Here is a 72,089-nt window from a genome sequence, read left to right on the forward strand (position 1 = left end):
CACCTCAAAAGCTTAACTCCTCAACTTGTCAATTTGTTCCGTTCTCAAATAGCATGCAAAATACCTTTTTAAAAGAACATAATATGCAAACATTAAACTTTAAGAAAATAATTTAATTCAGAGGAACGCATGTATCATATAAGATGTTCACATTACCATCTTCGGGATATTCTGAAATTCGTGTACTGTAACATCGCTAGGCAGCCACTTCTTTCGTAACAATTAAATTCCTCAACCCAATCCTTGAAGCTCTTAAACGCTGGCCCAAGTTTAACACATTCATCTCCTTTATTTCCTTGGCCCAACTTTTTCCTCCAATTTTATTTAGGGCCCAAACCGAACAAAACCTCCCATTATATTAACATGGCCCATTTTTAAAAAAAACAAAGAAGCCCAATTATAATCCACCATCCTCCGCGCCTCACTCTCTCTCTCTCTCTTCGCTTTCCCCAACAAAACCGGCTCCAATTCCCCCAATTCCCGTCGCTCCTCCAACTTCGCCATCCACCGCCGTTGTGAAGTCACCTCGCCGGCGTCGCCGTCGCAGGGTCAGGCCGCAACCGTCGTCAGCCGCTGCCCAGGATCGTCGCTGCTGCTGTCGGCTTTTCCGCCGGTTCCGTCGCTCCGACGCCACTGCACAGAGCCGTCGGCTCCTCCGCCGCACTCAACACCTTCCTCCTCCTTTTAAAACTCTGAACATCGCCACCCATCTTCTCCCTCTCGGCGATTTGCGCCGTCTCCGTTCAGCCTGGTCGCTCCATCGCCGCTGCCCACATTCCGAATTGCAGCACCGTCGCCGATGTTTTCGTATTCTCGCAGCTCCGTGTGCAGCCTGTTCATCCCTCTCCGCATCGCGCAAGAACTCTCCTTTCTCTTTCTCGGAAGTTCCTCGTCCGACCGCTCATTACCGCCGCCTCCGGCAACCCCTACTACTTGGTGCCATCGCTGTCCGATCCCACATCAGATTCTCGAATCTCTCCATCATATTCAGCCTCCAACTTCTTTCACTCTTGATCGCTAACTCTCATCTGGTCGTCGTCTCCGTTTCTTCCTCTCTTTTCTCCCGATTATAGTTGTGAAAACAAGTCGTGTGATAATGAAACTTGGAAGTTGATATACTGTGTGTTTGTGTTAAAAGGATCGGTAATTGGGTTCTGTATATATTTTCTTGATAATTACATTGTACAAGGAGTACCAATATATAGGAGTAGGGATTGTTCTACAAGGTAAGCCTAATTAACATAATTACAAATATTGCATATCTTCCTAAAGATGGTAAAAAGATAATTTACACATCTTCCTCCTGATATGGTGCAATCTTCTCCAACACTCCCCCTCAAGTTAAGTAACGGGATTCCCGATACTCAACTTGCACAATACTTCTCGAAATTGCTTTGAATTCACCGACTTGGTTAAAATGTCAGCTAGTTGATCCTCGGACTTGACAAATGGCATCTCAACTATTCTTGTCTCGATATTCTCCTTGATGAAGTGCCGGTCTACTTCCACATGTTTTGTTCAATCATGCTGGACTGGGTTTTCAGATATGCTAATGGCCGTCTTGTTGTCACAAAATAACTTGCACGTTTGAGACGAGTAAAGACCCAACTCCCTCATAAGTCTCCTTAGCCATAGTAATTCTGTCAACCCACTCTTTATTCCGCGAAATTCTGCTTCCGCGCTAGATAGTGCTACCACCTTCTGCTTCTTGCTCCTCCATGTCACAAGATTTCCTATCATTTGGGTTTGATCTCCTCCACGAAGGTAAAGTACCCCGCGGTTGATCTCCTATCATTTGGGTTTCCAGCCCAATCCGCATCAGTAAACCCATTTATCTCCAAGTGTCCATGCTTCTCGAACAGAAGTCCATGTTCAACTGTCCCCTTTAAGTACCTAACAATCCTTACAGCCGCCTCCCAATGCTCTTCCTGTGGTGCATGCATAAACTGACTTACTACTCGCACTGCGTAGGCAATATCTGGCCTAGTGTGGGATAAGTAAATCAACTTCCCGACTAACCTTTGATATCTTCCCCTGTCAGTAAGCTTTGCATCTACCTTCATTTGTAGTCCGTGGTTCTGAACCATCGGAGTCTCTGCAGGTTTACAGTCAAGCATCCCGATTTCAGCTAAAAGGTCGAGTATATACTTCCTCTGATTGATGAATATCCCTTTCTTGGATCTCAACACTTCTATCCCCAAGAAGTATTTTAGTGGTCCTAGATCCTTCATCTCAAACTCACTAAACAAGTTTTTTCTGAGCTCCGTCATTTCTTCAGTATCATCTCCGGTGATAATCATGTCATCCACATAAATAATCAGACACGTGATCTTGCCTTCTCTTTTCTTAATAAATAGTGTGTGGTCTGAATTGCTCTGTTTGTACCCATACTTTTTCATCACCTCCGTGAACCGTCCAAACCACGCCCTTGGAGATTGTTTCTGCCCGTACAACGTCTTCTTCAGTTGACATACCTCTCCCGTTTGGAACTCATCAGCAAATCCAGGTGGAGGTTCCATGAAAACTGGCTTTGGTAACTCCCCATGTAGGAAGGCATTGGTTACATCAAATTGGTGAAGTGGCCAATCCTTGTTGGCTGCAATTGAGAACAAGACTCTGACGGTGTTGATTTTCGCCACAGGTGAAAACGTTTCGTCATAGTCGATTCCATAGGTCTGGGTGTATCCCTTTGCCACAGGTCGGGCCTTATATCTCTCCACCGTGCCGTCTGGCCTTCTCTTTATCGTGAACACCCATCTGCACCCAACAGTCTTCACCCCTTCAGGTAGCTTGCCTTTTACCCAAGTATTGTTTCTCATCAGTGCCCCCATCTCTGTGACCATAGCATCCCTCCAATGCTTCTGTTTCATTGCTTCCCCTGCCGATTGTGGAATTTCCTCTTCTGCATACAATGCGGCTTCAAATGCTCTAGCCATCTTGGCCAGATTCCCTTGCACGAAGTTCGCTACTCCGTATCTGCTCTTCTTCCCAATCTTTTCAGGAGAGTACCGTTTTGGTGGGACTCCTCTAGTAGTTCGATTTGGAAGAATGTACCTCCCAGTGTCACTATCAACCGTGTTATCCTCCTCGGGAACATCTGTACTCATGTGGTGGTTAGGGAAAACTGTATTTTCATCGGGATCAAGAATTACCTCGGATATCATTTGAGGAGGATCCGGGGGCGGATGAGATGACTCTGGTGGCGAGACCTGCTCGGCGGTAGTGACAACTGGTTCTGTTAGATCCTCAATCGAAGGATTTGGAAGTGGCACCACCCAACTTAGGTAGTCCGATGAACTACCTGGATCACTCTCCCCCTGACTATCAAGGTGGGTGTGGTAAAAGAATTCGGTTTCTAAGAAATTACAATTCATGGTGGTAATGATCCTTTTTGTATGGGGATCGAAACATCGGTATCCCTTCTGGTTCATGCCATACCCAACGAAGACACACTTGGTTGCACATGGTGATAGTTTGGTTCTCTCGTGTTTAGGGATATGAACATAGACAGTGCAGCCAAAAACTTTGGGGGAAAGGTTCAAGTGTTGGGGAATTTTGGTCATTTTGGATAGCATATCAAGTGGAGTTCTCTTGTTGAGGATTTTTGTAGGTAAACGGTTCATGAGGTACACAGCTGTGGCTACGGCTTCTGGCCAGAAATGATTGGGTACTTTGGATTCGATCATGAGAGCCCGGGTAATTTCTAGAATTATCCTATTTTTCCTTTCTGCTACCCCATTTTGTTCAGGTGTATAAGCACAAGATGTTTGGTGGATCATTCCTTTTTCTCTACAAAATTGGGTCATAGAACTATTAACGAACTCTCTCCCATTGTCTGACCTAATGGTTTTTATGGTGGTATGAAACTGTGTTTGGATCAATTTGAAGAACAAGATAAATTTTTCTACGACTTCAGACTTATGTTTCAAGAAATATATCCAAGTCATTCGAGTACAGTCATCAACAAAAATCACAAAGTAACAAAAAATACCACCAACAATTGGAGCAGGGCCCCACACATCAGCATGTATCAAGGAAAAAATGGAATTCATACGAGTGTTTGTAAGTTTAAATGACTGTCTGTGGCTTTTGGCCAAAACACATGTTTCACAAGAAAAGTCTGTAGGAATAGAAAGGTTCGGAAAAAGAAGTTTAAAATAACCAGGAGAAGGGTGACCTAGTCTTCGGTGCCACAGCCAAATTTCTTGTTTCGTGGATCCGTGAGCCAGCATCGCACTACCATGTTGAGCTATCTCATCCACGTAGTAGAGTCCTTGCTTCTCAGTGCCACGCCCAAGAATCCTCTTCGTCTGAATATCCTGTAATATGCAGAAGGTAGGATGCATTAGAAGTGTACAATTCAAGTCCCTAGTCACATGACTTATGGACATCAATCTCTGAGACAGCGTAGGAACATGTAAACAGTTTGACAATCTGAGAGTGGGAGATATATCAATGGTTCCCAACCCAACAACAGTGATCAGTTCCCCGTTTGCAGTCCTAATATATGTATCAGTAACAACATCATAGCTACTAAAATCATTTCGGTCTGGGGACATTGTATCTGTGGCCCCACAATCAAAAATCCAACCTTGATCATTTGTTCTAACATAATTACAAACGTGAAATGCAGCGGAAACATTTTTTAGAGGTGCAAAGGGGTTTTTCGACACAAAATTGCAATTATTTGGGGTTTTTTGAGGTTTCATCAAAGGTTGGGGTCGCTTTTGATAAGTTACATAATCTGGGGGCTGAGAAGTAATAGCATGGGGTTTCATTTGTAATAATTGTTTCTTATGGGGGTGCAAATAGGATTGTAAAGAAATACTAGGGTTTGGCTTAAAGCCAAACCCTCTACCTCCAAATGCGGCGCCGCTCCACTCTTCTTTCTCGGCGAAATTGCCGGCCCCCCCGTATGTAGCCGCCGCCGCCGGTTGAAGCCTGGGCTCCCGGCGGTTTCTCCTGCCCTATTGTAGTCTCTCGGTTTCCAGCCCCAATTTGTCTCTGTTGTCCCCGTTCGTCGACCCCGATAGCGAGCTTCGCCTGAGCTCTCTCCTTCTGTTTCTCCTCCCACCATTCTGGATATCCAATTAGGAGGAAGCAATCCTCCTTGGTGTGTCTCGGTTTTCCATAGTGGGAGCAAATCAGTCGGGATTTATCCAGCCTGTTATCCGGCCGGTGGGTGGCTGTGGTGGTGCGCGGAGATGTGGTGGTGGTGCTGAGCGGTGTGGTGGTGCGCGTTGTCTGTGGGCAGCCAAACCGTGCCCGATCCCCCCCCAGATGACGAATCGGCGTTTCTGCCGTCGGCTCCTCCGGTGAGTGAAGGGGATGTGTTGATGCTTCTTCGAGTAGCCTCCCTCTTCACATATCCGTAGGCAGTCTCAACCGATGGGGGTGGTTCCTCCTTGAGGATTTCTCGTCTGATTGAATCATACTCCTGATTCAACCCTGTTAGAAACTTGATTAGTCTCTTGTTGCTGGAGAATTCTCTGAATTGGTCGACACCTTTGTCGCAACAAGTAACCGGCTGTTTTTGGCAGCGGTCGATGTTGATCCATAATCCATTGATTCTTCGGTAATATGTCTCTAGGTCAAGATCTCCCTGTCTGATGTTAATTGCTTTTTCTTCCAGGTCGTAGATGAGATATGGATCCGCCTTACTTTCGTATGTTACTGCAAGGCTATCCCACAACGCCTTTGATGTTTGGTGATGTGCGAAATTGGCGATAATATCGTCTTCGATGTTATCGACGATCCACGAGAAAACGACCAGATCGTCTTCCTCCGGTCGTCGTACCCCTTGCTTCCGGGTGCGGGTGGTTCCTTCTTGATGTAAGAGTAGGCTCCTCGGCCTCCCAATTTGACCTTCATCAATCTTGACCAGATTGGGTAATTCTTTCCGTTCAGCTTGAACGTAACGGTGATACTCTTGCTGTTCCTCAGTCTCGTTGGTGCTTTCAGATCGTTTTGTTGTCGTCTTCGCTGTCTGACATTGTGTCTGATGTAGGATTTGGTTTCTGTGGTTGATTTGGCTATATGGGTGTTGATTTGGCTATATGGGTCGAGAATGGGTATATTATGGCTATGATGATTTTGTTCTGAGCCAAGGTCGTTCCTGCTCTGATACCCTGTTAAAAGGATCGGTAATTGGGTTCTGTATATATTTTCTTGATAATTACATTGTACAAGGAGTACCAATATATAGGAGTAGGGATTGTAGGAAATGTCATCTAAACGATGAGCCATGGTTCACAACCTGGCAAAATTACTGGTCACTGAGAGGATGCCCAGTTCGAAGGAAAATTTCCCCGGGCCCAAAGATGAAGTCAAAAGCGAAGCCAAGTATTATTTCTGGGACGACCCGTATTTGTGGAGAATGGGAGCTGACCAAGTGATCCGGAGGTGTATCCCGGAGTGGGAACAAAGGGATGTGCTAAATCATTGTCATGCCCAAGCTTGTGGAGGTCACTTTGGACCTAGGAAGACTGCAAGGAAGGTGTTAGATAGCGGGTTTTACTGGCCTACATTGCATAAAGATGCTTTCGAGTTTTGTCAGAACTGTGAGAGGTGTCAACAGACTGGGAGAATCTCCAGGAGGGACGAAATGCCACAAGTTCCAGTAATTGTGTGTGAGATCTTCGATGTCTGGGGAATGGACTTCATGGGTCCATTTCCGTCTTCATACGGGAACACATACATACTTGTGGCAGTTGATTACGTTTCAAAGTGGATAGAGGCCAAGGCAACCACATCTTGTGAGGCTAAGGAGGTATCGAGATTCCTTAGAGCTAACATCTTTAACAGGTACGGAGTGCCCAGAGCTATAATATCTGACAATGGGACGCATTTCCGTAACCGGACTATTGAAGCTCTAATGAGAAAGTACGGAGTTCACCACCGTCTTTCCACACCATACCACCCTCAATCAAATGGGCAAGCAGAGATCTCCAACAGGGAGATAAAGGTGATACTGGAGAAGACGGTTAATCCGTCTAGGAAGGACTGGAGTAAGAGGCTTGGAGATGCACTATGGGCTTACAGGACAACGTACAAGATGCCTATTGGGATGTTACCTTATAGGCTTTGTGGTTCGGAAAATGTGTCACTGCCCGTGGGATTAGAACCACCGAGCATATTGGGCGGTCAAGGAGATTAAATGAGACCCGAGTCCTGTGAGGAAGAGAGAAAATTACAGCTGCAGGAGTTGGAAGGAATTAAGGCTGGAATCATATGAATCAGCAATGTGGTACAAAGAGAAAACAAGACTCTGGCATGACAAGAACCTCCGGTTCAAGGAATTGAAAGTAGGTCAAAAAGTTCTCCTATTCCAATCCCGCCTAAAGTTGATGCCTGGTAAGCTGAAGTCCAAATGGATTGGACCATACACTATTGTGAGTCTTCGTGCAAATGGAGCAGTAGAGATCCAGGGAAGTGCTGCAAACTCGATTCCTTTTCTTGTCAACGGTCATCGTGTGAAGGTATTTAGGGATAACTCGGAGATGTGTGTAGTGGACGAAATGCCACTACGCGCACTCCCTGATATCGCCTAATCGGTCTGGGAAGTAAGTGTTCTTAGAGATTTCCTAGGGTCAAGTATCCAGAAAGTTTTACCATGACCTGACCTAGGGAATCTTGAGAACACTTGAACACAATTTGTAAATATTTAATTGTTTTCTTTAATTCAAGGAAAAAATCCAAACAAATTAAAAAAAAAACAATCTTCCAAAATATTTTCGGAATACCAGACTCCTTAGGAATGATTTTGATACTGTCATACCCGAGACCCGGGGAGGTCTGGTGTTTCCATTTTTTTTAATTTGATGTCTTTTGAGTGTGACTTTGCAGGAAGTATCTACTGGGGCAGGGAATTGAGGAGCAAAATATTGGAGGGAGTTGGCACCGGTTCGGATTTCAAAAAACACCTTTATAGGGAGACGTACGGTCGCTAGCGTCATGCCTGCAAAACCGTCCTCTTCCATGCCTATCGGCTAATAACCGTGTGCTGCCTTTTATTTTTTCATTACTCACTCTCTCTCTACATTCAAAATTCCCCAAATTTCTCTCTAGGTTTTCTTTCTTTAACCCTAATCAAGAAAATTCCGTCCGAGTTTCTGTGGAAATTTTGCAGAATTCTTCATGGACAACAAACAGAGCACCGGAAGCACTTCAAGATCCGCCGATTCTAACGCGGCGGCGTTCATGGCTGACTTACTACAAAAGCTTGGGGGCCCGGAAAAAGCGATGGAGGCGTTTGCCATGTTCGCATCTGCAATGGGGGGGACCGTACCGGCTGTTTCAACATCTACCGTACCACCACCACCAGAAACTTCAGGGGTTTCAACACCCCAACCAGAGTCCATTGCAGAACCCACCACTGCCGTCCCGGAGACAACCGCCGCAGAAAAGCACGAAGAAGAAGCAGATCTGGCGGCAGGGCTGGAATTATTGGTTGTACGTGAACCCAGGTTAGATTCAGTCGCTGAGGGGGAAACCCCTGTTTTAAATGATGAAGTAGTTGGAGTTGCTGAGGGGGTGAACCCTGTGTTTGCTGCTGTGGATTTTGTTGAGAGAGAAACCCTACCTGAATCCGTGGGTGTGGATCTTTCTGCTGTTGCTGATAGTAGTGCGAGGGGGAAACCCCTGTTTTGGAGGAGTTTGGAGACGGGGTGTGTATGAGACTGTCTTGGAGGGCGACGAAGCCCCGGAAAATGTTACTGAGAGGGAGAGCGATGAGGAGGAGCACCGCCACGCGGTCGAGAGGAAGAGGAAAGGAAAACAGATTGCTCCTTCCTCGACCAAGAAAGCAAAAGGGAAGTCCGTTGAACCCTCTCTCCCTCCACCTGCTAAGGTACCGTACGCTGCTGAGTCCGAAAGCCCCGATGGGTCCAGCGACTCCGACGTGGAACAAAAAGAGGAGCTCAACTTCGAGCCGACAGAAATCTGGATCACCAAGGAACTGCTGGACGAGATGAGAAAGTTCACAGACCCAAAACGCACAGCGATATATAAGGAGAAGAGTGCCGTGGGGAAGTATGCTAAATCCAGAAAGATGTACGATTCGGCCGAGCTCAAGGAGATCTCGAGCAACGATGAGTTCCGAGCGTATATCGACGCAATCGGTTTTGACTGGTTGCTTAAGCACAGCACCTCCAAAGTTCCAATAGACTTGGCACGGGAATTCTTTTCGACCTTCTGTTTTAAGTCCACCACTGACTTGGATGCCGAGTCTATCAACTTCCGCCTCTTCAATGAAGAGCATGTGATGAGCATCCGTGAGTGGACTCTACGGACGGATTTGCTGACGCGTACAGAGGACGACGAAGGTTTATGGAACGAGAGAATGGTTGGTCCGCTGAAGTTCACGCCAGGTTTCAAGACACAGAGTGCATGGGAGTTTGTGACTCATCCTAGGGTGGGTCAGTTTAAGACCAGCTTTTCGAAAGGCCACCATATCGAGAACAGGATCCTGAGGTTTGCCCAGACATTCATTAGCTACAATCTGATGGGCACCGCCAACAACGCCTTGACAACCCCCGACTTGTACTTTACTTGGTGTATGGCAACGGGAGTGCGTGTCCACTTGGGCTACTGGTTAGCCCAAGCTTGCCACCAAGTAACGGCCAACCCTTCCAGGCACCTATACACATGCCATCTTCTAGGGGCTTATTTGCAGCGCAATGTGATCATGAGGATCCACAAGTCTTGCCGGGAAGTGAAGATGTGTCCACCCCCGGAGGTCTTCAATATGGATTACTTCTTCAACAAGGGGCTGCTAATCACGCAGGGGAAGGAGGTCTGTTTTTACGAAGTTGGCAAGTCAGATGTGCAGGTGAAACTGGAAGCAGTGAGTATGGAAGCAGGTAGCGGGATTGACGTGGAAGAAATGAGAACAGAGGTCGGATGGATGAGATCCGAAATTAAAAAGGTGAGAAAAGAGATCGTGGCCCTACGGGGTAAAGGAAATGACAGTGTTGAGATTGAGAGAGTGCGGAAGGAGATTGCCGGGATAAGAACGGAGGTAGAAGAGATAAAAAGAGAGATCGGGAGGAGCAGAGAGGAGGTCGTGGCCTTAAAAGGGTGCATCACTGACCTGGTGGCAGCGTCGTCGAGGCACTCTGATAGGATGGGAGAGGCCACCTCATTAATGATGACAATCATGAAGTGGTTGCGCGAGAAATTCCCGGACGCACCAAAGTCACTTCCTGGACATAGTGGCGGATCCAAGGCGCCAGGTCCAGGAAATCTATCTATCCAGAAGCCGCCACAAGCCACCAAGCCTCTAACCACCCCGCCTTCTACTGGACCCGTGATCTTGAAGAAGACCGTACCCAGACAGACAGAAGAGATGACAGAGAGGCCGGAGTCGCCGGCAAGAAAGAAAGCTAAAGTGACCCAGCAGGCCGTGCCGCCCAAGTCTGGCTCCCGAGAGGGCCGGACCCCGAATTGATTTCCCCCAACCCAAATAACTTTTACTTTCTTTTTATTTATTTTTATTGCTTTCTGTTTATGATTATCTGTGCCAGCATGCTTCGTTCTGTATATATGTATTGCACCTTCCCACACTTAGCCCAATCTTTGGTCTAAGTGTGAGAAGGGGTTGTGCTGTTTTTGCATGTTCGGTTTTGGTTGTTGAGATTTCTCCCACTTAGCCCGGTGTACGGTCTAAGTGTGAGAAGTTTGTTTTGGTTTTAGCATGTTGTTTGTTTGTTTTATGGTCTGTTTTGTGTTGTTTATACTTCCCTATTTCCCCCCTTCACTAGGATAGCTTGGGGACAAGCTTGAGTGAAGTGGGAGGGGGAGGGAATAGGTGGAGTATTTGTTTTGTTTTTTTTTTCTTTTTCTGTGAATGAGAGTCTTAGAGTCTTCCGTTTTTTTTTATATTTTGTGTGTTGCGTGTTGCATGAGCTAGTGGATACAATAAGGTAAAAATTCCCTTAGTAAGAGCAATTGAAGAAAGGATGCACGTCAACTTTGATGTATTTTTCCTTAATAAACTAAAAGCGGTCTGAATGAAGTAAGGACGATGGAAAATGCCTTAGATAACCTAGCTGTGTAGCCCTACTATAAAAGTGAGTTACAAGCCTAAACGCTTTGAGCTAACATGTGAAAAATGGGCAACCACTTGATGCTTAGGGAGTATATAAGATGGACGAAGTCCAGAGGAGAAATAAAATAAAATTCGGAGGTATAAGCTGGACGAAGTCCAGGGGAAAAGGGAAAAAAAATAAAAAAAATTTAATTAACTAGGGGCAGGAAGTAAAAATTACCTGACCAAGGAATAAAAAAAAGGGGGATGATAGAAAGGAGAAACTCTCATAACCCAACGCATCAGTGGTGTAACTTTTGATTCTAACATCCCTGGTGAGGAATGAGTGATAGAGCGAACCTAACCGCTAGGAAATCCATAGGCTTCTTGACAAACTGACGGACCGTTTAGGTCGACGAAGGAAGAAGGAGGATTTGAAGACTGTAGACGATCAGAGAGAACTTAAGCTTGTGGGGACAGTCGCCTAAAAGTTGAAACTAGTGCATGCTTATTTGTTGTGTTTTGTGTTCTTTATGTGTTATTTTCTTTTCTGAGTCTGTAGTTGTCTAGGTTTAGGAGTCTGTTTTGTGTTAGTGTCTTGTTTGTAGAGTCGTTCTTGGGAACCGTGCATTGAAATTCGCCTTATTTCTTTTTCTTGTCTTTCATACTTGAGGACAAACATGGTTTAAGTGTGAGCAGTTTGATAAGGCTAATTTCATGCATAGGTCTAGGGTTTTAATTCGTGAAATTTCTGGGTCTAACACACGTTTTATGCCAGGTGTGTGAAGATTTTTGCCAGGTCCGGGAAAGGAGGAGGACAGTTGCGTGGAGCTAGGAAATAGGCAAATGAGTGGACATTATGCGGAAAATTGCTTGACGGAGGAAGCCTCGGAATTGAAGGGTAACACCGCCCTTCTGTGGGGTGAAGAAACAATTTAAGTTTCCGGCATTCCAATCTCTATATTCTGCTCGAATCTAGATATATGCTCTGTTTTCTCCATTTGCGTGTTTGAACTGGTTAGGAAATTGCATGTCGTTGTTAGTTGGAGCATGAGTTTGTTACTTGCAGCTTTAGCCGTACTTGCTATATTTGGAATCATGGTCCCCGCTGTTTTATTCTCCCTGTCTAGTCTTAATTAGTTAGTCGTTTACTCAATCTAGGAAGTAAAATGTGTCTCTCAGTATTGAAGTCTGATTCTATTACATTCTCTGTGTCCTAGGTCTAGAGGTAGTTAAAATTCTCAACCCTTTTTGCGTGGCAGCAGCCGCTTGTTTCCAGAGTCTCTTAGCACTACTTCACGAATCCATATTCGTGGGATCGACCCCACTTCCCTATACTAATTTATAGTTTACGGGTTGAGGGATTTATTTTTGAAGGGGAGCCGAGTGTGTTCAACGACAAAAACACTCTATGTTCTCTTGAGTTCCTGGACCTGGTGATCCAGTGGATTTAAGGAGCGTGGTGTCTTGACCAAGCACTTGCATTAATTTTCTCTGTGCACACTTGCTTACTCCGAGATCGATAATCACGACCCTTCCCTTCAATTGGGTTTAGTCACTTTTTCGCCAAATATTCCTCACCTACCAAAGAGCCTACATTACAACCAAAAATAAAGACCTTTCGGACTTTTGATGCTTAATAAGATCTAGTAGCGGAGGGATTAGACTTTGAGCAAGCCTATGGTATACTTTGCATGATGCATGATTTGAGTGCTTTTAAATACTTTACCTTATACACTTTGAGAGTGAGAGAACACTTCCCATCTTTGGAAGTTTGCCACATGTGAGTGCTTGAATTCAAGGTGTTCCACGAGCTAGTAATGAAAGTGCACTAATAAACCCTACTTGATTTGATTGCGTTAATACATGCTTAATCTATCTTTTCCAAAATTTGAGGCAATTATGACGTCTAGTCCTTGTGCATTCCGTGCGTCTATTCTCATGTCTTTATTGTTTTGTTCGAGGACAAACAAAAATGTAAGTTTGGGGGAGTTGATACGCTCGGATTTTGCACTATTTTAAGGTCATTATTTGGTCCGTTTTGAGTGTCAAAGTTGCATTACATGTCCATATTTTGTATATTTTATCTATTTTGGTATTTTGAAGTGTTTTGTGTGAAATGTGCAAAATAGAGCAGAAAAAGGGCATAAAAAGGTGAATTTCCGGAAGCTGGAACTGAAGGGACGCCCAGCGGGCCGCTGCACTCAACGCAGCGGTCGCTGCAAGCACTCCAGAGAGGTCTGACTCTTTCCCGTGGCCGCTGGACCTATTCACTCGCGACAGCGTCACTTCAAACTCGATTTTCCGGCGTTCCTGAAGTCTGATCAGAGCGTTCTATAAACCATTCTCTTCATCTTGAAAAGAGTTTCAAGATGGTACCAAGATCACTTCAATCGGAGTTCTGTGGAGAAAGTTATGGCCTTTCTACCAAAGTCGCGCAAAGCTGCCATATACTTAGGTGGAAATTTAAGGAATGAAAGAACATTTTGCCTTGTTAAGCCAAATCTTTTCCTTCTACTATGGGGCACGAAAATTACATATTTCCTATTGCTTGGAGGACACCTTTTACCATGTTTAAACCTTTTTCAAGCCTATATATACCCCATAACCTCATTCATAATATTCACCAACTCATAGCCTCCAAAATTGGGGAGCCCTCAAGGCTCCTCCTCCAACCCTAATCTTTCATCTTTCATCTTTCATCCAAGGTTCAAAAGTTAAGAGTGCTTAATTGTGCAAGGGCTTGGAGAAGGATTCAAGAAGATCATTAAGGCTACAAGGATTCAACCTCCGGGTTTTATTTGCTTTAGTTCTTATGTTTTCATTGTCTTCCCTTCAATCTATGTTTTTAGTTTATTCTATCATGTGTAACTAAACTCATAGGATTTTAGGGATGTGTTAGTAACTCTTTTTGGTTTATACAATTACTTTTGCTATTTAATATCCGTTTTGTTTTTATTTCGTTTCTTCCTTAAGTTGTTCCGTAATACTACATGTTTGAGTGACACATTCGGTGTTGATTCAATATAACTTGCTACATAATCGTGAGAGAAGGTTGGCGAGTTAGATCCACTTAATAGACACTACAATTAGCTTCCCTTAAAACGACACTGTTAATTGAGAGTGAAGACTTTTCAAGGGTCTTAGGAGCTTTTAGGAGTTACGGACTAGGATTGACAACCCTAGTGTTAGTAATCTACGCTTGTACCGCATAGGCAAAACTTGTGTGACTCGTTCTATCGAAGTATAAACTGTGCTAGGGTGTTGTAGTTGGAATTTGTATAACCATAAGTGTGAAAGCACATCCCCGGAATTCTCTTATCTCTTATCTTTTATCTTTGTGATTTATTTGCAATTAGGTGTTTACTTGTTTTTAATTGTTTTCATTCTCAAAATTTCCCAAAACTCTTGTTTCTCTAGATAGTATTTGACGCTTAGTATATAATAGTCAGTTGCAATTATATTCCCTGTGTTCGATATCCCAATACTGACCTTTAGCTATACTATTTCTACCTTGTATACTTGCGAGTAGTTTTAGTGCTGAAAAATAGTGCATCAAACGGACATTTCTCCCGTGAGTGCCCAAGTACGAAGATTGGGGTGACTCTTCGGCCAAACCCATAGGGACAACAGCCGCAACTGCGGGCACTTCATGCTGAACCGAGGGGAGATCAAGTTCTACCTCCGCAGCAGCCGCAGGCACAACCACGGAAACGCCGACAGTCCCTGCAGGCAAGGGCGTATGCACTGCGGCCAGGCAGCCAAAAATGGGGCAAGGGAACCACGGGCAAGATAATTTGGCAGGTATGAGTACACTTCATAATATACCTATCGCCATTTTATTTCATATGGGTGCATCACACTCTTTTATATTAGTGTCATGTGTAGAGACCCTAGAACTCCCTACTGATGCGATTGAACCTAGAATGAATGTATCATCACTAGTATGAGGCCTCATAGATATTTAACGAACTTGCTCGAACGCGGAGTTTGTGATGGGAGAACTTAAGCTAGTAGCTCATGATTTGTATGTTATTGCGATGATGAATATCGACATAATATTGGGAATGGATTGGCTCGAAAAGAACTATACGGCGATACTCTGCAAGGAACGACGAATTTTGCCACAACATCCGGGAGAAGGATTGACTACTTTCTATGGGATCTCCATGAATCAGCGCACATCGATTATCTCAGCGTTACAAGCAACAAATATGATGAGGAAAGGACGATCATCTTATCTTATTTACCTGTACGGTGAGGAGAAGAAGGAAAAGAGAATAGAGGATGTAGCAATCGTGCGAGAATTTCTGGACGTTTTTCCTGACGCTTTACCAGACCCCCCACCTGACAGACAATTGGAGTTTACAATTGATCTGGAGCCAGGATCGGCCCCAGTATCGAAGGCACCTTACAGAATGGCGCCTAAGGAGTTGGAGGAACTGAAAATTCAGTTGAAAGAATTAATGGACTTAGGTTTCATAAGACCTAGCGTATCGCCATGGGGAGCAACAGTACTGTTCGTAAAGAAGAAAGATAGCACTTTAAGAATATGCATCGACTACAGAGAGTTTAATAAACTGACTCTTAAGAATAAGTATCATTTGCCAAGGATAGATGACTTGTTTGATCAACTTTGAGGAGCTGGTGTCTTCTCGAAGATGGATTTGAGATCAGGATATCATCATCTGAAGGTGCGACGGGAAGATGTCCCCAAAACTGCGTTTCTTACAAGATATGGCCATTACGAGTTCGTAGTAATGCCTTTCAGGCTCACTAATGCGCCAGTCGTGTTCATGGATTTGATGAACCGAGTGTTTCACCCGTACTTGGATAAATTTGTACTAGTCTTCATAGATGATGTACTTATTTACTCTTAGAATGAGAAAGAGCACGAAGAACATCTAAGAATCACCTTAGAAACGTTAAGAGCCGAGAAACTCTATGCTAAGTTTAGCAAGAGCGAGTTCTGACTTAACGAGGTGAACTTCCTTGGAAATATTGTCACCGTAGAAGGAATTCGAGTGGATCCTGCGAAGGTTGAGACAGTTCGACGATGGAACTCTCCTTCAACACCTAATGAGATTCGGAGTTTCCTAGGTCTGGCACGATACTGCCGAAGGTTTATTGAGGGATTTTCTAAGATCGCAGGATCGATGATCCAATAATTGAAGAAAGGAACCAAATTCGTATGGACTCCCGAAAGCAAGATTTCAGCTTCTAAAGGAGAAATTGACCACTGCACCAGTTCTTACCGTGCCGGAGCCGGGAACGAACTATGTAGTGTATATTGATGCTTCGAAAGTGGGACTTGGATGTGTGCTAATGCTGAATGACATGGTGATTGCGTACGCATCACGATAACTAAGGCTGCACAAGTCGAATTATCCCACACATTACTTGGAATTGGCAGCAGTTGTGCATGCCTTGAAAATTTGGAGACATCACCTCTGTGGGGTTCGATGTGAAATTTTCATGGATCACAAGCGCCTAAAATACTTTTTCGAACAGAAGGATTTGAATATGAGACAACGAAGATGGCTCGAGTTGGTGAAAGATTACGATTGTGGAATTAATTATCATCCTGGCAAGGCCAACGTGGTGGCCGATGCGTTAAGTTAGAAGAATCAACCTCAACTAGCTACATTTCTCACTCAGGATGAGAGATGAGAGTCTGATATGGGAATTTAGTAAATTGAAGTTGGAAGTGGTGAATGCACCCGAGACGGTAGAGGGAAGAATCGCTACTTTGGTAATTGAACCTGATCTTTGAGCAAGGATCGTAGAAGCTCAAAGGGCCGATGCCGCGTTGGAGAATGTGCGAGTGAAAGTAAGGTCAGGAGAGCATGGGAAATTTTGCGAATACTAATTTTAAAATATTAATAATCACAGATAAATTTCAAGATCAATGAAATGCATTCCATATACTACTCATTTTATCTATCCATTCCATGTTTGTTTCATGTCTTTTATTCCATTAATCAAATTCTAAGTTACTATTTCTACTAGTTACTTTATACTCCGTAATTACTAATCTTACTTAGTAAGTCCTCAAATTTAGTTTAACCATAGTCATTCTAAATCATATTTCTTTTACCAAATCTTATAAATAAAACTCATTAACCTTATCAACTAAATTTCTTTAATCTCAATTATTTGCAATAGTTAGAATATGCTTCGATCATCAATTCTAGTCTCATTTCTATGGTTAATCCACTCACATAATCACACTTAGTTATTAGTCATTACCATATTCAATTCCTTCCTCAAAAAAAGATCTTTCACTTTAATATTCCAATCAATTTTCCAAAATATATCAAATGACCATTATAAATTCTAATAAATTCAATCTAGTCACTAAATAAGATATATTATTCATTTTCAACAACAAATTGACCAATTAAGATTCATGGATTAATGCCCTAAGATAGTCAGTTCATACAACTCAATTTAGTTCAATGGAAAAACTTATGTTTTCGACGTCTACGGATAAGAATTGATTGATAAACTCAAAACGTAACACAAACCTTATTTGACAACCAACGAGGTCAGAAAAGTTTTACCTCATAACCTATCATAAGTTTCAAATATAAGAAAAATAGGATAAATGAGAGCCCTACCATGATAATCCTACGTTGGTTCGACTGGTTCAAAGTGTCAACACAAATTAAGTGAAACTTTCATAGATGGCAACTTCTTCTTCTTCCTCCTTTGATGACTAATCGGTTGATTCTCCAAAGTGGGGTGAATAGTAGGCTAGTAGCTATATTTGATTTTATAGCAAGAGCCACATTATTTAATTAATTATGAATAGTGAATGACAAAAATCACTATTTCGATCATTCATATTCTTTCTAGATGATTCAATGTATAATTGTCTTGACTGCAGTAAAAAAAAAATTCCAAACCTAAAAAAATCGTGCCTCTCGAAGATTTTTGGATATAAAAAAATATATATAGCATCTTTTATGCAAAATGACCATTTCTCCCTTCTATTGTATACGCTATAAATTTCCAATTTAATTCTATTTTCTTGCTCAATCTTACTGACGTGATACTTGTGTTACCCCAATTCTATATAAAATAATATTCAGTGTTGTGCACAAATTATAAGAATTTCACCCTAAATTGACAAATGTGTGTAGAAAGGAATTTTCCAACTAAACCCTGATTTTGGGTGTTACAATTATGTGTTGAACTAGTATTTTCAGCACAACTTTCTTGAAGAGGACCGCTATTTGTTAAGCAATCATTGGCCGCCAGCGGTCCGCTGGGCAGGTTGAATGCTCCACATTTTCATCTTCTACTTTTATTTATCTTTTTAGGCTCAAATTTGAACATTTCTCACAAAACACGTCAAAATACCAAAATAGATAAAATATGCAATTATTGGACATGCAATACTCAAAATGGACCAAATAAAGGCCAAAAATAGTGCTAAATCCGAGCGTATCAAAGAGTATAACTTCCATTTCATTATTTTTTTCAATTCACTTTCCATTAACATTTTTTAAAATTCGTGGCGGATAAAGTATGACTTTTATTAGCTAACGGAGGGAGTAGGATTTTCTTGTGGCGGCTTTTTCAAGATTTCATAGTTACGAGTTGATACAATATGTAGATTCATATTGATTGTTGTTATTAAAAGCATGGAAAAAGAGAGAAAATGAAATACAAAGATATATAGTAGGAGGAATTTATTTTAGTAAACATGAAAGTAAAACACGCATTCCCAAGTTAATATTAGATCAATTGTCATTGTTGCAGCTATAGTTGATCAATTGTCATTGTTGCGGAGAAAATACTTAGCACAGAGTAGCATGAGGCCAGTGAATGGTTTAATGGAAGCGATTTCAACATTCGCTGCAGCTTCCTCTTTGAGCTCGTACTCGATCGTAGATCGAGTTATACACTGCTTCTCGTTTCCCTCCACCTCTATCACATTAAATCTCATACGATACAGCTTGAACCCTAGATCCAGAAATCCACTTTCCACAACCTCTGCCTCCTTCACACGCTTCTCGTTATCCACCACTATGAATTTCTCCTTGAACGAATTCATTCCCGCACCCATCCCTGCTCAATTAATCTATTAAATTAGTTAGGATAATTAAATAAATCTAGTGGAAGTTGATTGAACTGAATGTGGGTGGTACCTGGACGGAAAACGACCTCGAGAATAGTTCCGGCGCCGCCGTCCCCTTGGACGACGTCGACCCGGCTTATAAAGTCGGAGTTGGCTTCCTCCGCCACTTCCGGGAGCTGTCGAGTGCCGTAGACCTTCCACGCTTCAGTTGCCGGTACATCAACCGTCATCTCAGCGGACATTGTTCCGTACATCTTCGATTTCCGGTTGCGGAGGATGTGATGTCTATGCACTACAAAAAGGAGTTGAGATTGAGAGGGTTATTATTTATAAAATAAGGGTGTGGTTGAATTGGTAATAAGGGGCATTCATAGAGCATTTAACGGCCCAATATAGTGTTTGATTTGTTGGTTAAATTTTCTGTGTGACTCGTTTATTGGAAAATGGCCCGTTGATTATGGCTGAAAATGACTGTTTTATTATCATGAAAAATTCAGTGATAATAATATGTGCAACACTATTTCAATCTTAAATTACATAGAATTTACTAATATAGCCCTCGGCCGTAGAAATATAAAAATCATCTTTATTAATTTCGAAACATCACTTGAAAAGACTAGTTGAAGACATAATTGATTTATGTTTCATAGGTGAAATAATTCTGCGACAAATTCAACCATCACACTAATAAAAATATGAATCATCTATGTCACTAATAATTCTGCTGGTGGATAACTTCAAACTAAGCTCGATCAGGATGATTATGCCAGGGGCGGTGCCGCTGGGGAAGGAGCTGGAAGCGGCTCTGCTCAGCCGCGTGCCGCATGCGGTTTTTGGACAGGTGAAAAGTGAAAAATAACTGATATACCTAACTTCATTTTTCATGTCCTTCACATGATCATTTAATACCAGAAACACTAAATTCAATTTAATTACTCCCTATATTTGTGTTGATATTATAAGAATTATACTACTAATTGATTTACTTTGTTTTACTCTAAATTCAGTGTTAGGAAAATTAGTTGGGTAGGTGGAGGAATGTGAAGTTAGGTCGGATTAATTTGTCATTACTCCTCATTGATGTCATGCATATATATCTAATCGATTTGAATCTTTATCATGGTACCACTTGCATCTAATACTTTACCAATTTTGAATTATAATATAACTAAATATTACTTACGAAAAAATATAGTATGGACAAACAGGCTAGGAAATTTATGTTTATTAGTTAGCTCATGAATTTATTATTTTTTTCCAATAACATGAATTCCCTACGGTCTATCTAACCCACCTAGAATAATGGACAAACGGGCTAGGAAGTTTATGTTTATTAGTCGGCCCATGAATTTATTATTTTTGTCTAATATCTTTGAATCCTAGTGGTCTATCTAACCCACCTAGAATAAAAAAGTATATAAATTATGATAATATTATTATTATCATACATGGCTAAGTACATAACTTCGTGTACAAATTTTTAACATGCATGTTACGTGGTAGCAACTGCAGAGATTGGCAGTCATTCTATAATTAATTAAACAATTTATTGAAATTACCCGACAAAGACGGGAGCATCACTATAAAAAAAGGGTTAAATAAAATGAAATCAAATTAAGTATGCCATTCTATTGTTCAATAAATAAATGTTGAATTGGTTGAAAATTCGGTGCAATATCTCTCTCTAGGAACCGTGCATTTAGTTATATTATAAATCAAAATTGACAAAGTATTAGATGCAAGTGGTACCATAATAAGGATTCAAATCGATTAGTTATATATGTAATACATCAATAGGGAGTAATGACAAGTTAATCCGACTTAACTTCACATTCCTCCACCTACCCAACTAATTTTCCTAACACTGAATTTAGAGTAAAATAAAGTAAATCAATTAGCAGTATAATTCTTATAATCTCTAAACAAATATAGGGACTAATTAAATTGAATTTAGTGTTTCCGATATTAAATGATCATTTAAAGGACATGAAAAATAAAGTAAGGAATATAAGTTATTTTTCACTTTTCACCTGTCCAAAACCGTCTGCGACTTCCAACTCGTTCCCCAGCTGCATCGCCCTTGACAGAACCATCCTAATCGAGCTCAGGTCGAAGTTATCCACCAATGGAATTATTATTGACATAAATGTTTCACATTTTTATTAGTGTGATGGTAGAACGTGTCGCAGAATTATTTCACCTACTGACATAGATCAATTGTTGTAACACCCCATATTTTGTATTTACATTTACATATATATATATAGGGAGATATTAAAAATAAGTATGTGTTTAAATCCAGAAATGCAGCCCAAATCTTAGCCCTAGGATTAGATGATCTAATGGTCAATAATTAATCAAAAACACGGAAGGTCATAATTAAGCATTTTTAGGTCATATTATAAGATTTGAGTTTAATGTCATGTTAAGATCATTTTAGGTCATACTTGGTTAGTATGACCTAAAAATACACTAACCATGACCTAAAAATGCCCTACACATGATATTATTCTGTGTTTCTGTATTTAAATATGGTTTTGCATAGATCAAAACCCTATATATATATATATATATATATATATATATATATATATATATATATATATATATATATATATATATATGTATATATTATAGGGATGTATTCATATCCAAACGCTAAGTATAAGTGTCACGACCGCCCATACAAGGGGTACCACAAACGCGGCGATCGTGACCGACATGCATGGATTTCAATTTAAAAAAAAAAAACTTAATTAATTTTGAAGAAAGGAAAACAACTTAGTTTAAAGATTTTAACGTTATTATTTTTTTGAAAGGACATAAGATAAAAGAATACTTTTAAAAAAAAAAGGACAACGAAAAAGTTAGACTTAAAAAATACATCAATTAAAAGTTTAAGTAAAACACGCATTAAACTTAAATCTCAGAGAAAACCATTTTCAAAAGACAACGTAGATGCACGTTTAAAACCTAACACCACCATACATGTTCCAACACCAAAACGAAAAGCTTAAGATCTTAAGACATAAATTAAAACATAGCAGCGGATAAAAGGGTTCAAGGAGAGTCAAGGATCACGCCTATGTATGACGACACAACGTATCCTAAGTTCTCTAGCCAGCTCAACATCCACCGCAACATCCCGCTCAACCTGCAAAATTTTAAAAAGAAATTGCAGGGCTGAGTACTTGTTGTACTCAATGGGCTCATGCCAAAAATATTTATCAAGTTATGTCATCCATACCAGTGATCTCGAGTTTTATACGCAGTAAAGAAAAATATCACGAGAACACAAAAAGTTTCATAGACTGGCCAGTCAAATAATCTCCCCACTTTTCACATCAATCCAACAATCACAATCACAGTGCGACGAAAGTGTGGCCACACTATTCGCCCACGAGACCGGCCGACTTGCAAGGACGGCTCTCGATCCCACCAGTGTACACAGCCCGATAGGGTTTACGGCCCTACTCGGACCCGAATTCGTTTCACATATACAGCCATATAGCCTAACGGAGTAAACTCATACGAACTAGGCATCAGACACACAATCTCATAACAAAACAGTCCATGGCATGACATAACAGTTAAACCACCCTTATATCTCCACATAATATTTTCAGAAAAGTAAAGAGGTTTGAAAGAAAGCCCACCTCGTTCTCTTAGAAAAATCACAACCCAACTTAGCGATCCTCGAGTTCACGAAAACACAATACCCTTGCCAACGACAACACAAGTCAGTCTCACACAACAACATATCACTATGCATGTCCTATCGATTCTCTCTCATCGTTCTCCTCAATCCCAAAACCCAACATACATCACAAGGGTATAAAACATACGTAACACATTTCAACTTATCGCAAGTGATTTCAACATTTAAACACGTCCCTTGCACATACATTCATCATATAACACTTTTAAACTTGAAACTAAGTGTCATTTAATCAAGGCAGAAAACTGGCAGAAATGCGCGACCGTTTTGTAAAAATCACTTTAAATTCACCCGACCTCAAAACATGCTAAATTTTGGTCACGATACAGAGGACACATTCAAGTTCATCCATGAAAATTTTCATATCGAAATCACGTCATTTAGTCAGTCATATCACATATTGAACTCTCTGGTTAGAACATACAATTTCTGACAGTATTGCGCAGTTCATTTGAAAAATTCACCATAAATTCATACGACGCCCAAAAAGGCTGAAAATTTGACAAAAGACAGAAGACACTTCAAATTTTCATATAGTTCAAGAATTACATCAATCGGAGTTCATTTGGTCAGTCAAACAGAAAACGAAACATTCATGGCGAGAACTCACGTTTCTGGCAGATTTGCGTAGTCAACTTCAAAAATTTATTAAAAATTCATTTTTCGATAAAACAGGCTGAAATTAACACGAGACACAGAAAACATCTTGACGTTTACTCAGTAAAAATTTCGTAGCAAAATTCGTTCGTTTGATGGGTCGACTACAGATCATAAGTCACTGGTCGAGCATCACAGAATTCTGGTTCAGATTCGAAAATAGGGTTTTTAAATCTCCACAACGAAAACACCGATTCTTCATGCTCGAAAACACATCATCATGCTTACACATTCCTAAAACACATATTTGCATACAAACTCATATTATTCACAAATATTTCGATCCAAACCCACATGATTTCAATCAACAAAGCAAAAATCAACCAAGTTCATACGAACACACAATTCCCTCCCGTTAAAACTTGCGATCTATCAAACCTACACTCTCTACATGCATGTAGGACTCAAAACATGGTTCAAAAGAGAAGGAGAAGAAAGAGTGAGCAAATATACCTTCCCTTGACAAAAACCAATCGGTAGAAGCGAAGAACAAGGCGATTCGTCGGAGATTCTTGAAGGTAACTTCAATGGTTGCAAGAACAATAGTGGATGGAGGATTTTTGGAGATGGGAGAGTGGGAGAGGAGAGAAACCGTGAGGGAGAGGAGAGAAGAGAGAGTGGGCGATTTTTTTTTTTTTGAGGGAATGGGGGCTAGGGTTTTAGCTTTTAATATTTATAGTTTAGGTTAAAATCCATGAATTAAATAAATAAATTGTGGGGGAACTAAATATATGGGCCAAAGAATAAAAATCCCACAATTAGGAAGAGCCAATTTTCGAAAATCATGGCTGGAAAATAATAAGGAATTTTCGAAAATTCCATGTTCACAACAAGGAATTTGTTTGGTATTTTCTTGGAGAATATATTCATAACTTAGGAAATAAAATAATGAATATGAGGGAACAAATAAATTAAATCTCCAAGTAGGAAATAATAGGAGGGGCCGAAAATTATAGGGTAATTGCACAAAGAAATTATTTAAATCCCCAATTAAATAGAATAGGATTTAAATTTGGTAATTTCTTTATGGGAAAAAGGCTCCCATAAAAAAAAAGGCAATAATTAATTAAATTCCCACAAGAAAAATAATAGTATGGGGCGTGTGACATGGAAGAACAATAGAAGAAAAATATTCGCATCCCCAATTAATTTGACATAGGAATTTAATTTGAACAAAAAGGATTCCACAATTAGGAAACAATTAAATTATTCTCCAAGATTTATTGGAGGGGGCCGAAAAATTAGGCTCAAATAGCCAAGGCAATAATCCCAACTCTCTATTTATTTTGGGTGAAGAAATAAATTATCACATGATTTAATTGGATTAAATTCAAAGGATGGAAGTCAATAAAGCACCAATTAAATCAAAGGAAAAATAATCCAATCTCCTATTGGAGATTTTCGAAACTCCCAAGGAAAATAGAATGGAGTTCGAATTTCATGTAGTACAATTTAGGGGTCGTTAGTTTGGATTTAATTTGGATTAAAGTCCCAAAACAACTAATTAAATCCACAAAAGAAGTACTATTTCAACAATTAGGAGTGACCGGAAATATCAAAGAATTGACTCGAGAAAGAAATAAATGCATGATCTTATTAATTTTTTTCCCTTCATTGGCACAGTATAAAACTCAAGCTCCTCAATCACAATAACACGATAATTCATTCCACGTAAGGCCACTTAAATCACATAGAAGCAAACGTTTCAGAAATTCCCAAAATTCCAAATACATAATAAAAGGGTCACAAAAGTTTGGGATGTTACATCCTTCCCCTCTAAACAGAAATTTCGTCCCGAAATTTAAACGTCTCTCACAAACAGCTCGGGAAACTTTTCTTTCATCTTATCTTCTAACTCCCACGTAGCTTCCTCGGGACCATGGTGCTTCCACAACACCTTCACGGACGCTATCGTCTTGTTTCGTAGCTCTTGTACCTTCCGATCTAGGATTGCTTCGGGTCTCTCTTCGTAGCTCATGTCGGGGGTTAGGATCACTTCCTCTTGGTGAATCACATGTTTGGGGTCGAACACATACTTGCGCAACTGCGACACGTGGAACACGTTGTGCACGTTCCCAAAGCTGGGAGGTAACGCCAAACGATACGCTACAGGACCTACTTCGTCGATGATCTCGTACGGTCCCACAAAACGCGGTTTCAGCTTGCCTTTCACCCCAAATCTCACAACTCCTCTCGTCGGGGACACTTTCAAGAACACTTTGTCACCAACGTCGAACTTGATCTCTGTTCGACGCACGTCAGCATACGATTTCTGCCTATCTTGAGCTTCCTTGATCCTTGCACGGATTTGATGCACAATTTCGGTCATCTCCTTTATAGCGTCGGGTCCTAACATCTTTCTCTCTCCAACTTCATCCCAGTAAAGTGGGGATTGACACTTCCTGCCGTACAAGGCTTCATACGGAGCCATATCGATCGTCGCTTGATAACTGTTGTTGTAGGCGAATTCAACCAATGGTAGAACCGTTTCCCAACTTTCCCCTCGATCTAAGACAACTGCTCGCAACATATCTTCAAGTGTTTGAATCGTTCTCTCGGACTGCCCATCCGATTGCGGGTGATATGCAGTGCTGAAGTTCAGTTGTGTGCCCAATTCGCGTTGCATACTCATCCAAAACTTTGATGTGAACTTCGTATCGCGGTCGGATACAATAGTCTTTGGCACTCCGTGCAATCGCACAATCTCGTCCACGTAGAGCTTTGCTAGTTTGTCCGCGCCATAAGTAATCTTAATCGGTAAAAAGTGCGCGCTTTTTGTAAGTCGATCAATGATCACCCAGATCGCAGTGTTGCCCTTCTGTGACTTTGGCAAACCCGTCACGAAAACCATAGCTAGATGCTCCCACTTCCATTCGGGAATTTCGAGCGGTTGTAACTTCCCATATGGCCGTTGGTGTAAGGCCTTCACTTGTTGGCATGCTAGACATCGTTCCACATATGATGCTACGTCCCCTTTCATTCCATTCCACCAAAACCGTTGCTTCAAATCCAGATACATCTTCGTGCTTCCGGGGTGTGCGGTGTAAGGCGTGTCGTGCGCTTCACTCAAAATCTCCTCTTTTAGCACCTCATCGCTTGGCACACACAATCGTCCATCATACGTCAGGGCATTATCCGCCTCCTCACGGTAATGATCAAGCTTCTCGGCTCTCACCTTCGCACGTAATTCCTCCAACTTTCCATCACGTCGCTGGGCTTCCATGAGCTTGGTTCTCAAATCTGGCTCGATCACTAGCGACGCCAACCTTGCACCTACTGTCTCGGGCGCTTTTACCATCTCCAAACTCATCTTGTCGAACTCGTGAATCAACGCTTCCTCTTGCGTTAGGAAATAAGCCAGTTGAGGTTGGTTCTTCCTACTTAAAGCATCGGCGACCACGTTCGCCTTGCCCGGATGGTAATTAATACCACAATCATAGTCCTTCACGACCTCTAACCAACGTCGTTGTCGCATGTTTAGCTCCTTCTGCTCGAAGAAGTACTTGAGACTCTTGTGATCGGTGTAGATTTCGCATCTCACTCCGTAGAGATGATGTCTCCACATTTTCAGTGCATGCACCACTGCTGCTAACTCCAAAACATGCGTCGGAAAAATTCAACTCATTCGGTCTCAACTGTCGGGAAGCATATGCTATCACCTTCCCATCTTGCATTAACACACATCCTAGTCCTACTTTCGACGCGTCCGTATAGATGGCGAAGTCTTTGTCGGGTTTTGGTACCGCTAGGACTGGTGCTGTAGTCAACTTCTCTTTCAACAGTTGGAAACTCGCCTCACACTCTGGCGTCCAAACCACTTTGATTCCCTTCTTAAGTAGTTGCGTCATCGGTCTCGCAATCTTAGAGAATCCCTCGATGAATCGTCGATAATATCCCGCCAATCCCAAGAAACTGCGGATTTCACTTGGCGTCTTCGGCGATTTCCAATTCTGTACGGCCTCGACCTTTGCTGGGTCTACTTGAATCCCATTTGCCGTCACAATATGACCAAGAAAGTTCACTCGAGTTAACCAAAACTCACACTTACTAAACTTGGCATAAAGTTTCTCCCTTTGCAATGTTTCCAACACTGTTCGTAGGTGCTGTCCATGCTCCTCCTCGTTCTTCGAGTACACCAACACGTCGTCGATGAAGACTAACACAAACTTGTCAAGATACTCGTGGAAAACTCGGTTCATCAAGTCCATGAAAACAGCTGGGGCGTTGGTCAGACCAAACGGCATCACGACGAACTCATAATGGCCATAACGAGTGCGAAAAGCAGTCTTAGGCACATCCTCTCGTCGGACCTTTAGTTGATGATACCCTGATCTCAAATCCATTTTCGAGAACACGCCCGCTCCTCGAAGTTGATCAAACAAGTCATCAATCCTTGGCAGGGGGTACTTGTTCTTCAAAGTCATCTTGTTAAGCTCACGATAGTCGATGCACATTCTCATTGTTCCGTCCTTCTTCTTAACGAACAGAACTGGCGCTCCCCATGGTGACACACTGGGTCGAATGAAACCCAAGTCCAACAGTTCCTGCAACTGGACCTTCAACTCGGCCAACTCCTTAGGGGCCATTCGGTATGGCGCCTTTGATACTGGCGCTGATCCTGGTTCTAGATCAATGGTGAACTCCACCTGTCTGTCGGGTGGCGGTCCTGGTAAAGCTTCGGGGAACACCTCGGGAAAATCTCGCACCACTGCCACGTCTTCCACCCTCAATTCTTTCTTTTCTTCCCCATTCAAGTATACCAGATACGCCGGACGCTCTTTTCTTATCATCGTGGTTGCTTGCAAGACAGATATTACTGAGGTTCGTCTGTTCATGGAAATTCCATACGAGATAGTCGGCTCTTTGCTGGGTGCTCGAAAAGAAATTTACCTCTCCATGAAATGTCGCATCAAGAACTCAGAATGTGTATCAAGAACTCAAAATTTTATCAAACAGTCTTAACTTGGATATCAAAAGATTTCAAAAGTGTAGCAACACTGCTGAAAGTTTCTTAATCAGAATATGAATCACGAAGTCAAAAAATATACTCAAACATTCTTAGCTTGGATATGAACCGATTTCGAACTGTAACAATTGGTTATAGTCATCCCCACGGGGCTTGAAGGAACATAAGATATGAATATATGATGGAATCGAATTGGAGTTCAATTCTCATGGTAGGATACCAAACAAGATAATTCTGTTGTTCGACCGAATTTGAAAGGTCCACACATCAATGGATAATGACTTATAGGGTTGAGAAAGAGAATGATCAGTTGCATGAGTATTGAGAAATGTAGGCAATTGTCACAAAATGGTACTGATCATGGTTCAACGAAAATCATAATATGGAATGGTAGAATCACATCAATGGGTTCATAAGTTTGTGAAAGGCAACCAAAGTCAAAGGGGCTTTCGAAAACAATCAAGTGGATTAAGTTTTTCAAGGCAAGGTATAAAATGTAGGCCTTAACTTCGCGTTGTAGAAAGAAGTGTTCTAATATTGAAAGGATACACATAGTGGAACTGAACCAAAAAGAATTTCACTATGTAAGAAAGAACTTGACACCGACATGGTGACAAAATGAAAAACTGAACGAAAGCTCAAAGAAGAATAGCCCATAGAAAACATGTCTGCGAAACCTGATTATATTGAAGGACATAACTGCAAGCAGCATTAGGAATGAAGCTCAATAGCAAAGGCTCACAGAGTCAAAGTATGGTCCGTATAAATAATAGGTCAAAGAAGACTACAATCAATCCAAGTGTCCAAAGTTATGAAGACAACACCACTTTCCAAGAACTGAAAGTGAGTTATGACTCAATGGAGGAAAAGAAACAATATGCATCACTTGCAAGGGGTGAATGAAACAAGCTGTTAAATAGACAATGGCTCACGGCTATTTGAAAGGTCCTGAAAGATAACTTTTTATAACCCAAGTAAGAACTGTTGATTAGAATAGTTTGTTCCAGCTATTAGAGTCGCACCTCCTTATTCATCTTTCATAAAATCCATATCTTCATAAAATCCTTTGCATGTCATAAAGACTATCCTCGTTGGACATTGTTATCATTCTCGTGCTCCTTACAAGGGTATGAAGATCATCTCCATCATGTTGCCACTTATGCAAGATTACACTATACTAATTTAAATCGCGAGTATGATCGCTCGTCGTTGCATGAAAATATCTCTTAGCATCGGTTCTTCTTGTCTCGCACCTTGACTTAAGCGTTTGCCTAAACTCTCGTATTCTCGTACGTTTCATTGCTCGGAAAAGCAATTGTTAAGTTTTCAACTTAGAACTACGATTCGCGCGGTCAACTAGGCTTATATTTTAGGTACTCTAAGTTCACAACACAATTCATCATTTCATAGATCATCATCTACTTCAATTTACGTCATTCATACCTCAAGATAAACACACCACATTTTCACATCCCATAGCAAAACACTTTCGAACTTCACATTATATTCAAAACTTTTGAAACAAAATTTCTTTACACTTTCACACTTTCCTAAAAAAAATTTTCCATATCTCACTTTTAAAGTAAGAGTTTTGACTCAAACTAAATCGTGATTTCGCATCAACTTTCATCATACGTATAAATCATTCCATAGAATAACACATCATACCTCGCACCTCATAACATACATAACATCATACTTCCACAGCTCAATTTTCCAAACGAAGTAAAAAAAATTTTTTGTCGAAACTCAATTTTTTTTTTTTTTTTAACAATTCATAAACACAACATTTTCCATTGCTCAATTAATTTTCTCAAAAGAAAGAAGTAACATATTTTCATTTAAATCAAAGATATTTTTTTTTTTTTTCAAAAAATTTCAACATGCTCAAAACAACTCATCAACCTTAATCCTTCATGTAAAACAATCCATCATCCTATGCTCACATGCTTTTGTCATATCACTTACACACACATAACACATACTTAGGTCATCATACCAATCTTGCTCATGTCTTCTTTTGCCCAATCATCCTCATCATATCATCAATCTTATACATCATTCTCATATTTCATCAACAACTTAAACCATACCTCATTTTCCTTGGTTGAGCGTGATGCGTGGATGTTGAGCCTTCGTGACACTTCTAGTCAATAAGGGTTCACTAATTTAGACTTAAAGTGAAGGAAGACTCTCGGACCAGAGCGAAAGAACAAAGCTCTGATACCACTCTGTCACGACCGCCCATACAAGGGGTACCACAAACGCGGCGATCGTGACCGACATGCATGGATTTCAATTTAAAAAAAAAACTTAATTAATTTTGAAGAAAGGAAAACAACTTAGTTTAAAGATTTTAACGTTATTATTTTTTTGAAAGGACATAAGATAAAAGAATACTTTAAAAAAAAAAGGACAACGGAAAAGTTAGACTTAAAAAATACATCAATTAAAAGTTTAAGTAAAACACGCATTAAACTTAAATCTCAGAGAAAACCATTTTCAAAAGACAACGTAGATGCACGTTTAAAACCTAACACCACCATACATGTTCCAACACCAAAACGAAAAGCTTAAGATCTTAAGACATAAATTAAAACATAGCAGCGGATAAAAGGGTTCAAGGAGAGTCAAGGATCACGCCTATGTATGACGACACAACGTATCCTAAGTTCTCTAGCCAGCTCAACATCCACCGCAACATCCCGCTCAACCTGCAAAATTTTAAAAAGAAATTGCAGGGCTGAGTACTTGTTGTACTCAATGGGCTCATGCCAAAAATATTTATCAAGTTATGTCATCCATACCAGTGATCTCGAGTTTTATACGCAGTAAAGAAAAATATCACGAGAACACAAAAAGTTTCATAGACTGGCCAGTCAAATAATCTCCCCACTTTTCACATCAATCCAACAATCACAATTACAGTGCGACGAAAGTGTGGCCACACTATTCGCCCACGAGACCGGCCGACTTGCAAGGACGGCTCACGATCCCACCAGTGTACACAGCCCGATAGGGTTTACGGCCCTACTCGGACCCGAATTCGTTTCACATATACAGCCATATAGCCTAACGGAGTAAACTCATACGAACTAGGCATCAGACACACAATCTCATAACAAAACAGTCCATGGCATGACATAACAGTTAAACCACCCTTATATCTCCACATAATATTTTCAGAAAAGTAAAGAGGTTTGAAAGAAAGCCCACCTCGTTCTCTTAGAAAAATCACAACCCAACTTAGCGATCCTCGAGTTCACGAAAACACAATACCCTTGCCAACGACAACACAAGTCAGTCTCACACAACAACATATCACTATGCATGTCCTATCGATTCTCTCTCATCGTTCTCCTCAATCCCAAAACCCAACATACATCACAAGGGTATAAAACATACGTAACACATTTCAACTTATCGCAAGTGATTTCAACATTTAAACACGTCCCTTGCACATACATGCATCATATAACACTTTTAAACTTGAAACTAAGTGTCATTTAATCAAGGCAGAAAACTGGCAGAAATGCGCGACCGTTTTGTAAAAATCACTTTAAATTCACCCGACCTCAAAACATGCTAAATTTTGGTCACGATACAGAGGACACATTCAAGTTCATCCATGAAAATTTTCATATCGAAATCACGTCATTTAGTCAGTCATATCACATATTGAACTCTCTGGTCAGAACATACAATTTCTGACAGTATTGCGCAGTTCATTTGAAAAATTCACCATAAATTCATACGACGCCCAAAAAGGCTGAAAATTTGACAAAAGACAGAAAACACTTCAAATTTTCATATAGTTCAAGAATTACATCAATCGGAGTTCATTTGGTCAGTCAAACAGAAAACGAAACATTCATGGCGAGAACTCACGTTTCTGGCAGATTTGCGTAGTCGACTTCAAAAATTTATTAAAAATTCATTTTTCGATAAAACAGGCTGAAATTAACACGAGACACAGAAAACATCTTGAAGTTTACTCAGTAAAAATTTCGTAGCAAAATTCGTTCGTTTGATGGGTCGACTACAGATCATAAGTCACTGGTCGAGCATCACAGAATTCTGGTTCAGATTCGAAAATAGGGTTTTTAAATCTCCACAACGAAAACACCGATTCTTCATGCTCGAAAACACATCATCATGCTTACACATTCCTAAAACACATATTTGCATACAAACTCATATTATTCACAAATATTTCGATCCAAACCCACATGATTTCAATCAACAAAGCAAAAATCAACCAAGTTCATACGAACACACAATTCCCTCCCGTTAAAACTTGCGATCTATCAAACCTACACTCTCTACATGCATGTAGGACTCAAAACATGGTTCAAAAGAGAAGTAGAAGAAAGAGTGAGCAAATATACCTTCCCTTGACAAAAACCAATCGGTAGAAGCGAAGAACAAGGCGATTCGTCGGAGATTCTTGAAGGTAACTTCAATGGTTGCAAGAACAATGGTGGATGGAGGATTTTTGGAGATGGGAGAGTGGGAGAGGAGAGAAACCGTGAGGGAGAGGAGAGAAGAGAGAGTGGGCGATTTTTTTTTTTTTTTGAGGGAATGGGGGCTAGGGTTTTAGCTTTTAATATTTATAGTTTAGGTTAAAATCCATGAATTAAATAAATAAATTGTGGGGGAACTAAATATATGGGCCAAAGAATAAAAATCCCACAATTAGGAAGAGCCAATTTTCGAAAATCATGGCTGGAAAATAATAAGGAATTTTCGAAAATTCCATGTTCACAACAAGGAATTTGTTTGGTATTTTCTTGGAGAATATATTCATAACTTAGGAAATAAAATAATGAATATGAGGGAACAAATAAATTAAATCTCCAAGTAGGAACTAATAGGAGGGGCCGAAAATTATAGGGTAATTGCACAAGGAAATTATTTAAATCCCCAATTAAATAGAATAGGATTTAAATTTGGTAATTTCTTTATGGGAAAAAGGCTCCCATAAAAAAAAGGCAATAATTAATTAAATTCCCACAAGAAAAATAATAGTATGGGGCGTGTGACATGGAAGAACAATAGAAGAAAAATATTCGCATCCCCAATTAATTTGACATAGGAATTTAATTTGAACAAAAAGGATTCCACAATTAGGAAACAATTAAATTATTCTCCAAGATTTATTGGAGGGGGCCGAAAAATTAGGCTCAAATAGCCAAGGCAATAATCCCAACTCTCTATTTATTTTGGGTGAAGAAATAAATTATCACATGATTTAATTGGATTAAATTCAAAGGATGGAAGTCAATAAAGCACCAATTAAATCAAAGGAAAAATAATCCAATCTCCTATTGGAGATTTTCGAAACTCCCAAGGAAAATAGAATGGAGTTCGAATTTCATGTAGTACAATTTAGGGGTCGTTAGTTTGGATTTAATTTGGATTAAAGTCCCAAAACAACTAATTAAATCCACAAAAGAAGTACTATTTCAACAATTAGGAGTGACCGGAAATATCAAAGAATTGACTCGAGAAAGAAATAAATGCATGATCTTATTAATTTTTTTCCCTTCATTGGCACAGTATAAAACTCAAGCTCCTCAATCACAATAACACGATAATTCATTCCACGTAAGGCCACTTAAATCACATAGAAGCAAACGTTTCAGAAATTCCCAAAATTCCAAATACATAATAAAAGGGTCACAAAAGTTTGGGATGTTACAATAAGTGAAACACAAAACACATGCAATCCATTGGTTTTGTGATCTAACGGTTAGATTAATGTCACGTCTCATCCAATAATGCAGATTTTTAGCCTAATAATGTACCTCGGCTAATAATGTAGCATTTTGTTTAAAAATGTATAGTTTTAGTCTAATAATGTAAATTTCTAGTCTAATGTACCTCGGCTAATAATGTATATTTTTAGTATGATAATGTAACTAATCACAATCATCCAATCTAATGATCCAAGGGTTGTGATTTGTGCTGTGTTTTACACTAAGATGCTGTAAGGACCCTAGCACACCCCATTATATATAGGTATATATATATATAGATTGCAGTAATTACTCCTAATTAAATCCTCCAATAAAAAAAATCACCAAATATTCTATTACTATTCACAGTTTTAAGTTCGTCAACTTAATACTAATTTAAAAATATTAATAATCATAGATAAATTTCAAGATCAATTAAATGCATTCCATATACTACTCATTTTATCTGTCCATTCCATGTTTGTTTCATGTCTTTTATTCCCTTAATCAAATTCTAAGTTATTTCCACTAGTTACTTTATACTCCGTAATTACTAATCTTACCTAGAAATCCTCAAATTTAGTTTAACATCGATAGTCATTCTAAATCATATTTCTTTTACCAAATCTTATAAATAAAACTTATTAACCTTATCAACTAAATTTCTTTAATCTCAATTATTTGCAATCGTTAGAATATGCTTCAATCATCAATTCTAGTCTCATTTCTATGGTTAATCCACTCATATAATCACACTTAGTTATTAGTCATTACCATATTCAATTCCTTACTCAAAAAAACATCTTTCACTTCAATATTGCAATCAATTTTCCAAAATATATCAAATGACCATTATAAATTCTAATAAATTTATTTTAGTCACTAAATAAGATATATTATTCATTTTCAACAATAATTTGACCAATTAAGATTCTTGGATTAATGCACTAAGATAGTCAGTTCATACCCAAAATCATACATAGGTTCAACTCAATTTAGTTCAATGGAAAAACTTATGTTTCCGACGTCTACGGACAAGGATTGATAGATAAACTCAAAACGTAACACACACCTTATTTGACAACCAACGAGGTAAGAAAATTTTTACCTCATAACCTATCATAAGTTTCAAATAAAAGAGAGCCCTACCTTGATAACCATACGTTGGTTCGAGTGGTTCAAAGCGTCAACACAAATTAAGTGAAACTTTCATAGATTGCAACTTCTTCTTCCTCCTTTGATTACTAATCGGTTGATTCTCCAAAGTGGGGTGAATAGTAGGCTAGTAGCTATATTTGATTTTATAGCAAGAGCCACATTATTTAATTAATTATGAATAGTAAATGACAAATGACACTATTTTGATCATTCATATTCTTTCTAGATGATTCCATGTATAATTGTCTTGATTGTAGTAAAAAAAAATTACAAACCTAAAAAAATCGTGCCTCTCGAAGAGTTTTGGAGATAAAAATATACATAGCATCATTTATGCAAAATGACCATTTCTCCCTTCTATTGTATACGCTGTATAATTTCCGATTTAATTCTATTTTCTTGCTCAATCTTACTGACGTGATACTTGTGTAACCCCAATTCTATATAAAATAACATTCAGTGTTGTGCACAAATTATAAAAATTTCAGCCTAAATTGACAAATTTGTGTAGAAATGAATTTTCCAACTAAACCCTGATTTGGGGTGTTACAATTATGTTTTGAACTAGTCTTTTCAGCACAACTTTTTCGAAGCGGACTGCTATTTGTTCAACAATCGTTGGCCGCCAGCAATCCGCTGGGCGGGTCGAATGCTCCAGATTTTCATCTTCGAGTTTTAGCTATCTTTTTAGGCTCAAATTTGCACATTTCTCACAAAACACGTCAAAATACCAAAATTGAAAAAATATGTAATTATTGGACATGTAATGCAACATTGATACTCAAAATGGACCAAATAAAGGCCCTAAAATAAAGCAAAAACCAAGCGTATCAAAGAGTATGACTCCCATTTCGTTAATATTTTCAATTCACTTTCTATTAACTTTTTAAAAATTCGTGGCGGATAAAGTGTGACTTTTAATAGCTAACGTAGGGAGTAGGATTTTCTTGTGGCAGCTTTTTCAAGATTTCATAGTTATGAGTTGATAAAATATGTAGATTCATATTGATTGTTGTTATTAAAAGCATGGAAAAAGATAAAATGAAATACAGAGATATATAGTAGGAGGATAGAAATTTATTTTAGCAAACATGAAAGTAAAACACGCAGTACCAAGTTAATAGTTGATCAATTGTAATTGTTGCGGCTATAGTTGATCAATTGTCATTGTTGCGGAGCAAATACTTAGCACAGAGTAGCATGAGACCAGTGAATGGTTTAATGGAAGCGATTTCAACATTCGCTGCAGCTTCTTCTTTGAGCTCGTACTCGATCGTAGATCGAGTTATACACTGCTTCTCGTTTTCCTCCATCTCTATCACATTGAATCTCATACGCTATAACGTAAACCCTAGATCCAGAAATCCACCTTCCACAACCTCTGCCTCCTTCACACGCTTCTCGTTATCCACCACCATGAATTTCTCCTTGAACGACTACATCCCCCCTCCCATCTCTACTTAATTAATCAATTAAATTAATTAGGATAATTACATAAATCTAGCGGAAGTTGATTGAACTGAATGTGGGTGGTACCTGGACGGAAAACAACCTCGAAAATGGTTCCGGCGCCGCCGTCCCCTTGGACGACGTCGACCCGGCTGATAAAGTCGGAGTTGGCTTCCTCCGCCACTTTGGGGAGCTGTAGAGTTCCGTAGAGCTTCCACGCTTCGGTTGTGGGTACATCAACCGTCATCTCATCGGACATTGTTCCGTACATCTTCGATTTTCGGTTGCGTTGGATGTGATGTCTATGCACTACAAAGAGGAGTTGAGATTGAGAGGGTTATTATTTATTAAAATAAGGGTGTGATTGAATTGGTAAATAGGGGCATTCATAGAGCATTTAATGGCCCAATATAGTGTTTGATTTGTTGGTTAAATTTTCTGTGTGACTCGTTTAATGGGAAATGGCCCGTGGAATTATGGCTGAAAATGACTGTTTTATTATCATGAAAAATTCAGTGATAATAATATGTGCAACACTATTTCAATCTTAAATTACATAGAATTTACTAATATAGCCCTTGGCCGTAGAAATATAAAAATCATCTTTATTAGTTTTGAAACATCACTTGAAAAGACAAGTTGAAGACATAATTGATTTATGTTTCATAGGTGAAATAATTCTGCGACAAATTCAACCATCACACTAATAAAAATATGAAACATCTATGTTACTAATAATTCCGCTGGTGGATAACTTCGACCTAAGCTCGATCAGGATGGTTATGCCAGGGGCGGCGCCGCTGGGGAAGGAGCTGGAAGCGGCTCTGCTCAGCCGCGTGTCGCATGCGGTTTTTGGACTGGTGAAAAGTAAAAAATAACTGATATACCTAACTTCATTTTTCATGTCCTTCAAATGATCATTTAATACCATAAACACTAAATTCAATTTAATTATTCCCTATATTTGTGTTGAGATTATAAGAATTATACTACTAATTTATTTACTTTGTTTTACTCTAAATTCAGTGTTAGGAAAATTAGTTGGGTAGGTGGAGGAATGTGAAGTTAGGTCGGATTAATTTGTCATTACTCCTCATTGATGTGATGCATATATATCTAATCGATTCGAATCTTTATCATGGTACCACTTGCATCTAATACTTTGACAATTTTGGATAACTAAATATTACTTACGAAAAAATATAGTATGGACAAATAGGCTAGGAAATTTATGTTTATTAGTCAGCCCATGAATTTATTATTTTTTTCCAATAACATGAATTCCCTGTGGTCTATCTAACCCACCTAGAATAATGGACAAATGGGCTAGGAAGTTTGTGTTTATTAGTCGGCCCATGAATTTATTATTTTTGTCTAATATCTTTGAATTCGTCGTGGTCTATCTAACCCACCTAGAATAAAAAAGGATATAAATTATGATAATATTATTATTATCATACATGGCTAAGTACATAACTTCGTGTACAAATTTTTAACATGCATGTTACGTGGTAGCAACTGCGGAGATTGGCAGTCATTCTATAATTAATTAAACAATTTATTGAAATTACCCGACAAAAAAGGGAGCATCACTATAAAAAAAGGGTTAAATAAAATGAAATCAAATTAAGTATGCCATTCTATTGTTCAATAAATAAATGTTGAAATTGTTGAAAATTCGGTGCAATATCTCTCTCTAGGAACCGTGCATATAGTTATATTATAAATCAAAATTGACAAAGTATTAGATGCAAGTGGTACCATAATATGGATTCAAATCAATTAGTTATATATGCAATACTTCAATAGGGAGTAATGACAAGTTAACCCGACTTAACTTCACATTCCTCCACCTACCCAACTAATTTTCCTAACACTGAATTTAGAGTAAAATAAAGTAAATCAATTAGCAGTATAATTCTTATAATCTCTACACAAATATAGGGACTAATTAAATTGAATTTAGTGTTTCCGATATTAAATGATCATTTAAAGGACATGAAAAATGAAGTGAGGAATATAAGTTATTTTTCACTTTTCACCTGTCCAAAACCTTCTGCGACTTCCAGCTCGTCCCCCAGCGGCACCGCCCCTAAAGAACCATCCTAATCGAGCTCATGTCGAAGTTATCCACCAACGGAATTATTATTGACATAGATGTTTCACATTTTTATTAGTGTGATGGTAGAACGTGTCGCAGAATTATTTCACCTACTGACATAGATCAATTGTTGTATTTACATTCTCATACATATATTTATATATATATACATTATAGGGATGTATTCATATCCAAACGCTAAGTATAAGTGAAACACAAAACACATGCAATCCATTGGTTTTGTGATCTAATGGTTAGATTAATGCCACGTGTCATCTAATAATGTAGATTTTTAGCCTAATAATGTACCTCGGCTAATAATGTAGCATTTTGTTTAAAAATGTACAGTTTTAGTCTAATAATGTAAATTTCTAGTCTGATAATGTACCTCGGCTAATAATGTAGATTTTTAGTATGATAATGTAACTAATCACAATCATCCAATCTAATGATCCAAGGGTTGTGATTTGTGCTGTGTTTCACACTAAGATGCCGTAAGGACCCTAGCACACCCCATTATATATAGGTATATATGAAGGGGTAGGCAGCGGTAGCATTGCGCTTGTAACGGACCACATAAACTGATCTATTTAGCAGATTATTTAGATAAATTCTATTCGCGTAATTATCACATGTATCATGCTCATAACTTGAATTTAAACATGCTTTAGCACAAATAATTCCTAAAACATGCTTACTACGGAGTTAGCCAAATTACCTCGTTGATTCTCTTGAGAATCGAAGATGGCTTGCTTCTTCTCCAGGTGAAGATCTTGAGTACTCGACCTCGGATCTTCTGACTGGTGCCCCGGACTGTAAACTGATATTTGTGTGGGCAAATCTCACCAGAATACTAGGACTTAAATAAAGAAGACAGACAGAATTCTGCTCATGGAAGGAGAGCAAAATTTCGACTCCCTCTAGGATAAGGGGGGACGAAAATTTGAGTAAAAACAATAATGAAAAAGTTGTCTTCTGTCTCCTTTATTCTCCTATTTATATTAAGTCGCATATTGGGCCCAGTCAGGGATTTAAGGAAGAATTTGGAGATGGCCTCATCCAATTAGCTTTTTACTAATTAAATTGAACCCATAATTTAATACAACCTTATATTGGAATATTACGAGCAGCCACTACAGAAGTAATATTGCACTGCCTTTCCAAAACCGAAATTACAAGTATTCCGGGTTTCCTTTAATTCGTTTAATTCATTTCCCGCGCTTAAAATAGAAACATCCATTAATTAATTAATGTCTGTTATGGGCTTAATTAATTAACATATTTTTAATCTCCAAGAGTGGACTTAGCAAGAAACTCTAATTTATTATTCATAGAGTAATTAAACTCCAACTAGCTAGGTTCCTAATAATAAAACCTTGTTTCGAGCTCCTCTTGTGGATATTATCAAACGAGACTATCCTCGCGCACGATTCAACATAATAGCAATCCTAGCACCGCTAGATAATGATCACCACTACCCAATATACCTGGATCGCTGGGTGACGAAAAATCCGCACCTTTGGTAAGTCAAAGTAGTAGATACTCAATATCGTATGTTCAATGCCAACGTACATTGATTAAGAAATTATTTATCAAGACCTCATCTTTCAGTAGATAGCATAAAGACTCGTCTTGCTGTTAGATCCATTCAGTGCTATACTACACCAACGTCATCTTATTTCAATAAGGCTTAGAAATAATCGGACTGACATTGCAACATTTCACGATAGGTAGTCTAGGCCTATCTAGGTTGTGAAATTATTATTTTTATTGGTTCAGAACTGACCGCGTACCTTAAATTGAGCGCAGCCCACAAAAATAATCTGTTGCATTACTTGGAAAAGAATAATTAGAGTTTTACAGTATTCAATCACTCGAAAGATGATTTCGAATATACAAACCCTAACAATATATATATATAGATTGAAGTAATTACTCCTAATTAAATCCTCCAATAAAAAAAATCACCAAATATTCTATTACTATTCACAGTTTTATGGTCAACTTAATACTAATTTAAAAATATTAATAATCACAGATAAATTTCAAGATCAATTAAATGCATTCCATGTACTACTCATTTTATCTATCCATTCCATGTTTGTTTCAAGTCTTTTATTCCCTTAATCAAATTCTAAGTTACTATTTCCACTAGTTACTTTATACTCCGTAATTACTAATCTTACCTAGTAAATCCTCAAATTTAGTTTAACATCGATAGTCATTCTAAATCATATTTCTTTTACCAAATCTTATAAATAAAACTCATTAACCTTATCAACTAAATTTCTTTAATCTCAATTATTTGCAATCGTTAGAATATGCTTCAATCATCAATTCTAGTCTCATTTCTATGGTTAATCCACTCATATAATCACACTCAGTTATTAGTCATTACCATATTCAATTCCTTACTCAAAAAAACATCTTTCACTTCAATATTCCAATCAATTTTCCAAAAATATATCAAATGACCATTATAAATTCTAATAAATTTATTTTAGTCACTAAATAAGATATATTATTCATTTTCAACAACAATTTGACCAATTAAGATTCATGGATTAATGCACTAAGATAGTCAGTTCATACCCAAAATCATACATAGGTTCAACTCAATTTAGTTCAATGGAAAAACTTATGTTTCCGACGTCTACGGACAAGGATTGATAGATAAACTCAAAACGTAACACACACCTTATTTGACAACCAACGAGGTCAGAAAAGTTTTACCTCATAACCTATCATAAGTTTCAAATAAAAGTAAAATAGGATAAAAGAGAGCCCTACCTTGATAACCATACGTTGGTTTCTTTAATCATTAATTAAACCATACGATTTAATTTATTCGGGATCTTGCCGAACTCTTCTAGTATAGTAAATTCCCATAATATTTTTCCTTAAGTACAACAAACTAAGTCGCGACTATCCCCCATTTAATTTGAATTCGTTAGGAGAGCCTATTAATTTGATGTTTCACTTCGCGATTCATGTTATGATTTAAATTATAAGAGGTTCATTTCCACATTTAAATCCTTTTGGATTTAAATATTTAATTACATTGGAATACTTACATTGACTAATAAAAGTCCGATTTAATTATTTATTGGTCATTAGGTCAACACGACTAACATTTTCTTTTCTTTCGTGGTTTAAGGAATTAAAATTTTTCTTTTAAATCCTGAATTTATCTAGGATGGTGACCTAACCGAATTTAATTATATAATAGTGGCCCAAATTTAATTTTAATAGTGATGACCCAAAGGGGTTTAGTTAAATGGTCCAAAATAATAGGCAATACCCAGAATTAGTATAGTGGCCCAAATTTCATATCTCCCCCCTTTTTTTGAAGAGGCCCAATTTCTAGATTTAATTGGGCATGGCCCAATTTCTAACCTCCATCACCGTCGGCTATCCCCCCCTTCAACCTCTTTCCCCAGATTGAGAGTACAGGAGACGAAACAAAAGCTGATCAGCCCCGCCACCGCTGTTCCCTTCTCGATCTCTCTCTGTTTCTTTCATCCTCTTCTCTTTCTTTCTTTCTTTCCAAAAATTGACGTGAATCTCAAATTGCAGAAGGTGAAACCTTAGCTTGGATAGAATTTGAACTTTCCCCCTCTCCGTTGCCCGTCGACCCTATTGTGGACAGTGCCGACGCTTTGGCGGAGTCCAATGCCCGTTGGTTGTCTCCCGCGGCGACGGGAACACCCCTGGGAAACTGCAGCGCCGTGCGCTCCTTCTCTCTGGTCTCTCTTTGAGACCTTTGCCGTCCAGTCCACCACCATGAGGTCCTCCGCCCCTTGGCGTCGTCGACTCTCAGCCGTGCGTCGTTGGACGTCCCGTCAACAGGTATACCCCGTTCATCCCTTTCGTCTTTCCCTCTTTGATTTACTCGCAAGATTACATTTTGCTGATGAAGCTTTCTTAATCTTAATTCGAAAATTTCAGATTCGATAGGAAGAGAGAAGGCCGATGGATTTTCGAGGCATGGCTGTTGTTAAATTCATAATTCTTGTCTCATATCGACTTGGTAACGATCCTAGGTCACCTATATAAGTGTGGATAACCCTTCCCCTTATAAGGCATTTTAAGGGGTGAGTGGCCCATTTCTAATATGGTATCAGAGCGGGCCCAGGTCGATGATGGATTATATCTCTTTATCTCTTCTCTTGCCTACCCACGTGATGGAAGTCCGATGTGTCATTCCGGCCCACACGTGAGGGGGCGTGTTAAAATTCGTAATTCTTGTCCCACATCGACCTGGTAACGATCCTAGCTCACCTATATAAGTGTGGATAACCCTTCCCCTTATAAGGCCTTTTAAGGGGTGAGTGGCCCATTTCTAATAGCTGTCATCGTCGGCGACGGAGTGCTGAGTCAGTCGACGGAAGTTCCTCCGGCCGATTCCTATGTTACCTCAAGCTAAGTCTCTTATCTCGGCCTATTTGGTTGACTCCTTTGGGGCAGAGTCTATTCTTGTTTCATAGTTTTAGAGTTTAGTAGGTTGTGGTTGTTCTTCAAATGAAACTGCAATAGCTTGGCTAAAGCTTGTGAGCATGTATGGATTACTTTGATTTGGTGTTCATAAGTGCATATGATTAGGGAAACTTAGGTACTTAAGTTGATATGGCTACTGATACCTATTTGTTTACTCAACAAGAGACCATTTCTAATAGGGTTCTAGTGGTTTCTATGCATACACTTTATGTTGTGATAACTCTATGACTATCATGCTGTGATTCTTAACATGATGATCTACCACATAATGGAATGACATTTTAATCGAGCTTGAAATAGAGTGGGGGTTACCTTCACTGCAAAATGTTTCGTTGAGCTCTACTTCTGGCCTTTATCTCCCTCACTCTTCAAGTTGCTATTTAGTTGAGTGAATATGTTGTGTGATAGAGGATGGAACCGAGGCATGGAGTTTTATAGGGGGGGTTGTAACTGAAAGCTGCAAGGTGACTGTTTTGTTGAGCAGAAAAAGAGAGTCCTTGGCCTGGGTTGTGTGGCAGTCCCCTGCTGTAGTGCAGGGATGTACTCGTGCATTAATTGGAATTGTAACCTCTTTTGTTGTCATATTGCAGGGTATCTCAACCCCCTATCTCTCGCTCCAAGTCACTGTATTTTGTGTAGTACAATCGTGAATGGAGGCCGTTGAACTGAAGTGAAAGTCTGCAGCTGCTGGGGGTAAAGAGGCCGGGTGGACTGCCTCACAGCAGGCTTCGGTATCGGCTGAGAGGGCAGGTCGCTGCAGGCTGTTGCAGGTCCTTGCTGCCTTCATTCCTACTCATTTAGGTGAGGTTTTGGTCTCCACTAAGTAAAGAAATGCTGCCCCTTTCCTTGTTCATTTCGCTGGCCAAAGACCTGAGTGTCTCAATAGTTTTTCTCATGTAGGTTTCGTTGGTGTTTGGAGGGTAATAGGGCTGGCTACATATGGTCATCACATTAATGTCCTAGCCCATCGCGCCGTCTGATGTTGGGCCGAAATGGCCAGAGGATAATCGCCGATGAAATTTCTAGAGATCTTGGATTGAATAGAGTAGTTCGACTTGAAATCTTCCCTTTTCTATTCAACATGTATGCAAATATCTGTAATAGTTAGTGTGTATTTCGTTTCCTTCATTTTCATCGTCGAGTATTTGTAATCTAAGACTTAGCTTGAAATTTCTACATTGCGTTTCGTTTACTTAAGAAATAAACGAATACACTTTCGCTTCATTCAATCCTTATCTTCTTTCTTTAAATTTTTAGATTTGTACCCCATATAAATTGCGTTTCCCAAAAACGGGTTTGAGAATCGTATGCTCATCATACATTAATTAATTGAAAAGATGTAATTGTTCCACGTTTCCAACTTTATTTCATAAGTCTCGGAAATTTGGTTCGTGGCCATTACACATGAATTGTGATTTTGACATTGAAAATGGACAAAATAATGGCCTTAAAACCGTGCAAAATCCGAGCGTATCAATTGGAAATGTAAATGGATAAGATTCTCATCACTGAAAACTTAGAGTTTAAACTCATCGATTCATATCCTCAATATCCTCGACATAATTCCATGAAGAATGTTCGAGAATGCATTATGCATATACTTGACAAGCTCTTTGAGGAATAAGGTCAAGCTATTTATCTTTAAGTAGCTTGACAAGTCTTGGTTAATGACAATGAAAGATGGATATCTGTAGAATTTGTCAAGATGATTCGATTGGAATATCCTGTCAAGATGATTCGATTGGAATATCCCAGAGTGACAGAATGTTTTGAGGATCTTTTTGATCACTCAAATTATTTCTGACACAAGTCATCGCCTAAAGTAATAAGAAATGACCAAAAGAAGGATTAACTGAAAAGTAAAAAATCTTCAGAATAATAGTCGTTATATTACTGCTAGAGGAAAGTAACATGACTGATGACGAATTCATAAGGCTGCCTTTTTCCTAAATGCCTAGTTCATTTGAACAAAAGACTAGATATGGAAATGGGGGAGCCTGAATTGTCATCATTGTTTGTTTAAAAGCGATGTGAAGATGCTTTGTAAGCTAGATTGACATCTTTTAAAAGAAGGACAATGACTTACGTGACAATGCAACTTCTAAGTGAGAAATCTTGATCCAGTTAGGCTTTTGTTGCAGTGGGAGCTATTAATGCTCAACTATTGTTTTATGGTTGATGTTTAAGGCATCATAGTATTAAAACAATATAAGTGCAACAAGATTGAGTATTAAAACAACACATCAACTTCTTAAACAATGAATGATAAAGTATTTATGGCTCTTAGTTTTAAGGCCAAGAAAATACTTAGCAATTGTTCGAACTGATCTAGACTATCAAAATTTTAACAATTTGTTTGTTAAATAGCTTGAAAGTTAAGAATGACTGTTTGATGCACTATAAGTTAGAATAATTTGATTATTCAAGAGATTCAGAATGCTTGTAGAAGTGCGACACAGAAAGACTAGCAAGTCACAATGGTTTACACCATATAGAGACGAGCAAAGGGTTATGATCAGTAATGGGAGTCTAATCTCCATTGACGAATCCAAGCATTCTTCTTAAGAATGGGATAGTTATGTAAAAAGGAATCGAAGTCTTTCTAAGACAAGTTTGATTAAGTAATGAGTTGTACTCATTAAAATCTTATCATTCCTGAGAAAATCGTTAAATACAACGAGTTACACCTTACAGAAACTAGCAACATCAGTACTTTTACAAAACATGAGTTGTGGACTAGAGCGACTCTATTCTTGCACATCTCAAGGTGTAATGTTGTTCCAACACGAGTTGGAAAGGTGCCCAAGAAATTGGAGTTGAGTACTGAGGCATATTTTAAGGTTGTCCCAAATGATGTAAGGTTATAAGTTCTATAATCTTCAAAGATAGAATTCTTGTATGAAGATCAAGAGAGGAAGTACAAGCCTAACAGCGTGATAACTCTCAAGATAAAGAGAGATTTTCCACATTACCAAGAAGTCATACCATTAGAAATTTTTGCACTAATAAAATCAACTTTAGTACCTAAGATTGTAAGAACCATATCGTAGTGGGAGTGTACAGAGGAACACAACAACTTCATGGGTCTAAGAGTGTCGTAAGACTCAGTATTTGATTAACTTGAACATAATCCATTTAACTACAATGTAGCATTGGTTAATTTGGATAATCATCTTTGAAAAGGTGATACAATCTAAGATAGACAACATATATTTCAAGACTTGCAATATTACCTACAGGCTGTGTCAGTTAGTGGGAGCAAGTATCTTTGCAAGTGTAAATGTGGATCTCAAATGGCTAGACAATGACAATGAGTTATGCCCAAAGAGAATTATCTTCTAGCTATCGTTGTTTCAGGATTTATTCGATCCTATTGTCTATTAGAACTTACATAAATTATATTTTATGTATTATGATTGTCAAGATAGCCTTCTATAAATAGAAGTCTTGAGGAAATCATCTACTAGAACATCCTAATGGGTATGTAATTAAGGGCAAGAAACGCAAGATTGGAAGCTTATAAAGACCTTTGTGGTCTTTGACAAACATCTAAATCAGAGTATATGTGTTTTATCAAAATTGTCAAATATTGAGAATTTGACTTGTGCCCTTAACCTTGCTGTAAGCACAAGGAAGTTGAAAGTGCATTAAATATGGTAGTATTGGTATTCTACGATGATGAAATCTACAAACGTTACAAACAACTGAGATTGGCATCTGGTGTAGGAAACTGGTTGTCTACCCAGTTTTAAGATAAAAGATTTAAGAGAAACTAATTACATTCTGAGCATCTAAGTCTTTAAGATTGCTAGAAAGAATGTTGAGATTCTCTTAGGGATCCTATATCCATACATTGCTTGGAACATTTTAGCATAAGAAATTCCATGAAAAAGGTTTTCACCTTTCAAGATGGAATTGTCTTGTCTCTAGTCAAGTGTCTATTGACGCTTAGTGAGATCAAGAATTATGAGACTAGTTTTTAAGATAGATGTCTCATGTGTGCTATGATGTGTACTAAGTTTGATATTAGCTTTGTTTTTGCAAAATAAAGTGTATATCATATTAACCATGACTAATGACTTTGATTGAGGTAAAGAATATACCATAGCGCTTGAGAAAGACTAGTCGTTATATTTTAGTTTACCAGTCATTCATGCAATGTCCTTGGAAGTACAATGATTTAATTTTATGACTAATCAGTGATCGAGTAAGTCATCCTATGAATATGTGTTTACCTTAGGAGTATCTTCCTAACAGCTTTAATCGTAAGTTTAAGTATGCCTATGAGTATTAAATTTGTTATGTTTACTCTAGTGAACGCTAACTCAAGGGACACACGAGCTAATAAAGCTAAGCAATCACGTAGAGAGATGAAATTAATTACAAATCAGGTACGCAGCAAGACATTATGGTGGAAAAGATGTAAGGTTATAGGTTGAGTGCTGAGGTATGCTTTAAGGTTGTCCCAGATGATGTAAGGTTATAAGTTCTGTAATCTTCAAAGATAGAATTCTTGTATGAAGAACAAAAGAGGAACTACAAGCCTAACAGCGTGATAACTCTCAAGATAAAGAGAGATATCAGATTTTCCACATTACCAAGAAATCATACCATTAGAAACTTTTGCACTAATAAAATTAACTTCAGTACCTACGATTGTAAAAACCATATCGTAGTGGGAGCGTTCTAGAGGAACACAACAAGTTCATGGGTCTAAGAGTGTTGTAAGACTCGGTCTTAGATTAACAGAACATAATCCCTTTAACTACAATTAAGCATTGGTTAATTTGGATAATCATCTTTGAAAGGGTGATAGATTCCGTATTACAATCTACGATAGACAACATGTTTTACTCCCTCCGTCCCGTGTTAGTCGCACGTTTACTTTTTGGCACGAAGATTAAGGAATGAGTAATTAGTGTTTTAAGTAGAATGAGTAACAAAGTAGGTAAAGTGATTGGGGTGTTTTAGTTATATTATTAATTTAATTTTTTATCCAATTTTTTGTATCTGTAATTTTTTTAAATTGTTAATAAAGTTTGAATAGAAATAAACAAATTTCTGTGTATATACATTGAATAGTAAACAACAAAATGTGACACACTTTGAATAGTAAAAGTACTCCCTGTAAATTCAAATTTAAATCAAAATTTTCCCCCAAATCTAAATGGCGGCAGATGAAAAAGTTTGAATGGCGAGCGGGAGCGACGTGGATTAACCCAACCACTATTTTGCACGTAATCTCCGGCGGGAAAAGAGGTTGGGGTTTGAGAGCTCCGTGGATTAATCCACCCTCCATCTAGATTCTCTTTGTTGGCCATGGTAGATCTGCAAGAAGATAGTTGATGGAGAAATCGGAGGAGGAATAAAGGTTTTCAGAGAGAGAGGCTGAAGAGTTTAGTGAGGTTGGAGGCGGAGGAATTTAGGATAGAGAGAGAATGAGTTTGTAGAGAGAGGGGCGTTTTTTCAAATGAGTGGTGTAGGGTTGGTGGGTGATTAATTAATGTCCATTATTTAACATTTTAAGTGTAATAAGGGTATGTTTAATTAACACTAATTTATACTCAAAATAGAAAGAGGGCAAGTATCTTGGGATGCCCAAAAAGGAATATAGTGCAAGTAATGCGGGACGGAGGGAGTATAAGAGTTGCAATACTACCTTGATACGCTCGGATTTTACACTATTTTAATGCCTTTATTGAAGGGGTTGGCAGCGGAAACATGCAAATAACCGATCACATAATAATTCTGATCTATTTAGCAAATTATTTTGACTAATTCTATTCATGTAATTCTTATCTGTATCATGCTCATAACATGAATTAAATCATGCTTTAGCGTAATTGAAACCTAAAACATGCTTACTGCGGAGTTAGTCAATTTACCTCATTGATTCTCCAAAGAATCGAAGATGACTAGCTCATTCTCCATGTGAAGATCTTGAGTACTAAACCACAGATCTTCTGACTGGTTCCCAGACTGTAAACTGATATCAGTGTGGGCTGATCTCACCAGAATACTAGGACTCAAATAAATAAGACGGAAACTACTCACGGATGGAGCTGAAAATTGTCCTTCTTGAAAGAGAGCGGGACGAAAATTATTATGAAAATAATATGTATTTTATGTCTCATTTATTTTCATATTTATATTAAGTCACATATTGGGCTCAGTCAGGGATCTATGAAAGAATTTGGATATGACCTCTCCCAATTAGCTTCTTACTAATTAAATTAATCCCACAATTTAATATAAGCTTAAATTGGAATATTACGAGCATCCACTACAAATGTAATATTGCACTGCCCTTCCAAATCTGAAATTACAAGTATTTCGGGTATCCATTTGTCTGTCGTTCATTTCCCGTGCTTAAGATAGAAACGTCCAGTAATTAATTAATGTCTACTATGAAATTAATTAATTAACATATTATTAACTCACAGAGTGGACTTAGCAAGAAACACTTATTTATTATTCATAGAGTAATCAAACTCCAACTAGCTAGCTTCCGAATAATAAAACCTTGTTTCGAGCTCTTCTTGTGAATGTTATCAAACGAGACTCACCTCGTGCACGATTCAATATAATAGCAATCCTAGCACCACTAGATATTAATCACCACTACCCAATATACCTGGATTCTTGGGTTACGAAAAACCCGCACCATTTGCTACGTCAAAGTAGTTCATAATCAATACCGTATGCTCAATGCTAACGTACATCGATTAAGAAATTAATTATCAAGACCTCGTCTTTCAGTAGATAGCATAAAGACTCGTCTTGCTGTTAGATCCAATTAAGTGCTATACCACACCAATGTCATCTTATTCAGTAAGGCTTAGAAATATGCGGACTGACACTGCAACCATTCACGATAGGTAGTCTAGGTCTATCTAAGTTGTGAAATTCTTATTTTTTTTGTTCAGGACTGACCCTGTTACCTTAAAGTGGAAGACGCCCACAACCGGTCCACTAAAACAAAGACTTAGACTTTGTTACGTTGCTCATGCATTTAATTATGCAATAAACATTCATTAAATGTAAAACAATACAACATTATGACAAAAATAATCTGTTGCATCCATTGGAAAATAAAATATAGAGTTTTACAGTATTAAATCACTCGAAAGGTGATTTCTAGTATACAAACTCTAACATTTATTTGGTCCGTTTTTAATGTCAAAATCACAATTTGTGTCCATATTTTGAATATTTTATCTATTGTGGTATTTTGACGTGTTTTGTGAGAAATGTGCATATTTGAGCCCAAAAAAATAGCTAGAAAACTAAGTTGGAAATCTGAAGATTCTAGGAACGTCCAGGGACAGCTGCAACACTGGCAACCACTTGCTCCCAACGACCGCTAAGTCAGTAGCGGCCTGCTCCGGGAAAGTTGTGCATGAAGAACTAGAGACGCCCATCGACTGCTACAAAGAGTCCAGAGAGTTACGGGGATGAAAGCCAGCGACCGCTGAAACAAGTACAGCGACCACTGACCAAGAGTAAGAAGCCTCGGACTAACTGACAGCGACCACTGGCCAAGGTGCAGTGGCCCGCTGGGAAAAAGCGGCGAGCTATTTTTTCCCTACTCTATCTCCAAGATTTACTATATTTTGCAACCTTTTTCCTAATTTGAGGAGGACAAATTTTCTTCTATAAATACCCCCTCAAGCTTCGTCATTAGGATCCTTTTTTTGCAACATATTTTCCAGAGATTAAAAGTTAGAGTACTTCATTGTGCAAGGAGTTGAAGAAGGATTTAAGATCATCAAAACTACAATGATTTAACCTTTGGGTTTTATTTGCTTTAGTTTTATATTTTCATTGTCTTCCCTTCAATCTATGTTTTCATTGTTTCTTCCTTAAGTTGTTGGATAATGCTTCACGTTTGACTGACACATTCTGTGATGAATTAATATAACTTGCTACATAATCGTGAGAGGAGGTTGGCGAGTTAGGTCCTCTTAATAGACACTACAATTAGCTTCCTTTAAAATGACACTGTTAATGGAGAGTGAGGACTTTTCAAGGTTCTTAAGAGATTTTAGGAGTTACGTATTTAGGATTGAAAACCCTAATGTTTGTAACCAACGTTTGCATCGCATGAACATAAACTAGGTGACGCGTTCTATCAAAGTAAGAACTATGCTAGGGTATTGTAGTTGGAATTTGTATAACCATAACTGTGAGCGCACATCCCTGAAATTACCTTATCTCTATACTTTTATCTCCGTGATTTATTTACAATTAGTTATTTATTTCTTTTAAACTTTTCTTTATTTTCAAAAATTCCCAAATCTTTCGGCTTTCCAAATAGTAATTGAGTTTTAGTAGAGGATACACAGTCTGTGTCTGTTTTCCCCGTGATCGATATCCAGTACTAACCTTTAGCTATACTATTCCTACTCTGTATACTTGTAGGTATTTATAGTGCTAATAAAAAGTGTATCAAGTTTTTGGCGCCGTTGCCGGGGAATACATTCACTTTGTGATTGATATCTTCAAATGGATAATTTTACTACTTTGGTTTTTAATTGCTTTCTATTTTTAATTTTAGTTTAATTTGTTTTTGTTTTGTTTCTTCAGGTTGTGTATGCGAATGCATTCTGGGAAGAACACCTTAGAGATGCTCGATCCCGAACTGGAAAGGACCCGAAGGAAAATAAGAAGTGAGCAAGGATCAATGGCAGACAGAACAGAGCTAGAGAGGATTCAAGCCATGGTCAAGTTGCTGATGGATGAGAGAGAAGCAGAAAAGGCTCCCCGCGAGGCGCAGGAAAAGAAGGATAAGAAGATAGTGCCCGTGATGCAAATGTTCTTTTCCCGAAGGCCCTCACATTGATGCTAACAATTTTGAGCTATGAATGCCCCTTATACAAAGGGTAGAGTAGTTTTCTTTTGCAGGTAGGGCCACAGAAGATGCCAACCGCCACCTCTTGAAGTATGTGGAAATTGCCAACACTCTGAAATTAAATGGTGTCGAAGATGATGCCATAAGGGTAAGACTCTTCCCCTTTTCTTTGATTGATTCTGCTAAATAGTGGTTTGAGTGTGTTCCCATAGAACAAGTCTCCACATGGAAAGATATAGTGGTTGCCTTCCTCGACCAGTACTACCCGCCAGGCACAATCTTAAAGCTCAAGAGTGAGATCTTCCTGTTCATGCAAGGCCCCGACGAGCCCCTCTACGAGGTGTTTGCTCGTTTCAAAGGCCTCCTTCGCAAGTGCCCCAAACTCGGTTTCACCATGGATCATCAGGTAGGAATCCTTTATAATGGATTTAATGAAAAATTTGCACTATGTTGGATTCAGGGGCAAATGGGGGATTCATGCGGAAGAGTAGACCGGATGCCATGGCAGTGATTGGGGAGTTCTCCACCAACCGTATGGGGGTGGTCGAAAGAAAGGCACAACTCAAGAAGAGTGGCAGCCATAGAGGAGGCTGAAGAGAGTTCTTTCGCTAAGGAATTGGCCGAGCTTAGAGTTCGGGGTTGACCAAATGGACACATCTAGAAGAGAGGATCCGGCTCCACCGTTCTCCGTTATTGCGGTCACCAAACCCGACGCTCCTCCCGCTCTTGTGGAAGATGTAAACTACGTGCAACAAGGAGGCAGTCCCAATAGGGGTTACAACAACAATTATTGCCCTAACCAGGGGGTGGTAATTTCAATAATTATAATGGAAACCGTCCTCATCCTAACCTTTCGTACTCTAATAATAATTCCTTGCAACCCCACACAGGATTTAATGTGAGCAAAGGTGGAGTAGTTGAGCCTATCAAGAAGGATGAGAAGTATGACCAAAGAATTATGAAGATTTTTGGAAGTGCTAGTACAAGATAGGAAAGCCAACGATACCAAGATTGGAGTCGCTGAAGCAAGGTTGAACAACCTCGAGGCCGGAATAACCACAATTGACACTGCCATTTTGAACATAAAGAAACAAATGGACCAAGTCCAACAAAAAATTGAGGAAGACAAGGCAAAGGCAGCAGCACGAGTGGCAGACATAAACAAGAAGTGAGTCGCCAAGCAGAAGAAGGACGTAGGCAGCACCTCCGGAAAGAAAACTAGGGACTGCGCGACATACAGCGGACTGCCGCACACTGAGCAGCGGGCCGCCACTGGGGCACAGTTCGGATTCTGCCCGACACCTAGCGGACAGCCGCACACCACGCAGTGGCCCGCCACTAAAGAGGTAGAGGCTCCCGCCAAGAAAGACCTCGTGCAACACAACGGGATTATACTCCTCTTCCAGACGAAGAAGAAGTTCTAGCTTGAAGAGTAATTCAAGCATTTTGTAAAGATGTTTTGTAAGGTCCATACTAATATTCTTCTCGTTGAATCGTTGCAGGAAATACCTAGGTACGTGAAGCTACTAAGGGAGGCTGTGATGAGAAAGAAAAAGCCTACAAAAGCCGACCTTATGTTGTCTCACCATTGCAGTGAGATCATCCAAAGGGAGATGGCAGTGAAGCAAAGAGATCCCAGCCAGTTCATTACTAGGTGCTTAATTGAAGAATGGAGGATTCTATAAACCCTTCTATCTTTATTGTCCATACTCTTCCTCAAGTTCCTAAAAAGGACAAGCCTAATCATGCTCAACCCCCCTTGCAGGAAAAGTCTAAGAGGAAGAAGAAAGACAAGAAAATGTCCCAAACTCTAGCCGATCCCGAAGTCTATGTGCTCAAGAACTCGAACGGAAAATACAAATGGTGGAGAAACATTTGGAACAAAATGGTCCCTTCGTGGTTTTCAGCACTAGAGCCGTTCATCCGTCCAGTTAGTTAGGCCACTTCAAGTCGAACCAACGACCTTAAAACAAATGCGCTTGTTGGGAGGCAACCCAATTTGTTTTTATTTCCTTCGGTTTTGTTTTTCTGTTTTTCTGGTTAATTTTCGTGCATTTTCTGTGCACACATAAAAAAAATTAACTCGTAGCGGCCGCTGCACAATTGCACACATGTGCAAGAGCAGGTCGGGCCTTAGGGCGGACTGAGTGGTCACTGTGCGGGCCGCAGCGGTCCGATGGAGATGCGCCGCTTTCGTAACACGTGCAGTGGTCGATGCACGTCGCGTAGCGGTCGCCATGCAAAGGTCAGAATCGCGAATTCACATATAAAACATCTTCTTCTTTCCACCATCTTCTCCATTTCTCCCTTGCATACGACCCCAACTATAAAATATCACAAAATTCACACACTCACACTCTCATTCTCTCATTCCATTCGAAATATCAAGCTTTCTTCGTCCAAATTCTCTCCAACTCAAGGTATGAATTTTTAATGAATTTTTGAAGTTGACTGCGTAGTTCTGCCAGAATTTGTATTCTCGTCTAGTAAGTTTCGTTTTTGATTTGACCGAGCTAAAGATGTGAGTTTGATGTGAAATTTTAACGGTATGATATTTGATGTGTTTACTTTATTTTGGTAAAATTTCAGCCCCAACGGAGGTCAGATTAATTTTTAATAATTTTTACAAAATGATTGAGCTGTTCAGCCAGATTTTTATCTTACAAAAATAATCTTTGTTGTTAAGTCTTGAAGGATATACATGATGCATATTTGTTAAGGAACTCATTCTATGATGAAGTGATGTGTTGTTTGTTGATGTATGCTATGGTGTGTTTCCTTGTATTGATAAACGTTTGGGATGGGTAAAAATTAAAGAGACGATGAAAGGAACGTTAGCGCATGCATGATAATGGTTGTGATGAAGGGCTGATTTTATTGTGTTGTTGATAAGGGTTGTCGTGCGTACGTGAGCACAAGGAGCGAGAGTTACATTGAATTGTGTTTTGTGATATCTAAGCAAGCGAGGTGGGCTATCTTTAACTGAAAACTCTTTTATTTTTCTAAAGTATGATTGTGGAGCTATAAGGGTGGTTTAAAGTGTTATGTCATGCCATGGACAGTTTTGATGTTGAGATTGTGTGTCTGATGCCTAGTTCGTCTGAGTTTACTCCGTTAGGCTATATGGCTTTGTGTGAAACGAATTCGGGTCTGAGTAGGGCTGCAAACCCTATCAGGCTGTGTACACTGGTAGGATCGAGAGCCGTCTTAGCTAGTCGGCCGGTCTCGTGGGCGAATAGTGTGGCCACACTTTCGTCGCACTTTGGATGATGATGTGATTGTTGGTTTGTGATGAGAAAGTGGGGAGATTGTTTGACTGGCCAGTCTATGAAAATGTTTTGGTGATACTCGTGATATTTTCTTTTAAATAAACGTAAAACTCGAGTTCACTATGGTATGGATGACATAACTTATATAAAATACTTTGGCACGTGTTCACTGAGTATATCAAATACTCAGCCCTGCATATGTTTTCCTTATGTGCAGGTTGAACGGGATGTGGCAATGGATGTTGAGTCGGCATAGGAAAATTGGATGCGTTGTGTGTTCATACATAGGCGTCATCCTATGACTCTCTTTTGATAACTCTTTTCCGCTGCTATTTATTGAAACTGATGTCATAAGAATTTACTTTACGTCGTATGTTTTTGCTTGTGTAAAACACTTAGATATTTTGAATTCCGCTGCTTACTTTAAAAACTAAAACGTTTTGTGGTCTAAACATTTATTGAAATTACCCGACAAAGACGGGAGCATCATTATAAAAAAAGGTTAAATAAAATGAAATCAAATTAAGTATGCCATTCTATTGTTCAATAAATAAATGTTGAATTTGTTGAAAATTCGGTGCAATATCTCTCTCTAAGAACCGTGCATTTAGTTATATTATAAATCAAAATTGACAAAGTATTAGATGCAAGTGGTACCATAATAAGGATTCAAATCGATTAGTTATATATGCAATACATCAATAGGGAGTAATGACAAGTTAATCCGACTTAACTTCACATTCCTCCACCTACCCAACCAATTTTCCTAACACTGAATTTAGAGTAAAATAAAGTTAATCAATTAGTAGTATAATTCTTATAATCTCTACACAAATATAGGGACTAATTAAATTGAATTTAGTGTTTCCGGTATTAAATGATCATTTAAAGGACATGAAAAATGAAGTAAGGAATATAAGTTATTTTTCACTTTTCACCTGTCCAAAACCGTCTGCGACTTCCAGCTCGTTCCCCAGCAGCACCGCCCCTGACAGAACCATCCTAATCGAGTTTAGGTCGAAGTTATCCACCAACGGAATTATTATTGACATAGATGTTTCACATTTTTAATAGTGTGATGGTAGAACGTGTCGCAGAATTATTTCACCTACTGACATAGATCAATTGTTGTAACACCCCATATTTTGTATTTACATTCACACACACACATATATATATATATATATATAGAGAGAGAGATGATCAAAATAAGTATGTGTTTAAATCCAGAAATGCAGCCCAAATCTTAGCCCTAGGATTAGATGATCTAATGGTTAATAATTAACCAAAAACACGGAAGGTCATAATTAAGCATTTTTAGGTCATATTATAAGATTTGAGTTTAATGTCATTTTAAGATCATTTTAGGTCATACTTGGTTAGTATGACCTAAAAATACACTAACCATGACCTAAAAATGCCCTACGCATGATATCATTCTACGTTTCTGTATTTAAATATGGTTTTGCATAGATCAAAACCCTAGATATATATATATATATATATATATATTATATGGATGTATTCATATCCAAATGCTAAGTATAAGTGAAACACAAAACACATGCAATCCATTGGTTTTGTGATCTAACGGTTAGATTAATGCCACGTGTCATCTAATAATGTAGATTTTTAGCCTAATAATGTACCTCGGCTAATAATGTAGCATTTTGTTTAAAAATGTACAGTTTTAGTCTAATAATGTAAATTTCTAGTCTAACGTACCTCGGCTAATAATGTAGATTTTTAGTATGATAATGTAACTAATCACAATCATCCAATCTAATGATCCAAGGGTTGTGATTTGTGTTGTGTTTTACACTAAGTTGCTGTAAGGACCCTAGCACACCCCATTATATATAGGTATATATATATATAGATTGCAGTAATTACTCCTATTTAAATCCTCCAATAAAAAAAATCACCAAATATTCTATTACTATTCACAGTTTTATGTTCGTCAACTTAATACTAATTTACAAATATTAATAATCACAGATAAATTTCAAGATCAATTAAATGCATTCCATATACTACTCATTTTATCTATCCATTCCATGTGTGATTCATGTCTTTTATTCCCTTAATCAAATTCTAAGTTACTATTTCCGCTAGTTACTTTATACTCCGTAATTACCAATCTTACTTAGTAAATCCTCAAATTTAGTTTAACATCCATAGTCATTCTAAATCATATTTCTTTCACCAAATCTTATAAATAAAACTCATTAACCTTATCAACTAAATTTCTTTAATCTCAATTATTTGCAATCGTTAGAATATGCTTCAATCATCAATTCTAGTCTCATTTCTATGGTTAATCCACTCACATAATCACACTTGGTTATTAGTCATTACCATATTCAATTCCTTACTCAAAAAAACATCTTTCACTTCAATATTCCAATCAATTTTCCAAAATATATCAAATGACCATTATAAATTCTAATAAATTTATTTTAGTCACTAAATAAGATATATTATTCATTTTCAACAACAATTTGACCAATTAAGATCCATGGATTAATGCACTGAGATAGTCAGTTCATACCCAAAATCATACATAGGTTCAACTCAATTTAGTTCAATGGAAAAACTTATGTTTCCGACGTCTACGGACAAGGATTGATAGATTAACTCAAAACGTAACACACACCTTATTTGACAACCAACGAGGTCAGAAAATTTTTACCTCATAACCTATCATAAGTTTCAAATAAAAGAAAATAGGATAAAAGAGAGCCCTACCTTGATAACCGTACGTTGGTTCGACTGGTTCAAAGCGTCAACACAAATTAAGTGAAACTTTCATAGATTGCAACTTCTTCTTCCTCCTTTGATTACTAATCGGTTGATTCCCCAAAGTGGGGTGAATAGTAGGCTAGTAGCTATATTTGATTTTATAGCATGAGCCACATTATTTAATTAATTATGAATAGTAAATGACAAATGACACTATTTTGATCATTCATATTCTTTCTAGATGATTCCATGTATAATTGTCTTGATTGTAGAAAAAAAAATTACAAACCTAAAACAATCGTGCCTCTCGAAGAGTTTTGGAGATAAAAATATACATAGCATCTTTTATGCAAAATGACCATTTCTCCCTTTTATTGTATAAGCTATATAATTTCCGATTTAATTATATTTTCTTGCTCAATCTTACTGACGTGATACTTGTGTAACCCCAATTCTATATAAAATAACATTCAGTGTTGTGCACAAATTATAAAAATTTCAGCCTAAATTGACAAATTTGTGTAGAAAGGAATTTTCCAACTAAACCCTGATTTGGGGTGTTACAATTATGTCTTGAACTAGTCATTTCAGCACAACATTTTCGAAGCGGACTGCTATTTGTTCAACAATCGTTGGCTGCCAGCGGTCTGTTGGGCGGGTCGAATGCTCCAGATTTTCATCTTCGAGTTTTAGCTATCTTTTTAGGCTCAAATTTGCACATTTCTCACAAAACACGTCAAAATACCAAAATAGATAAAATATGTAATTATTGGACATGTAATGCAACATTGATACTCAAAATGGACCAAATAAAGGCCCTAAAATAGTGCAAAAACCGAGCATATCAAAGAGTATGACTCCCATTTCGTTAATATTTTCAATTCACTTTCTATTAACATTTTTAAAAATTCGTGGTGGATAAAGTGTGACTTTTAATAGCTAACGTAGGGATTAGGATTTTCTTGTGGCAGCTTTTTCAAGATTTCATAGTTATGAGTTGATAAAATATGTAGATTCATATTGATTGTTGTTATTAAAAGCATGGAAAAAGAGAAAATGAAATACAGAGATATATAGTAGGAGGATAGAAATTTATTTTAGCAAACATGAAAGTAAAACACGCAGTCCCAAGTTAATAGTAGATCAATTGTCATTGTTGCGGCTATAGTTGATCAATTGTCATTGTTGCGGAGCAAATACTTAGCACAGAGCAGCATGAGGCCATTGTATGGTTTAATGGAAGCGATTTCAACATTAGCTGCAGCTTCTTCTTTGAGCTCGTACTCGATCGTAGATCGAGTTATACACTGCTTCTCGTTTCCCTCCACCTCTATCACATTGAATCTCATATGATACAGCGTGAACCCTAGATCTAGAAATCCACCTTCCACAACCTCTGCCTCCTTCACACGCTTCTCGTTATCCACCACCACGAATTTCTCCTTGAACGACTTCATTCCCCCTCTCATCCTAGTTTTTAGTTTTAGCTTAGTTTAGTTAACTTTCGTTCCAGTTCTTAGCTAGCTTAGTTTAGAATTTTAGTGAAGCGTAAGTGATTCAGTGCGACAGAGGCTTCAGTTCCGTCCGGCGCTGTTTCCAGTTTCCGACCTAGAATCGCTCGGCCTTTACTCGCTTTATGTTCTTTCAATTTCGTAGCTAGTTTTCGCTTTATATTTCGCTTTGGACGAGATCTATTCTGGAATCAAAGTTCTTTTGTTTTCGGATCTTCAAATTCACTGTCACAGTTTAATTTCTCGCCTTTAAATATTGTTCCAAGTGCCTAGTTATAATGAATGTTAAAATGATTTACTGTTCTGTGGTTTAATCAAGTAGTTAGTTTAAATTCTGCCTAGCATAAATCCAGTAGTTAAAACAAACTCCCAAGTTAAAGCGTGGCCGCAGCCAAACCCCTGTTCACTAAACACACACTCGCATCACATTTTTCTCTGTGGGATCGACCCCGATTCTTGCCGCTTTACTGTTAAAGTAGTGCGAGTCTTTGGTTATAAATATTTTCTTTGCGTGAGTCGGTTTGAGGATTGACTTGATCAAGTAGTAACGACAATTTGCTAACTGATCCATCGGGTTCGGTTATCTTCCATATAACCTTAATTAATCTGATCCGTCGTTCCGAGCCTCACCAGAGAACAAAGTAATAGTTTGATCGTTTACATGTGAATTTAATAGTTTGGTTGCAAAATAGAACAAATTAATAGTTTGATAATTTACATGTGAATTGTAAAGTCGGTATGCAAAAACTATAATTTGATGAAAATTTATAAATATATAGGCAAATTATTCTATAATAATATGCACTGACACGAAAATTTATAGGCAAATTCTGATTTGGGGTGTTATAATTATGTCTTGAACTAGTCTTTTCAGCACAACTTTCTCGAAGCAGACCGCGGCTTGTTCAGCGGTCGTTGGCCGCCAGCGGTCCGCTGGGCGGGTTGAATGCTCCAGATTTTCATCTTCGACTTTTAGTTATCTTTTTAGGCTCAAATTTACGCATTTCTCACAAAACACGTCAAAATACCAAGAGGAGACTGCTGTAGAGCTTCCACGCTTCGGTTGCCGGTACGTCAACCGTCATCTCAGCGAACATTGTTCCGTACATCTTGGATTTCTGATTATGGCGGATGAGATGTCTATGCACTACAAAGATGAGTTGATAGTGAGAGGGTTATTATTTATAAAATAAGGGTGTGGTTGAATTGGTAAATAGGGGCATTCATAGTGCATTTAATGGCCCAATGTAGAATTTGATTTGTTGGTTAAATTTTTTCTGTGACTCGTTTAATGGGCAAGGGCTCGTTGAATTAAGGCTGGAAATGACTGTTTTATTATCATGAAAAATTCAGTGATATTAATATATGCAACACTATTTCAATCTTAAATTACATAGAATTTACTAATAGAGCCCACAGCGGTAGAAATATAAAAATCATATTTATTAGCTTTGAAACATCATTTGAAATGACTAGTTCAAGACAAAATTGATCTATGTCAGTAGGTGAAATAATTATGCGACAAATTCAACCATCACACTAATAAAAATATGAAACATCTACTTCACTAATAATTCCACTGGTGGATAACTTCGACCTGAGCTCGATTAGGATGGTTATGCCAGGGGCGGCGCCACTAGGAAGGAGCTGGAAGCGGCTCTGCTCAGCCGTGTGTCGCATGTGGTTTTTGGACAGGTGAAAAGTGAAAAATAACTAATATACTTAACTTCAATTTTCATGTCCTTCGAATGATTATTTAATACCAGAAACACTAAATTTAATTCAATTACTCCCTATATTTGTGTTGAGATTATAAGAATCATACTACTTATTGAAGTTAGGTCAGAATCTCTACACAAATATAGGGAGTAATTAAATTGAATTTAGTGTTTCCGGTATTAAATGATCATTTAAAGGATATGAAAAATGAAGTTAGGTATATAAGTTATTTTTCACTTTTCACCTGTCCAAAACCGTCTGCGACTATCCACCAGCGGAATTATTATTGACATAGATGTTTCATATTTTTATTAGTGTGATGTGATGGTAGAACGTGTCGCAGAATTATTTCACCTACGGACATAGATCAATTGTTGTAACACCCCATATTTAGTATTTACATTCACATACACACACACACCTATATATATATATATATATATATATATAGAGTTGTGATCAATGTCAAACCAATTTTAAAGACCGAACTAGAGACCAAATTAGGGCCATTAGATCTAGTTCTTTGATGGGATGTACTGCTGTGTAAATTTTTTTTGGTCTTCATTACAAGCCCATTTTTTTCATTGTATTAGGTTTATTACTTCACTCCGTACATAATACCTTGAAACTACAACATGTTTTTACTTGCTTTCAGTAGGTTTTGAAATGATTCAACATATGCTTCATTTGAAGTCATTGACCTAGACTTTTACTTTATTCACTTTAAAAAATGCAATTTATTCAAGTAGTGGGTTTATTACTTCATTTATAAACGTTATTACTTCATTGTATAAGGTTTTTACTTCATTCCAATAGGACTTCAAATGCTTCTACATATACTTCGTTCAAATAATTTATTACATCATTCCATGTGTTTATTACACCATATCAGCGCTGTGGCGGTGCTGATAGACATTGTGAAGAGAAAGAATGGTATGCGACGGCGAAACCACATTTACGTACTGGAATGAAGTAATAATCCTATTGGAATGAAGTAAAAACATACTGGAATGAAGTAATATATTCTAGAATGAAGTTAAATCTTCCTAACATGTTAGTATGACTTATTTGCCTTCGGATGAATTAAAATAGGCTCGTGATGAAGGCGAAAATAATTTATAAATTTGTGTATCTCCTTCATGAAACACTAGATCTTAAAACCCTAATTTAGTATGGTTCTGCGGTTCGGTCTTTAAGACTGGATTTGTGAATAATGGGACTCTATCCTTATATATATATATATATATATATATATATATATATATATATATTGGGGAGCATTAGGGTCCTATTGCCCCCTTAGTGTCTATTTCCTTCTTAATATCAACCATTAGATTAGTATGATGGACGGACTAGATGAAGCCTCACAAAATCATCCCGTGTTGCATTATTAGGTTCATTCTGTGCATTATATGGGTAAAATTGTAAAACAACCATGAATTAAAACGGAAGGAGCGAGATTTTCATAGACCTTCCATCTACTCACTCTCTCTCTCACTCCAACCGTCTCACTCCTCAAACCCACGATTCAACATCGTCTCCCCCGATTCCCACTCATTTCCAAACCCTAGCCGCCACTACCAGCCACCAAAATCAAACCCAAAAGTTGATTTTCATCGTTTTTTCAAGCCTCTGACGCCGTTTCACTGTCGAAAACGTACTCCCTTGGCGCGCGACTTCCGGTTCAAGTAGACATCAAGGTAGGGTTTTTATGCTTCAATTTGTTATTAATAGCCGATTATCACCGACGACACCACTGTTAAGCGGCGATTATCACCGACGACACACCACCTAATCGTAGATTCATTGTTTTCTACCAAATAGTTTCAAGTTTTTCGCACTTGTTTTGGTCAATTTTTCGTAAATCGTAAAATTGTGTTCATTTGTGCTAGGGTTCTGTTCATTATTGAAGTTTGTAGTTAATAACTGGTTTACAATTTTGTATTGGGCGATTTTAGAGAGAAGATTGTATCCCGATTTGATTTTTGGTTTGTGTCACAGATCCAGTATGACGAAACGAGGAAGGCCCTTCAGAAGCCAACCAACCCAGACTGCAGGTAATTTTTGGGCGATTTTGGACAGCCTATAATTAAGTGTATCTTGTATTTATTCGTGCATTGTTTGATGAAAAGAGTACATTATTGTATGAATTGTTGTGCATTATGTTTTTGTTTGAAACTATATAAATCAGTTTGATAAAAAGCCTGTAAATGAGTGAATGTTGTTATCATCTGTGCATTATTTGATCCTATTTGTTCTGTAGGGAGTTGTTAACAAAATTTGTTATTGGTTTAATATTTGTTTGTGCATTACTTGGTATACATTATGGATTTTGGTTTAGTGAATGTTATATTATGTCGTGCATTAGTTGCTGAAATGTATACATTATTATATGTAGTTCTGTGCATTATTTTTTAGATTGAAGCTACATCCATCTGATTAAGTCAGATGCTATATGTACATTATTATTTTCATTTGTGCATTATTTGTTGCTATATGTACATTATTGTAGGGACTGGTGTACATTATGATTTTAGTTTTAATTCAGGTGCATTATTTGATTATCTTTGTACATTATACAATTAGTGTTGTGCATTAATGCGATACATTAATGCACAAATGCGATACATTAATTCATTGGTGCATTATTTGATTACATTTGTACATTATACAGTTAGTGTTGTGCATTAATGAGATACATTACTGATTTTTGGACAGCAGCGAAGCAGCCAAGGTTGGATATTGACGAAGAAGTGGATGATGTTCTTCCACTTGCAATTGCCCAAAAGTTCAGGGAGAGATTGGCTGAACAGCAAGGGGCCTAGTACGTCTCATGAAGACGCAGAGAAGAGGAAGTCGACCACCTCTACTGTCGACAGACCCCCACCGAGTTCATTACCTGTATAAAAAGCATAACTCCACGGCAGAAGGAAGCCGTGAATTAAAACTACCTTGTATATTAAAAAACATATTTTATCCTATACATTAATAATTAGTAGTGTACTTGTATTTTAAAGTCCGAAATTAGGCTCGTATATTAAAAAAACATATTTTGTCCTATAGAATAATAATCAATTAAGTGTCTTCGCTTCTGGTCCTAACCTATATATTTCAATTCATATTTAACATGTTAATCAAGTCAATCCATATTTAACTCATTCATCAAGTCAAAAAGAGATTAATTAACCATTAGTTATTAACAAAATTAGTATTTTAATATGGCCAAGACATATAACCATATCTAGGAATGAACGGCGATTGGGGTCGAGGGGGGCTGACCGACCCCACCGCCGGCCCATGAATACCGCCAGAATCAAGCTTATGTCGTTGTGCTTCAAGTCTTCGACCCAACGATGTAGAAAGAATAACAGATATGCAACGGCTAATGAAAAGGAGAGTGTTAATCAAGGATCAATTGAGAATTTATACTATATTTATTGGAGGCTAAGAAGAAACTACACGTTTTGGCTTAATAAAGTGTTTATTTAGGTGCTATAAAGTTATTTATGAAGGTATTAAGACACTAAATGTTCTAGTGTATTTTTTTTCATAGTCATAACATAATTACATCACTTTATCTGTGTTCATGGATTAATGTGAAAATCACATTTTATGTGAGAATCGAGAATAATATTTTGAATGTATAAACTTGGATAATTCACGGTAAAAATTAACCGTATGAAAATAATATATTTATTCGTGACTAGTGGGTTTTTAATGCATATCTTTCACTTAATTTAATATATAAAAACGCCAAACTATAAACAAAGTTCAAGAAACAAAAGAAAAATATAAGTAGGCCGGGTTGAATTTAATATACATCACATTTATTATAAATCCCTTCTATGGATGTAACACCCACTTTTTTTTTTCTAACTTGTGGAAAATTAACTCTTTAGTGTTGTTATTCGTATCTAATCTCTTTTACCTCGCGTTGTGATCGAGTGATATGTTTAAAGTAAGTATCATGTCGTCAAATCCACTTTCGTCATCAAATTAAGACGAAAAGTTTGACAAGAACCGCATCACATCAAGCACGTTTTCCAAACGACGGTTCGCGCTCTACGAACGACGGTTCAACTCCAAACGAAATTTCACGTTTTCCAAACGACGGTTCGCGTTCTACGAACCACGGTTCAACTCCAAACGAAATTTCACGTTTTCCAAACGACGGTTCGTGTTCTACGAACCACGGTTCAACTCCAAACGAAATTTCACGTTTTCCAAACGACGGCCGCATTTATTAGTCGTCGTTTCGAAATGACAAGATGGGAGTTTTTGTCTTTTGTGAAAAATGTAATTTTCATTCCATGCTTTTGTTTCTCTTTTGTCTCTATATATATAACTTCCATCCACTCCAAATTCTTTTACTTCACCAACAAAGAGCTACCATCAAGATTTTCACCCCCTCTTCATCCTCTCCAAAATTTCTTCCAATCCTTGTTCTTGCATCCATTGGAGTTTGATTTTCAAGAGTTCCCGACGAATCGCATCAATCTTTGCTTCTACCGCTTGGTTTTCGATTCAAGAAGGTATAATTGAATCTTTTCCTCATCTTCTCCATTGAAACCTTGTTCTTGATTCCTTCATGCATATAGTGAGTGTTGGAATCTTAGATCGCATAATTAATCGGTGGAAATTTGTGTTTGTATGAGAACAATTGTGAATATGCGATTTTGAATGAATATGTGTGAAGTTTGAAAGAATCATTGGTGAATGATGTGTGAATATATGAGAACATGATTGTGAGAACCTTTTGAAGCATGATTGTGTGTTGGAAGCATGAAACATTGTGTTTGGATGAATGAGGAAGAAACCCTGATCTCGAAATTTTGAAGCCTGAAAACTGTGGTGTTCGGACAGTGGATTCCGACGTGTGTTTGACCAATCAAATGATCGAATTTTGACACGAAATTTTTACTGAGTAAACTTCAAGGTATTATCTGTGTTTTGTGTGAATTTCAGACCTTTTTGACGAGAGATAAATCTTTAATAAATTTTTGAAGTTGACTGCGCAATTCTGCCAGAAACTTATATTCTCGCCCAGAAAGTTTCTTTTTCTATTTGACCGACCAAATGGCCTTATCTTGATGTGAATTTTTGACTGTATGTAATTTGAAGTGTCTTCTATGTTTTCTGAAAATTTCAGCCTCGTTGAACATCGGATGAAGTTTTGGTAAATTTTTCAATCGAACCGCGCAGTACTGCCAGAATTTTTATGTTCCGACCAGAGGGTTGCATTGTTGTTTTGACTGACCAAATGATATGATTTCGGTGTGAAATTTTAACTGGATGAACTTGAATGTGTCTACTGTGTTGTGACCAAATTTTAGCTTCATATGAGGTCGGATGGAATTTTGGTGATTTTACAAACTAACTGCGCAGTTCTGCCAGATTCGTGGTTATGTGGAAATATCACTTGTTGCCAAGTTGAGTGAATTATATGATGCATGTATTTTTTAGGAATGTATCCTATGACGTGATTATGTGTGGCACGTTGTGAAATATTATGGCATGTTTTCCTTATGTTGATGAATGTTGGGATGGGTAATTTAAGAGAATGATAAAAGGAACGATAGGACATGCATGATAATGTGAATTGATGGATGGCTGATTTGTATTGTGGTTTGGCAAGGGTTATTGGGTGTACGTGAGCACAAGGAACGAGGGTTTGCCTTAAGTGGATATTGAATTGTTTAAGCAAACGAGGTGGGCTTTCGAACTGAGTATTTTAAAGACTTTCTCTTTAAAGTATGTTTACAGTTTTTATGAAAAGTATTTATACGTGCTTTCTAATTAAGATATGATGTTTGTAAATTGGGTGATGAATTCTCTGCAAATCGAGCTGGATCAAATGAGAATCTATCTGGCGAGCTGAAACCCTTCAGGAGCCGTCGGATTGCGAGATCATGGGAGATTGAATTCTGACCGTTCGATGCTTTCGACCGTTAGCTAGTTTAGTTTTAAATAGCAGTTAGTTTGTTGTTTTGTATCTCGCTCGGCAATTTCTTTCCATTCAATATAAAATTTCTTTTCTCCAAAAATTACTCTCTCAATACTCTCCGATCAAACACACATACATTCAAGATTCACACACACAAAAGTTTACAATTGGCGCCGTCCGGTGGGAAGTGAATTTCAGAATCGTGTTGAATCTTGAAAAGGGAGTCGAATCTGCGAAGAAGGATGGCTTCACGTTTTGAGGCGGAGAAATTTACAGGCAAGAACGATTTCGCACTCTGGAAGATGAAGATGAAGGCGATGCTTACGCAGCAAGGTCTTGCGTCGGCTCTGACACCGAAGGAGAAGGGTGCAGGGGACAAAGATCTCGATGAAAAAGCAATCCAGCAACGTGCGGAGATTGAGGCAAAGGCGTATAGCACAATCGTTCTATGCCTTGGGGACAAGGTCCTGCGGGAGATCGCGAGGGAGACGACATCCGCAGGTATAATGGCTAAACTAGAAGATTTGTATCTTACTAAATCTCTGGCGAATAGGCTGATTATGAAGCAGCGGTTGTATTCCTATAAATTCCTGGAGGGAAAAGGAGTGTTGGAGCAGTTGGAGGATTTTAGCAAAACGATTGATGATCTGGAGAATATAGATGTGTCGATTGGCAATGAAGACAAGGCGATTCTGTTATTGAATGCGCTTCCATCTAGTTATGATCAACTCCGTAATGCTATATTGTATGGGCGTGAGAAGACTGTGACTTTTCTTGAAGTGCAGGCTGCTTTGAGATCAAAAGAGCTGCAGAGTCATGAATTGAGGTCAGGAAATTCAGTCAGTGAAAGCTTGAATGTGAAGAAATTCAAGGGGAAGAAGCCATACAAGAAATTCAGTGATACTCCAAAGCCTGCTCCGAATGATCAAAAGGAAACAAGATCCTGTCATTGGTGCAAGAAAACTGGCCACTTGAAGAGAGATTGCTATGCTTGGAAGAGGAAGCAGCAAGAAAGTGGTGAAAAATGTGTGAATTCTATCGAGAAAGTAGATGAATCAGAACTTCCAGTGGCACTGAATGTTACAGACAAGAAGGAGGATGGATCTTGGATTATGGACTCGAGTTGTAGCTTCCATATGAGTCATAATCAGTTTTGGTTTGAAGAGTTAAGGGAAGCATCAGGATCTGTTGTCCTGGGAAATAATCAAGTGTGTGCAATTAAGGGAATTGGCACTATCAGATTGAAAGTTGGAGATAATTGTCATATACTACTGACTTCAGTGAGATACATTCCAGAAATCAAGAGGAACTTGATATCTTTGGGGTCTCTTGAGAGAAGAGGATGCAGATTTGTGTCTGAGGCTGGAGTAATGACTATCAGTAAAGCAGGAAAAACACTGATGAAAGCAGAAAGAAGGGGAAGCCTATATTATATGACAGCAACTGTTCAAAGAAATGCAGAGAATGGGACACATGTTCTTGTTACTGAAAGCATGGGGTTGTGGCACTCTAGACTTGGCCATCCAGCCATTGGGACTGTGAAAGAAATGGTGAAGAAAGGACTTATTCAATGTGATGAGACAGAAGATGATGATTCAGTTAGGTGTGAAGAATGTATATTGGATTATGCTCACAGTGACTTGTGGGGTCCATCTCAAGTTAAATCAATTGGAGGTGGAAGATACTACATGAGCATCATAGATGATTATTCAAGAAAGATATGGATATTCATATTGAGGGAGAAGTCAGAAGCATTCACTAAATTCAGAGAATGGTGTCTAGAAGTGGAGGCAGAAAAGAACACCACTTTGGGTTGTTTGAGAACAGACAATGGTCTGGAATACCTGTCAAAAGAATTTGATGTTTTCTGTAAATTGAGAGGAATTAAGAGACATAGAACTGTCCCTCTCAATCCACAACAAAATGGTGTGGCAGAGAGAGCAAACCGCACTATTTTGGAGAGAACAAGATGCATGTTAATATCTTCTGGTTTGGAGAAGCGGTTTTGGGAAGAAGCAGCTTCTACAGGAGTTGTACTGATGAATAAATGCCCCACCTCAAGTCTAAATGGAGATGTGCCTGACAACAGATGGTATGGTAGGAAATGCAGTTATGAGCACTTGAGGATTTTTGGCTGCAAGGCTTTTGCACATGTTAAGCAAGGTAAGCTTGAGCCAAGAGCTATAAAATGCATCATGTTAGGCTATCAGCCTGGAGTAAAGGGCTATAGACTATGGAGCATTGAGCCAAGAAATGAGAAAATTGTCATTTCAAGAGATGTTGTGTTTTGGGAAACTGATATGCCTTTCAAGAAAAGGCAAGATGTGGCTGTAAGACTGAATAGTTCTGAGATCACTGAGTTTGAGGTGGAGAACAAAGGAGTCCAGACATCTGAGCAGATTGGAGAAGCTGATGCATCTGAGAATCTGCATACACCTCAACCAGCTCATCAGACTAACCCTGAGATTGAAAACAGCTGGAAGTTAGCTCGAGATAGAGCTAGGAGGAATCTGAAACCATCAAGAAAATATTCTGATGCAGAGTATCTATTTTTCTGCTTGATAGCTGCTGAGGAAGTAGATTACTCTGAACCTAGCACCTATGAGGAGGCAGAAAACAGCAGGGATTGGGAAAAATGGATGAAGGCAATGATTGATGAAATTGATTCCCTATTGAAGAATGGAACTTGGGTGCTGGTGGAAAGGCCTGATGGAAGGAAGATAGTGAGCTGCAAGTGGATTTTCAAAAGAAAAATAGAGGGCGCAGAGGGTGAAAAGGTGAGGCATAAGGCTAGGCTGGTTGCAAGGGGTTTTACACAAGAATATGGTGTTGACTATGATGAAGTGTTTTCCCCTGTAGTCAAACATACTTCAATCAGAGTTCTTCTAGCAATAGTGGCTAAGAAGAACTGGGAATTGGAACAATTAGATGTAAGAACAGCTTTTCTATATGGTGAGCTAAAGGAGACTATATATATGGATCAACCTAAAGCCTTTGTGAAGCATGGAGATGAGAACAAGGTATGCTTGCTGAAGAGAAGCATTTATGGCCTGAAACAAGCCAGCCGGCAGTGGCACATGAAGTTCAACCAACATATGGTGAAATCTGGTTTTTTGAGATCATCCTATGATGAATGTGTATATATCAAGAGTGTAGGTGGAGTTGCAGTTGCTTACTTACTCTTGTATGTGGATGATATGTTGCTAGCTGGAACAAATATGATTGAAGTCCAGAAAGTGAAAGATGATCTCAGCAAGGCTTTTGAAATGAAGGATTTGGGACCTGCTAGAAGGATCTTGGGGATGTCTGTTGTGAGAAGAAGAGAGAGCAGACAGATATGGCTGAATCAAGCTGAGTATGTGTCCAAACTGTTGAAGAAATTCAAGATGGATGGTACCAAGAAGGTGGCTGTACCAATGGGACAACACTACAAGCTGACAACAGAGCAAAGTCCAAAATCAAAGGCTGAGGAGAAAGAGATGCAGAGAATACCATATGCTAACATCATTGGTAGCATAATATATGCCATGATTTGTACCCGGCCAGATGTTGCTCAAGCTATATCAGTGACAAGCAGGTATATGACCAGCTATGGAAAAGAACACTGGTCCGCATTAAAGTGGTTGATGAGATACTTGAAAGGAGCCACTGATTATGGGATCTTGTTTGATGGTGGAGCTGAATATACAGGAGATGCATTGATGGGGTGGAGTGACTCAGATTTTGCTGGGAATCTGGACACAAGAAGATCCCAATCAGGGTATCTATTTACACTCTATGGTTCAATTGTAAGCTGGAAGAGTGGTTTACAATCTGTGGTTGCGTTGTCCACCACAGAGGCTGAGTTTATGGCACTAACATCAGCTGTCAAGGAAAGCTCATGGATGAGAGGAATGTTGGGGGACTTTGGAATAATTCAAGAGTCTGTAAGCATAGGATGTGACAACAATAGTGCACTATGCTTGGCTAAACATCAGGTGTATCATGAGAGGAGCAAACACATTGATGTGCGTCTACACTTCATTCGGGAAAGGATTGAAGATGGAGAAATAAGGATATTCAAGGTCGACACAGCAGATAATCCGGCAGATATGTTGACAAAGCCGATACCAAGAGCAAAGCTGGAGTCGTGCATGAATTTCATAAACCTTAAGAAGGTCAGCTGATTGGCAGTGTTATCATCAAGGTGGAGTTTGTAAATTGGGTGATGAATTCACTGCAAATCGAGCTGGATCAAATGAGAATCTATCTGGGGAGCTGAAACCCTTCAGGAGCCGTCGGATTGCGAGATCATGGGAGATTGAATTCTGACCGTTCGATGCTTTCGACCGTTAGCTAGTTTAGTTTTAAATAGCAGTTAGTTTGTTGTTTTGTATCTCGCTCGGCAATTTCATTCCATTCAATATAAAATTTCTTTTCTCCAAAAATTACTCTCTCAATACTCTCCGATCAAACACACATACATTCAAGATTCACACACACAAAAGTTTACAATTAAGTTCGAGCTTGCTATTTAATGTGAAGTATTATGATTAGTGTTATTTGCTTGACGTTATTATATGTCGTTAGGTGTTGCTTTATGAGTGCTTATGAAGTGTAGCTTTTGTTGAGTTTGAAAGTTATGTGTACGGCTTTTGATGACAGAAAAATGATTTAC

At 38.4% G+C, this 72,089-nt stretch overlaps 1 protein-coding gene and 1 long non-coding RNA gene across 2 annotated transcripts; both read right to left on the reverse strand.

The window, feature by feature from the left end:
• Positions 1-18,726: 18,726 nt before the first annotated feature.
• Positions 18,727-20,035, reverse strand: LOC121766467 (norbelladine synthase-like). Its single transcript, XM_042162749.1, has 2 exons — positions 19,183-20,035; positions 18,727-19,102 (listed from the first exon to the last, which is right to left on the reverse strand). The coding sequence occupies exons 1-2, from the start codon at positions 19,364-19,366 to the stop codon at positions 18,804-18,806; spliced, it is 483 nt and encodes a 160-aa protein (XP_042018683.1). The 5' UTR covers positions 19,367-20,035; the 3' UTR covers positions 18,727-18,803.
• A 16,353-nt stretch (positions 20,036-36,388) lies between these two features.
• Positions 36,389-37,155, reverse strand: LOC121766500. Its single transcript, XR_006043008.1, has 2 exons — positions 36,886-37,155; positions 36,389-36,805 (listed from the first exon to the last, which is right to left on the reverse strand). It is a non-coding gene; the product is annotated as an uncharacterized LOC121766500 (long non-coding RNA).
• Between the last annotated feature and the right edge of the window lie 34,934 nt (positions 37,156-72,089).

This window comes from Salvia splendens, chromosome 15 (assembly GCF_004379255.2).
Source record: "Salvia splendens isolate huo1 chromosome 15, SspV2, whole genome shotgun sequence".
Classification (NCBI taxonomy): Eukaryota; Viridiplantae; Streptophyta; class Magnoliopsida; order Lamiales; family Lamiaceae; genus Salvia; species Salvia splendens.

What these genes read in the sequence shown, in the direction of transcription:
- LOC121766467 (XM_042162749.1), bottom strand. Translation starts at nt 19,366, where the DNA reads ATGTACGGAACAATGTCCGCTGAGATGACGGTTGATGTACCGGCAACT. An exon ending in CGAGGTCGTTTTCCGTCCAG is followed by an intron (nt 19,103 to 19,182) that starts GTACCACCCACA and finishes TTAATTGAGCAG; the next exon opens with GGATGGGTGCGGGAATGAAT.